General features: G+C 39.9%; 3 protein-coding genes across 3 annotated transcripts in view; 2 read left to right on the top strand and 1 right to left on the bottom strand.

Annotated features, from left to right (window-relative positions):
- The window catches only part of LOC140938359 (uncharacterized), a 29510-nt gene extending 17323 nt beyond the window's left edge, over window positions 1-12187 (top strand). Inside the window, exons 4-10 of the mRNA XM_073387845.1 lie at window positions 1195-1397; window positions 2457-2655; window positions 3759-3932; window positions 4415-4447; window positions 6337-6437; window positions 10938-11386; window positions 11511-12187. Of these exons, the coding sequence (XP_073243946.1) occupies window positions 1195-1397; window positions 2457-2655; window positions 3759-3932; window positions 4415-4447; window positions 6337-6437; window positions 10938-11386; window positions 11511-12187 (1836 nt within the window). The remainder of the gene's footprint in view (window positions 1-1194; window positions 1398-2456; window positions 2656-3758; window positions 3933-4414; window positions 4448-6336; window positions 6438-10937; window positions 11387-11510) is intronic.
- Window positions 12188-20790: 8603 nt separating this feature from the next.
- LOC140937664 (N-acetyllactosaminide beta-1,3-N-acetylglucosaminyltransferase 4-like) lies at window positions 20791-22127 on the bottom strand. Its single transcript, XM_073387223.1, has one exon. It carries the CDS (start codon window positions 22068-22070, stop codon window positions 21072-21074), a length of 999 nt encoding a protein of 332 aa, XP_073243324.1. The 5' UTR covers window positions 22071-22127; the 3' UTR covers window positions 20791-21071.
- Window positions 22128-31997: 9870 nt separating this feature from the next.
- LOC140937346 (short transient receptor potential channel 4-like) lies at window positions 31998-67051 on the top strand. The gene is made up of 8 exons (XM_073386901.1): window positions 31998-32247; window positions 34603-34945; window positions 36881-37149; window positions 45316-45518; window positions 46532-46730; window positions 61637-61813; window positions 63371-63403; window positions 65423-67051. Exons 1-8 carry the CDS (start codon window positions 32146-32148, stop codon window positions 65681-65683), a joined length of 1587 nt encoding a protein of 528 aa, XP_073243002.1. The 5' UTR covers window positions 31998-32145; the 3' UTR covers window positions 65684-67051.
- The last annotated feature ends 5038 nt before the right edge of the window (window positions 67052-72089 follow it).

Here is a 72089-nt window from a genome sequence, read left to right as displayed (position 1 = left end):
AAACACAGGAAAAAAGTTTTCTATTGCTTTTATAAAATAACTTTCCCGAGAAAAACGCAAAACTCTCTGTTATGGCCCTGATTAAAAGAGAAATTCTTACCAGTCACAAAATCTTGTACACGAAGTCTGCCTCGCATAATCAGTTCTTGTTTTACAAAAGGATGCTTTCCAAAATACGGATTTTTCTCACTTAAAATGTCAGCTTAAGCGAAAAAAAAATTGACACAGCTTGTTTGTAAAGATTTTCCAAGTTTCAGCCCACGAAGGAATGGGTAAATAAAGTAAACTTGTCGAGTTTTGAACTCAAAAACTTTTTCAAAGTTGTGCTTGCGTGATTAGCACACGACAAGCAAAACATCTTGACGTCACAACCATGTTCACATACTCTCATGCAAACACTCCTCTCGGCCAATCAGAGCGCGCGTACTATCTTGGTTATTTTATAAATAATTATATACATCATGAATAAGGTTATGTGATGAGAATTAAAAAGAATTCTGTCGAGCCGTTCTAGAGATACTCATAAAAGCGCTAAAAATCAAAATTTAGAGTAAAGTTGCTCCTAGACAGGTGGTGTGAAAACAGGTTAGTTTTCAGGATTGCAAGAAAAAAAAAATACACCAAACTTTCCTTGCATCGAAGTATGAGGTTAAGCTGCCTTTTGACGCTACTTAGGTAGGTTTAATGTGAGTTATTTAGAACCCTTTTATTAAACATTTTATCACGACTATTGAAAATATAAGGTTTGAAATACATTTACGTTTTGTTTGAATTCAAACATACAGAATTTTTTACTTCTTACGGAGTTTATTTGCTTAACACCACACTTTCGCGCAAAATTCGGATATAATTCGATTTCAAAGTTTTTTGTTTATTGTTGTCATAGTGATATCGATTTTACTAAAAACCGCATTTTAACAAACTTCTATTCAAAGTCAGTCACTGCTGAAGATTTTGTAGCGATCTGCCAAGGACAAAAATTACTTTTAAAACGATTGAAAAACATCAGTATGGTACCCGAAAATCTGTATCGAAACATCTTAATGAACGTTACCAAATTGTATAATTAATTATAAGCATAATTTTAAGGTTTAGTATGTCAAGTAACCTGTTAGTATTAACACTGGAGCGCTACTTTTAGCCTTGGCAAAATTTATATCTTATACTCATTGTGTCTGGTCCCAAATTTTCCAGATAGACTCTGTTTTGGGTCCTCTGCAGTTGTCCCTCTACAAGATGCTCAAAGATGTGGGTCGATTTCTGTTTATTTACCTCTTGCTTTATCTGTCGTTCGCGACCGGCGTTGTGAAGGTGTATTCCTTCTATGTCACCTCACAGATAGAATTACAGAAGCAGAACATGACAAGCGACCCACAGGACTCCCATCCATATGACAAGTATGTACACATTTAAACCTTGTGTATGTCGACCGCTTATTAAGCGAGCTTTTTAAAAGGCGTGAAGTTGTTGTTACAATTAAGTATAGGTATTTAAGGAAACCGGAGAGTCTCAAAGACAATTCATTAATACGTACACTGTTCTTTCTAAAATCATAAATGTGTCAGTTTTTCCAAAGGTATATTATAGACGTCAAGTGATAGCATGTCGTAATTCACAGTGCTACGGTAGACGCGACTTAATAAGCAACTTTTTGAGTGTTTTCACGGCCATATAGTCCACAGAATAACGGCTTTATGTAAGCTTAGAATGTCGGGATTGACGGTGCGATAATATCCACGGTGTTTCATTTCTTTATACAGTGAAACCTCTATTTAGCGGACGCCCAATTAAGCGGACACCCTCTATTAAGCGGACACTAAGCCGGGCCACGAAATTAACGTCTTATATTTCCCTTTATAAACGAACCCCTATTTAGTGGACACTTCTATTAAGCGGACGCGGACACTAAAACAGATTGTATTTGGCAAATTTCTATTGTTTAAAACCTCTATTAAGCGGACACCGGACTGAATTGACAATAGTAGTATTGGATTACGTCCTTGAAATACGTACTGTAGTCGATTAATAAAGATAAATCAATACATTTAGCTGTCAATAAACTGAGTAGACCGATATCCGACCGTATGATTGTCATCCGCGATCAAATTTCACTTAAAAGTCTTGCACAAAGTCCAGCGCCTCCTTAACAACATGGAACTTTATCACAGTACAAAGTAACCGTTATATGTTAATCGTTAACAAACATTGCGCAATTTTTGCAAACCTCTATTAAACGGACACCCACTATTAAGCGGACACTTGGGCAGGTCCCTTAGGGGTCCGCTTAATAGAGGTTTCACTGTATTCTGTTTCAACATACGTGTATGTTTAATTATGATAAATAACAGGCCAGGACCCGTTTGGTAAGGACACCTCTCATTAATACGGATACCCTCCCATTAGTGCATGCCCGTATCAACGGGATTTGACGTTTCCATTTTTCTTTTCATTCCTAGCCACCCCAATTCCCTATTGGCCATGTTTTGGTTGTTGCTGGGTCTTGTTGAAGAAGGTGATATCGCTGTCAAGGATCCCACCTTTCGTCTTACGTCTGCCTTTGGTCGTCTGTTTTTGATGGCGTATGTGATCTGTACTGTGATTGTAGCCTTGAACATGCTGATTGCCATGATGAACAACTCATTCGAGAAGATCATGGTGAGAGAGTAGTTGTTTTGTTCAACCCGAAACGCTAAAAGATAATTCTGTTTAGACATACCATAACCCTATACAGAAATAATGGGCCATTTGCACGATGACGTCTCTTTAGCTTGTATGCATGTTTTGTTTTCCCAATACAGGTCATTTGATAATACGCAAAAAAAATGTTTCTTTCAAATTTCCTCTTATTCATGTGTATGTGTGCGCATAATTTAGGAAGAGACAAAGTTCAGTCCCATTAAATAACAAATGCCTTAATTTGCACAAGAAAACAATACCCTGAAGGATTCTGATAGAGGTAGTAGAATGGCGCCATCGTGAAAATGGATTATTAAAGACACAGCAGAAACCTGCATATGATTTAATGGAAAGCTTCAATCCCACATACCTGGGAAACCCGGGGTACTCCTGGGAATTCTTGGTGGGGGTGTGCCGTCCAGTTCTCCCAATCCTGGCCCTATTTCAGGACAAAAAATGTCATTTTCACACCTGTTTTGAGACCTGGTGTCTAAGAAATTATGTCATCATTACTTAGATTAGAATGCCAAATAAAAAATTTCTTAAACCACTTACAATTCGTATATTACTTTTTCTTTCTTATGCACTTGTAATTGAAACGACAAATATGTCCATCCACTGCCGTAGTTCCCTCACTGAAAAGCTATACCCGATTCCAGACCAAAATGGGCAAAATGTATACCCCTTTTTAGACCGAAATGGTGCAATACCCATACTGTTTGGGGAGGCACATACTTATATGGCTTATATAAGAGAGGTCTTGCCACATATGGTAAAAACAAAAATGATTTCATAAACAAATGAAATGATTTCTCAGGGTCGTTCTTCATTTATTTGAAAATGTAGCTAATTATTTTAACTAACACACCAATGGAAATAGATAGATTTGTCATCGGAAAATAGTGTGTTTACGTGGAGTTCAGTGAATGTGTCTCAAAATCCAGACCCCAATTCTAGAAACTAGCTGACACTCAGTGCAGAAGCTCCTGTCATTAAAAGAATTACTGAAGCCTTATATATGGAGAGGGAAGGGGAGGTTGGAAAAAACACGATGCTTCACATATCATCATTTCCTTATGTAGGACAATGCAGATGTTGAATGGAAGTTTTCAAGAGCCCGGATGTGGCTGGAGTGGATTGACAAAGGAAGCACGATACCAGTGCCTTTAAACCTAATTTACTACACTCTTATTGGGCTGTTTAAGTTTTTTGGCTGGTGTTTGAGAATCGTTAAGAAATGCCCATGTTTTAACCAGGTTTGATTTTTTAATTCTATATTGATACCCTATATAAGCTGGACTACATAAATTAAATACTCTCGGTTATCGATGTCCACTAACTAGATTAATCCACTATTAAAATTATTGCGCAGGGGAATTACTCACCTGGTAAAGGTCAAAGGAAAATTTCGTTGACCCTACTTTACACTGATTTTTAACCTCAAAATGTAATCAAAACTTCCCGTTCCTATTCCTTGCTTTTGACAACTTCTGGCCATCCATCCAGCGTTTTGGGCCTGTCTGATGGACTGTCTTATAGCATCGGCTTTGACCCAAATTCCCTTCTATCTTGGCGTCTACGCTGATTTAGTCACGGTATCTGCCTTTGTACGTCTTAAGGCTAAAATCTAGCTTGAACGTTTCTTTTAGTCACTACCTGTTGTTACAACCTTTACTGGATAATGACTAGACTGCCAGTTACACTTTCATTACTTAATAATTTGTTTTGTCTTTTGTAGGAAGATGAGGAGGGAAATGGGCAGGGAGATCGAGTAAGTGCACCTATAGATTGCATTGTTGTGTTCAAAACATGATTTGCTCCAGTTTTCGTCTCGACTATGAAGCAGTTTATCTAGTGAAATATCTCGAGCATGTTAAGGCGTGGCTCTCTTTTTGTTATGGACCACACCCGTGAGGTTTAAACCGTTTTTCTCTAGAAACCATACTTTTTAATTATAAAATCGCTAAAATTTATTTGGGGAAACTTTATTTTGATGCGTTTACTTGACTAGGATTGAACTGATGATTTCACCTGGATCGTAGCGTTTTATAAATATTCAAAAAAAAATTGGATGTGCCGGAGGAATGTCAATTAAAACTAAAACCGAACCATGTGTAAATGTTTGATTTGGTTACCTTTTAAGTATTTCCGCGGCCGGAATGGAAAAAGAGTTATTTTAATTATTAAGAAAAAATGAAAAATAAAAAATGTCACGTGACCTGTTTTGCCTAATTATTAATGAAATGAAAAAAATAGTCAACCATTCCAGCTAGATTCATACGAGGAACAATAATACAACAACTGAACTTAGTATCTTCTGTCGGGCATCACGCCACCGCAAACTTCCCTTTCGTGAACGGTCGCTACCATGTTTAAGACACTTCAAAATTTTTGATCTGTTATCGAGAGTGGTCCTCTTAAAAAGAAATACGATCGCAACCCAGAGTCGAACCGGGACCTTTCGTATTCTAATCTTTCTCCCTTAAGTGAATAACAGGTGACAGGTGCGGATCCAGGATTTTTTTTAGGAGGGGGTGCACTCGTCTCTTGCTCTACTTCAAACGTCGCTCTTTCTAAGACTATTGAAAAACGGATCATTTGCCTTATTGTACAAGGACAGGTCAGGTGATCCAAACATCTGGTTTCTTACGTAACACGAGAATTAAGGCTACCGATTTTTCCAAGGTTAGCAAATTTTGGAAAGGTCTGGTAAATTTTCACAAAGTTATGGTCATTTCTTGGTTTTTATCTCTTTGTGCAATAATGCAGTATTCTGTGCTTGGTCTAGAGTAGAAATTTTAAGCGCTAACAAAGGAACGTTCCTGAGATAAATAAACTGCAAAAACACCTGTTTTACGTAGGTTACAGAAAGCATGGGCAGTCAAGCAGTAAACCCGAGCGAGGGCCTTACAGGCGACTGAGGCCGGCGCAATTTGCGCAAAAATCTCATCTCTGCGCTTAATTCGCGCCTTGAAAAAACTGACGTTGAGAAAACTGGACTGTTTTTCAGTCTGTGATTGAAAGCCCTTAACAAATCTCAGAATCGTCTATAGTACCAATTTATTATATGAAACTTGCTATTCGGATCCTGTGAATTTAACTGCTATGTTTTCATGATTGTTATGCTTACCACCGATTGTTAGCTTAATTGGTTGGATAAAAGACCTATGTGTGGAGGGCCCGGGGGCTTTATTCCCAACCGGATAAACACTCAGAGTCAAACTATCTGAGGAGCACGTGCAGCATACCCACTGTGCTCTGAAATGTACTAAAACAAGTCATTTTTGCTCTTATAATCGACTTAACTTTACGCAGAAAGATGAGACTGCAGGCAAGAGAGCAAGCAATGTTTGATGCATGCAGTTTTTCTCATCACAATTCCAATACGATTTCTATCATGTTTTCATTGGCAATTCAACCATACGATTATGTTCAGTAACTCCCCTCTTCCGACAAACCATATGTCATAGCAAGTTGAAAATCCCTAAGCTAAGCTAAGTGGTAGATATTCAATTATATTTAACAAAATACTCACAAATGGTGGTTATTAGATTTTATTACAGCTAATCGTTAGAAATTGGAAATAGCAGCTATATCATTGATTCAAACTAGGAGGAATTTATATCAGAGTGACCGACTGCTAATTCATATAATTTTTAGGCAGACCATATACAGAAACGAAATGAGACAATGAAGGATTTGATCGTGAAATACCTGAAAAAACACTATTTGGAAGACAACGAAGGAGAAAAAGCTGACAGGTACCATGATGCAGGGGCAGCCAACGACAATTTTCGGAAAATATCTGTTCGGAAGACGATTTGAGATCTAGAATTTTCGGAACATTGGTTGTAAAATTTCTTGCATGCCTGCCTCTCCTAGGATTTTCGAACATCTAAAAAATGGCATAATTGCCCATTTTTAACGGATTTTTACCCGTTAAAGGGTCACCTAGAATTTTCGGGAGCCTTTTTTCTGGCTGAAATTTTCGAAAAAGTAAGTTTTGATCCCTATAATTTTCGGATCACTAGACTTTCAGCTAGGAAATCCGAACAGATGAAAAATTTTCAGGGGATAAAAATATGCCTATATCTACCGTTTAAATACTAAAATACGTTTAACAATGCTTTGTTTAAGTGGTTTTGAACTATATTTTCGTTGGGTGCCCCTGATGATGAAACAAAGGATGTCACAGATGAAGCAGCCAGACTAGACAAATCACCAAAAAATATACAAGAAAACATCAGTCTATTGAGAGAACTGGTGGATCGCCACGCGAAAGAACTGACCAACCTAAATAAGAGGCTTGGCAGCTTGGCTACTTAAACTAGATTACAGCAGTGCTAATTCCATATATTACTATACTTAGTATTATCTATAATTAACTTTTACAATTTTTGTTTTTGTTTTGTTTTTGTTTTTGTTTTTGCTTTCTTTGTGGTGAAAGTATTCATGGTAGGTGCAAATATTACTAATTTATGTTTTTGGAGTTAGGAGACAAGACCCAGCGAGGAAAAGAAAGGTTTTCATTTTTTTTTATTGCTCGGTGTCTTATTTTCTAATTGGTATATATGTCTCAGATAAAACAAGAAATTGTTGTGAATTGGGAAACATTCTTTTGATTTGCATATCCAGATAAAGTTCTTAGCTATAAGACATCAGAAGTTTATATGGAGCTTAAAGGAAGTGCTGTCTGGCGTTAGGCCATTCTCGTCCCCAGAGCCATTCGGCTTAATTTGTATGTGTTAGGCCCAAAGCAGTAGTCATGTCTACGTAACTGCCTGATTGGAGGATCTGGCACGACTGAAGCCATATCGAGAAATTATCCCAAAAGTTTTTGGTTTTTTGGCATTTCCAAAATAGATGCGTCAAATCCTCTTTCTGGTCATGGCAAAAAGTGCATTTTCCATCCTCTTTTTAAAACTCCTGTTTTTTGCAGATAGCTGTTAGTTGGTAAACGTCTATGTAGAGGGGGGAGGTACAGGACGGTAAATCTCCCTCCTCCCTACTTTTTGGGCCAATTTCTCCCTCCTCCCTACTTTTTGGGGCAATTTCTCCCTCCTCCCTAAACTTCGTTTAAAAATTAGCGGCGGGCAACACATAACTCCTGCACTTAGTGGTAAAGGAAGTATAATGACCTTCAGAGCTTGTACCACACGAAGAAGGCCTAACCACCAATTTATGCATAGGAAGATTTTATGGAGGAAAAGCCCATACACCCACCGCCGCGGGAGTACTTCCTTATATAAGCCATATAGGTATGTGCCGCCTCAAAGGATAGGGTTTTCGCGCCTTTTCAGTCTTAAACGGGTATAGATCTTGCTCATTTTAGTTTGGAATCAGTGGCAGATCCAGTCCTTGAGATAAGGGGGAGCCCGGTCATCCAGACCCTTAGATAAGGGGAGGGGAGTCTGTCTCCAAAAAAAAATTTTTTGGCGTAAAAATCAGGAGGGGGGGGCCTCCCCTGTATCCTCCATTGGGAATTGGGTATAATTTTCGAGGAAACTACGGGAGTGTATGAACGTATGGACCATAAGGCTATTCTATTCTATTCTTCTACCCGTGGATTGATAGTTGAGTGAAACTCCTTGGCTGTCTTTAACTCAAATTACTCCCCTATCTAGCTACGAATTCAGTACCAGACGTTTTTTACTTTCATACTTTTTGCCCTATATTATGATTCACTTAATTTTGTATATTTATTATCAGCTTTTATTTGTTAATTTTTTATCCGAGCATTGTATATATTTTATGATCGTTTCTTTTAATAGTTGGTGTGATGTCTGTAACAGATTTTACCAACTTAATAAATGTGGATGTTGTCTCTGGCCTCTTTCAGTGTCTTGACAGCAGATGTCTCCAAATGGATCAGAAAGAGAGAGTAAAAAGCGAATTCGAAATGGATTTTAAGAAATCTCGTTTGAGCTCTAGTCTATATTCTACCTATACCAGGTCTTAAGAACCGGGCGGCTCACGCCCACCAAAAATTCCCGGGAATACCACCCACAACCCTCGGGGTACCTACCAGGTATCTAAGAGAAATACTTTATCTTATATAAGGAAAACTCATTCCAATTTTGCGGTGGCAACTACCTACAGACCCATGGAACAGCCATGGGAACAAAGATGACCGCGTTGCTTTTGCTAACATCTTAATGGCCAGAATAGAAGACCAGATGTTGAGACAGAGTTGTATTGAACTGCACCCTGGTCACCAGAGGATTTTTCTCGGGTGAGGCGGGATGCTTCGGTGTCGCTGCAGGCCAACAGATCTTTGGCCGAAGACAGAAGTCACTAGAGGGGAAGCCGCGAGAAAATAAGCTTTTCACGCGGGTCACTTTAAACCGCTTCACCAAACCGGAAAGCGCACATAAAAAGTCTCTGGGCACCCAGGCTAATTGAACCGCTGTTTTGGAAAAGATATATTGAAGATATGTTTTCCCTATGGAGCTTTCACAAAATAAAGAGCTAAAATTGTGGAAAAGGCAAATACAATCAAATTCACGGCTAAGATGTAAGAAACAGAGATCACTTTCTTGGACACAAAAGTGTACAAAGGGATTAGATTCAACGAGGAACCAATCCTAGACGTGCAAACACATAAACCAACCAGGGGCCCAAGAGCCAACGTAGAGAAGCCCTTCACGTACTCGTGGCAACCACCAGGCGTGAAGAAATGCTTCATTAAAAGAGAAGGTCTGTTCCTCTGATGCTCAAACCACTTTTGAGGAAACTATCAAAGATTTCTTAAATCGCCGGGTAAAAAGAGGCTACCCGGTCCCTATTGAGAGAAACTACCTCTCTGAGTTAAAATTCGCCGACAGGAAAACAGCCCTTCAACAGAGCAACAAATCTGCACGTAAAATACCACTACCATTTGTTACAAAATAGCGGCTTTACTTAGAATGAAGAAAATACAATGGAAATATCTAACTTATACAAAACCAACGACGGCTAAGAGAAATCTTTAAGGAATATCGCAAGGGAAAGTCGTTTAAGGACCAGCTATTAGTTAGAGCGAAGCTCTGAAGGACAGAGAACTTCCTTTACAACGAAGTGCAGGAGTTGTGTGTTACCTGAGATGCGTCAAAGTTTGATCCCATGCTTTCTTGGTTAAGTCCGACCAAGGGAGTCCCAGGAAACCTGAGGGGATTGTAGTGTACACCATTTTCTCTGTCCCCCCATCCGGCCTTGTCATGACGCAAGCATAGCATTGAAGCCTTTTCGTTAGGCAATGAGTTAGTGCATGTTCAGGCTGTTCCTGGTAGTTCCATTGACAGTCCAGTTGTGACTCCAAGGCATGACAATGTTAAGTAAGAAAAACCTCATCGAATCTTTAGTGGTCAAATACCCTTACCACAGAGGCTATTGGAAATTCCAGAAGGATGAAATTGGTCAATTACATAATTTTTTAGAGGTAAAAACCCTGTTTTCCTTAAAAATCACTCTTTTAAACTGTTGGAATTTGTATTCTTTGGCGTCTTCCCTTTATGGAGTAATTGTGAAATTACACTAAGAGTAGGATGAGATATTAACATTGGTATCCACTTGGCAGTGGCGAGATTGGGCGAGTTTGTGCGAGGTAATGCGAGTTTAGGCGAGTTAAGGCGAGATAAGGAAATTTGAACATAATCTCAATTGCGAGTTAGGGCGAGTTAAGGCGAGTTAAGGTCCCAGAGTAGGCCTCAAGGTCGCTTAGGCCGATGAACTGGCAGAGAAGGAATCTAAGTTACTTCAGGGCAACTCCGACACTTCCAGTGCTGGAATTCTGCCTGTAAATGCTGTTCACAAGAAATCTTTTCCTGCACAAGGAAGCCAAAGGCAAGCAGATCCTAAGTTAAAAGTGGGAGAAAAGTAGTGTTTACGGTGTGGCTCTCCACAACATTTGGCTGACAAGTGCAGTCATGACGAATCTACATGTAATTACTATGGGAAGCCTGGGCATTTGGCTAAGGCATGCTTCAAGAAAAAGAGAGAATTTGGTGGTAACAACACCACTCACCAAGTAATAGCTGCTCCCACATCAGGAACATGTACCAAGGAGGAGCACGAGAATTCAGTCCCTTCTTGTACAGTTTATATGAAAAGTGTGAAATCTTCTGAAAATTCGTCATTTACACCGCCCTTATACAAACTTACCGTTACCATTGAAGACCAGGAAGTCCCTATGGAAGTTGATACGGGCAGTTCTGTGACATTGTTGAGTTTTGCTGATTTTACCAAAACCGGAGGACAAGTAACTACACTCAAACCCCCTACAGTGCTTTGAAAAGCTATACTGGGGACAGTATCCAGTGTCTAGGTGAGAAGGAAATGGATGTCAAAGTTGGAGACCAGGTGGGTACCTTGTTAATTCGTGTAGTTCAGGGACCATCACTACTGGGGCGGGACATGATGTCCAAGTTTACATTACCTTGTCAGAACATTTTTAGTACGATTTCAACTGCAGCTGAGGGTATAGTTCAGCAGTACTCTGATTTGTTTGACACCAGTTCAGTGGGAAAACTTAAAAGAATCCAAGTGTCATTGCGAGCAAGTGATGAAAGCCCTGTGTTTACCAAAGCACGAGTAGTACCATTTGCAATTCGGTCCAAGTATGAAAAAGCCTTGGAGAAATTGGTGGCAGAGGATATCATTGAGAAAGTGGAGCATTCCGAGTGGGCATCACCTACAGTCCCCATTGTTAAAGCAAATGGGGACCTGAGAATTTGTGGGGACTACTCTGTCACCATCAACAAATTTTCAGTCCTAGAACAATACCCATACCAACTCTGGAGGAACTACTGAGTACATTATCTGGGGGAAAAAATTCACTAAGATTGACCTTTCTCAAGCATACCATCAACTAGAGCTTACGCCAGAAAGCAGAAAATACACCACAATTAACACTCATTTGGGCTTATGCCAATACAAGCGCCTGACTTTTGGAGTGAGTAGTGCTGTGTCAATCTTCCAACGCACTATAGAAAATTTCCTTAAGGACCTTCCAGGCTGCTGTGTCCGTATTGATGACATCCTTACTTCTGGAGAATCAGATGAAGTCCATCTGGAAAACCTTCATCGAGTACTAACACGATTACAGGACTGCGGTCTTAAGCTTCACCCTGATAAATTATTTTTCATGCTGGATAAAGTAGAGTATCTTGGTACTACCATTTCTGCTGCTGGGATTTCACCGACTGATGAGAAAGTGCAGGCAGTAAAGGATGCAGCACCTCCAGCAAATGTTTCTGAATTACAGTCATTCCTTGGATCAGCCAATTTTATAAGTAAATTTGTGCCAGATTTTGCAAAGTTGGCTTCACCTTTGTACGGATTACTTCGTAAGGAGGTACCATGGAGTTGGTCAAAACTGGAACGGGACGCTTTTGATAACTTCAAGGCTGCTCTGTGCTCTGATTCGGTTTTACGTCACTATGATCCTATGGCTGAATTAGTTCTACAGTGTGACGCTTCTTCAGTGGGTGTGGGAGCTGCATTACTGCAACCTGGACCTGATGGTGCATTATAGCGGAGCTTTTTAATAGTTATTTCGTGAACATCGCGGACGGCGTGCCAGAGATTACTGAACAGATTTATGGAAAAGGGTTTGATGCACATCCTAGCATTCAGGCGATTTTTAATAACAATGAGCAGATCGCTGCGAGAAATAATTTTGCTTTTCAATATACTAATAAAACCCAAGTGGAAGCTTTGTTACTCAAAACCAACTCCCGTAAATCCTGTGGTTATGACGGAATACCACCGCGACTGGTAAAAGAGTCTGCCAACGCAATTGCCGGTCCTATAGCTGCAATAATGAATCACTCGATTATGACAGGACAGTATCCGTCGCGCTTGAAATTAGGTCAAGTTACTCCTTTATTTAAAAAGGACGATGAACTAAACAAAAGCAATTATCGACCAGTGACCGTATTACCTGCGCTCAATAACGTTTTTGAGAGGCTACTTTCAGCTCAAATGGGCGACTTTTACCAGAACATATTGTCTGAATAAATATCTGCCTACAGGAGGCACCATAGCTGTGAGACAACTTTACTTAGGCTGACTGAGGACTGGAGGCGCAGTCTAGACTGAGAAAGAGATCGTGGCGGTTATATCAATGGATTTGTCAAAGGCTTTCGACACCATACCTCATGCTTTGCTATTAGCAAAACTGAAAGCGTATGGCTTACACGAATCCAGCTGCGCCCTTATCGGTGACTACTTGACGGATAGAAGGCAGCGAGTGAAAATTGGTGATACTTATTCGGATTGGATGAGTGTGAAGCGGGGCGTGCCTCAAGGCAGCGTCCTGGGGCCCATGTTTTTCAACATGTTCCTCAACGACCTCATCTTTCACATTAAGTTTGTAAAATTAAACACTTATGCCGATGACTGCTAACTGCACTCATCTGATGTAAACCAAGTGGCCTTGGAACGGCGGATCAATCATGATGTACAAATAGCAAATAAATGGTTCGAAGACAATGGGGTGAAAGCAAACCCTGCTAAACATCAAGGGATGGTTCTTGGCAAAACCGATTACCCTTTCTCCTTTTTAACCACAAGATGCCTGGATCTTTTTGGAATATCTCTAGACAATGAACTTAATTTCAAGGATCACATATCCTCTGTATGCAAAAAAATAAACAATCAGTTCAGTGTCTTCGAAAGATTTGGCAAACTTATCTCATCTGAAATTATGCTTCGCCTTTATAAAGCGTTTATCTTACCCCATTTTCACTACTGTTCAATGATATGGCACTTTTGTAATTCAGAAGATTCTGTCAAACTGGACACCTTAAATAGACGTATTTTAAGATTTGTTTTAAAGGACTGGGACTCGAACTATGATGCTCTTCTAGACAAGGCTGGTGTGTGTGGTTTAGCCAACAGGAGGATACAAAATATGATGATTTGTATATTCAAATGTCTCCATTTTGGTAAATATCCGTGCTATTTAAAACAACTGATCAAGTTAAGATCTACTGCTAACTCCCTACGGGGTACTAATATTTTATCACTTCCTAAGCCGTCTACAACCACATATGGTCTAAATTCCTTTAGCTATTCATCTGTTAAGTACTGGAATTCCCTACCTGACCACTTTAGAAAGACTGTACATTTTAGTGAATTTAAGCGCAAATTGTTAGTGCACGGTTTTAGTTAATAATACATTAATTAATATTATATTATATATGTTGTAACTTTTAAATTTAGTTAGGATCGGAGATACTAGCTATGTAAGCTACACTAAAATCCGAGGATAAATAAAGTTTATGTATGTATGTATGTATGTACAACCTGTTGCCTATGCATCGAGGATACTGAACAATGCAGAACAAAATTACTCCCAAATTGAACGTGAGTCATTAGCAATTGTTTTTGGCGTGACCAAATATCGCCAGTACCAGTTAGGTAGACACTTCAAACTTCTAACAGATCATAAACCTTTGATTACTTTACTTGGGGAACACAAGCCCGTACCCATGTTGGCAGCAGCAAGAATCAAAAGATGGGCACTACTTTTAGCTGCTTATGACTATACAATTGAATTCATAAGGGACAAAGACAATGTGTTTGCGGATTTTTTGTCTAGGAAACCTATTAAATACAAGCAGTCTGCTGCAGAACAGGTAACTCTAAACCTGATGTTTATCGAAGAAGATCAGTTTTTAAATGCGTCCGTAGTTGCTATGGGAACCATGAGAAACCCACTTCTTGGAAAGGTGTTACAGTTTACTCAGCAGGGTTGACCCAATAGTCTGGCACCAGTGTTTCAACCTTACTACATCAAAAGGCTTGAAATCTCTCATGAAGATGGTATCCTTCTGTGGAACTCGCAAGTTGTTGTACCAGAGTCATTACAGGCCCTTTTATTGGCCGATTTGCATGCAGAACACCTGGGTATGGTTAAAATGAAACAACTCTCGAAAGTGCTTTTGGTGGCCTGGACTTGATAAACAAATTGAGGAGACAGTTAAATTATGTCCTGCTTGTCAAGAATCTGCTAAATCGTCAGCATCCGCCCCAACTGCTTCATGGTCCTGGCCAGGCGGACCATGGAAACGATTACATGTAGATTTTGCTGGGCCTTATCTTGGAAAAAATGTTTTTGGTCTTGGTGGATGCTTATTCCAAATTTCTGGAGATAGTACCCATGACTCATGCCACCAGCACCAACACTATTACTGCTTTGAGACTCATTTTTAGTTACTTTGGTTTAGCTGAACATCTGGTGACAGATAATGGAACTCAGTTTACGAGTGATGAATTCCAGAAATTTCTAAGAGAGAACGACATCCTGCATACTCTCACTGCTCCAGGACATCCTGCTACAAATGGGTTAGGAGAACGCTATGTGGGTGAATTTAAGGATAAACTGGGCAAGATTGGAGATACAGGCGAGTCTGTGCAAACAAAATTAGACAGGTTTTTGTTGACCTACAGGGCTACACCCACCTTGTTAGGGAAATCACCCTCAGAATTACTTATGAACAGAAAGCCTAGAATTAGATTCAGTGCACTGAGAGCCAAAAGTTCAAAACAGGTTTTTCAAGACAACCTTGATACCAAACTCCAGTTTACACCAAACCAAGCAGTTTTTGTGCGTAATTTTGGCAAAGGAGCCAAATGGATTCCAGGAACCATTGTTGGAACAGTCAGTCCCCGGAATTTTGAGGTTCAGGTCGGAGACATTATCTCGAAGCGACATCAAGAACAATTACGTCCACGATTCATACCTTCCACACTAGTGTCAGAGTTAGTTCGTGCGCCCCAGCTACCTGAGCAAACTGAAGGGTTGACCCCAGTAATGGGGGAAAGGCCTGTTACATCACCAACCCTTTCACAGCCTAAAGAGGCTATGCCTGTACTGACACTCCAGCCTTGGAAAGCATGGCTGATGCTTTTTCTTCACCGCAGGACTAATCTGTGCGAGATTCAGAGCTTCAAGCATCAGCGCCTGAGCAACCAGAACGGAGATACCGTCTCAGAGAGCGTAAAACGCCTCAGAGCTTCTACTAGTCTTTAGTAAACTTTAGTGTTCGCGACTTTGGGACTTGTCCCTATCAGTACATTACCTTGTATTTTTATCAGGTTCAGTTTTTCTTTCCTTTGCTTCAAGAGGTGGCATTTGTCATATCCCATGAATCCTTATGCGCTTCGTACCTGCACAGTAGGTGCTTCTTGCCATGTGCTTACAGACTTGAAGTTAAATATTGTTGAGTTCTCTGTGTTTCGATATACAATTTCCTGGTACATTACAAACTACAAATTCCTGGTACATTACACGTTTTTACCTTCAAATATGGCAGGTTTCTTACTCCTTTGCACTCAATTGACAATGAAGTGTCCGCATTAAAAAGATTGGCTTTTCAAAGAGAAGCCAACTTGTTTACTGGGACAATGAACAAGTGTCTGTTGTCCGGTTTGACGGGTTAATTGAGAGAAAATGTAAGAGCTTTCGCCAAAGACAAATGAGGTGTCCGAAGTGAGCGGGTATCCGTAAAGTGAGATTTGACTATTTATCTCCCTACGTCAATAAGAAAACACAGCAGCCCAGTTTGCTGGAACCTTGGCGTTATTCCGACTGACAGCTTGGCATAGCAAGTCAGCCTACAGCAAACCGCGGGGACCGGTCAGCCCTGGCGGCGGGGCGGCGCATATACTAGAGAGCTTTAGCAACGACGACAACGACAGCAACGAGAACGTGCATCCGCCTCTTCCACAGGGCGCTTTTTCCACCTCCAAAGCCAGGGAAAAGCGCCCTGGGGACGAGGTTGCTCGTGCATCACGAATTTGTTTACACTTCTTTGCCATCAATGCACGACTATGACGTAAAAATGCTTAATTTCACGTAAACAAACGACGACGAATTTGTCTTTCTCTTTCTAAACTTGGGTGCGTTCTTCCAGATATCTTCCAGATATCAACTCCTGGGAAATTTGCCTACATTTTCAGCAAATTAGAATAAACGCGACAAAGTTGAAAAAACGCGAATCCATTTTAAAAGTGACGCTTTCTTTGCCGTCGCCGTCGTCACCTCTAAAGCTCTCTATTATCAGCACGGCCTACCTTAAGTAGTGACGATCAGCACTTCAAAGCAGTTGCTCCCCCATCTGCGTTACAATTGTTGGCTTCACACTAGAGCTTCAAATATGCTTTGTAAGTGTGCTTCGAACCTACTTTGAGTGTAAAGGGGTAAAAATTTACCTACTTCAACTTTACTTGGTGACCATGGAAACGTTCATGGTCTTCAAAGAAGCCGACGTTCACCCTAAAGTATGGTCTACACCACATTTGGGAACACCCTTAACCAATAATAAATGGAAGCCATGTGCACGATGTGCACGAGCAGCAGTTCCAAGATTCTAATGAACGGAGAGATTGACATCTTTTACTTCAACTAATATACTTTGTCAACGAGTGTGAAGCCATGTTTACTTTACAGGTGACTTGACAGGTGATGTCAACGGAGGCTAAGAGCTGGCTTAACTACTGGTGTTGGGTAAAGGGGCATCAGTGGGCTGGAAATTGTCATCTGGTACCTTACTGGCAACTGTATCTGCAGCCGCTTCACTTTCGCGTACTCGAACATGGTCTTGGTGTCGTGGGATGACTGAACCAATCGTCCAAATGGATTCGAGCGGACACTGAACCTGTCTTGACCACCACTTTGCCTGGCATCCATGTTTTCTTACGCCTGAAATCTTTCATGTGCACACGCACAAAACTAACTACATTATTACAGTATTGCACATATAAAATCGGAAACGGATACTTGGGCTAGAATTAGAAATCTGGCGACAAAAAGACAGTGTTAGAGAATTACGTTTGGCCAATAAATGTTCAAGAGAGCTAGTAAAAGTGAAGAGGTAAATTAAACGAACATTTTAATGTTCGTTTTAAAGAAACAGTATTAAAATACTGTTTCTTACCCTTTTACCTGGGGCAACTTATTACATTTAGCGTTAAAGTTTATTACATTCAGGGTAGGGCGATTTATTACATTTAGCTTTTAAGTTTATTGCATTTACAGTTTATATCAGTACATTTTGTAAGTGGAGAAAGAATAAATAAAACATTTATTTATGGCTCAGTCAAACAAAACACACCTAGCTTCATGTAATTGCCAACGAGCAGCCTCGCGAAGACGCGAAGCTGTAAAAGGCGCAGCATAATAAAGCCATACGAGAGTTCCAAGGAAGAGTGAATCTCGAAGCGATGTAAACTAAGGTAGTAAAGGTCTCTTTTAAAACGCATTGCTTTTAAGGGAACACGTGCGCGAAGGTTCCGAGCAGAACTCGAAGCGATGTTACTTAAGGTAGTGTAAGGTAACTTTTACGACGTAATGTAAAACAGAGACTATATGCTGTACACACTAAACAAGATGGATCAAAATTACATGATAACTGCAATTAAAATCTCTCTTCTTCCTTTGATGTTTTTCGTATTTTAGTCTAGCTACACCCACAAATATGGTCACAAAAATTCTATAACTATCAATACGGCACTATTAAGTAAAATCTTCTGTTAATGAATCAGTTAAAATCCATCAACATACTCAGATAGACAACTCACTTTGACTCTGAAGATGACGACCGCACATTTACAAGTTGTCGTCGAAACGTCATTCCTATTAAAACAACAAAACTAAAATACACTGACTACTTGATCTATCGCAAACCTTCACTTTTAGTGTTATGCCCAAACATCTTATGTTCAGAATTTACTAAGTAAACCACCGAAAAAGTGCAACTCCATTCTAGTAACTATACTGATATAGTTACTCCTGTCCTAGACACCTTTCCAGCGGTATGTACCCAGTTAAAAGGTACCTCTCCCTACCCCCACAGCTCAAATTATCTTACATCTGTACACGTTGCTCAACATTCTGAGTGTAGAATTGCGAGAAATAGCTTTAAGGGATCCTATAAGCAGACACGGACCAGAAGACTGATCGAGGCACGAAAGTCCATGACAGAAGCAAGCCACATAGAGCTCATAGACTTGAAGGCAAGTAGTGAATAGGATTCTGTGTACTTCAGCCTCTGGGGGGGTTCACACTGGAATTTTCAAGTGCACTGTGAGGTGCATTTGAAGTGCACTTGAGACTAGCTTGCGTGTACGGGTACTTTTTCACTTGACTGATCTTGACTAGTTGTACTTAGTTGTCACAGAAACTTCAAAACCTCAAGGTGCCGAAGTGCGCTGTCAAGTAAGGTCAAAACCTTCCTTGACACTGTACTTATCCATTCAAAGCGTTGGATGTTTATTATCTCGAGCCACAAATTCCACTTTCGCGAGCGACAAGCGAGAAACGATTTTGAATGAGGACTGCTGATCTGCACGAAATGTAGATGGGTTATTCTCAGTTCTGATTCATGAACTAGTTCAGAAATTTCCCAATTTCCTTTTTTTACTGTATTTTTTACTGTATTTCCTTCTAAATTCTTCTTTTACCGAGAACTGAACTTCAGTTTTTGGAAACGCGATTTGAGATCTAGAATTTTCGGAACATTTGTTGTAAAATTTCTTGCTTGCCTGCTTCTCCTAGGATTTTTGAACATCTAAAAAATGGTACAATTGCCCACTTTTAACGCATTTTTACCCTAAAACGGCGCTCGATCTCATTCTTCATGGTGGATTCGGATTCTTCATGTGAATGTGCCTCTGGCCTCTCAGAGCCTCTACCCTATTATAGGCTATTATGTGGCCAGATATAGACCCCATCTTGGAGTAACTGTCATGGGGGTCGTCTATTAGACAGGAGGCGTTTATTAGAAGGGGCGTCTAATAGCTGTAAACTGAGGTCTCAGAACCGAAGATAAAATCATTCAACTCTTGTAAGGTGTAAATCCCATAAGCATCAAAGGATTGTAAATTTAAATAAAGATCGTGTGAGTTTTGATTCATTTACATTTAAAAAACATTAATGAAAAGAAAGCAAAACACTATAAATTATGGCAAGACTTCTGCTTATGTTAAATGGTGCGCTTGTAATGAATATCATTAACTGTCCCGTGTTTACTTGGATGAGTTGGATTGGATTTCTTGTTGATTTAAACGGATGTTTTTCTTTCGTTAAACTTCCCGTTTAACCGTCAGACCCTAGAGACTGTGAACACTGTGAACTGGAATGTCCATGTGTCAGAACTAGTTAGAAAGGTCTCAACAAGATTATATAAGAGAGCTTAAGAAATCGCATGCTGCTACAAGAGAGCTTCTTCTATTTTACATCACATCCATTAGCTCTATTCTGAAGGACAGCTGCCCAGTTTTTCATCGCGCTTTACCAAGTTATCTAAGCGAAGACCTAGAAAGACTGCAAAAACGCGCTATGAAGATTATTTACCCTGAGCTATCATAATTATTATAAGGCTCTAGAGCTGTCCGGATTTTTGACTGTGTATGATAGAAGAGAAGTAATTGCGCAAAGTCGTTAATGCGATGAAATATGCGCTAATCAAATTCACAGTCTCATACAACAGTTTTAAATTTGAATTGTAAATAATGCCGGATCATCTTTCTTTTATTAGTCGTAAATTATTACAGTTGTAAATTATTGCATTTCTAAACCTTATCGCAATTTAGCTCTTTCGCTGCAAGTTTTTTAAGGTGAATAAACTATCTATCTAATCTAATCTATCATCTATCTTTCTCGTTCCTGACTAACAGCTTTGTAGAATATGAAGATTTACCGGGAAAAAATGGGCTAAGGGTATAAAGGACGGCCGGGGTAACGAACAAAGACAAATCCAGACAAGTTTGATTATCCTGAAGAGCAGCATCATGATGTTTACGTTAGCGCGACTGGAATATTTCTGTGTTTTTTTTGGACCCTCGGGCACTCACTATGTGTTTACGTGTTTACAACAATGGTTGAATTACAAGTGCATTTTAGCAGAACAAACTGGTTGTTACTGGATATTAACCCACTATGTTTCAAGGGAAACTAGGACGAATATTGTCGGCAGTTTGGGTTTTACGTTTAAATTTGTTCCTGTTGTCGCAAAAAGTTTTGCCTCTTTCTGTCCATCACGTTTATTTCCTTCTTTTTAAATGTTATCCTCTTCTTCGTGTTAATATCCTTTATTTGAATGAACGAATGAATGAATGCCTGCATTTCACAACGACCAACACGATAGGTTTGATAAGATACATGAAAACCGCATGGAAATAATTACAAGTTCAATTCATGTTCTCAATAAACGAGCAAAACTATTTTAAGAAATATCTACCCATTCAGGAGCCCATGACCATATTGAAAATTAGAAAGCAGCACATGCACATGTATTTTTTGTACTACTCTAAATCATGTTCTCATTTTTAACGGCGATCATTAACATGTTGCTATTGACACTTAAAGGTGTTACTGAATAAGGCAATCGTTGTCTTTTCGTCAGTTGTCTTTAGTTGGTGAATCTTGCATGAAGTTTGAACATTCGTTCAATGGACAACCTATGTCCCAATGCGAAGAAATCGTGAAGTTTTTTATCTTCCAAACCAATTCCCGCCCATGGCCCGGCAATGAGGACATGTTTTCCGTTAAGCTGTAAAGGCGCGATTCCAACTCTTTTTGCCAATATTCCTATATAGGCGTCTTCTAAAGGAAAAGGTGTCGGGCCTTCATTTGAGGACACCTTAAGTAATTCGAGAAGAGTGCTTTTAGATAAAATATAAAAGGGCCCGTTACAGTATGGAGGGAACAAAGTGTCGTTCAGAAATTTTTCACTAACGAACCATTTATGCTTTGGATTTCTAATAACTTTTCCCCCGTTTACCACAGCGCCAGAATATAGCTTCTCGGGTATAGAAGACGTTTTCAGCCACCAAATCATCTTGGGAACGTGCAAATATACGTCATCGTCCACTTTGACGATAAACTGAACGTCCATGACAGAAGCAAGCCACAAAGAGCTCATAGTCTTGAAGGCAAGTAGTGAATAGGATTCTGTGTAGTTCAGCCTTAAGATGTCGCCGTAAACGGCGCTTTCATTCCGCACGGCGGATTCAACGTCCACTTTTGTGTCATGTCCGCAAACAAACCAGTAGTGGATAACCAAGTTACTAGATGAATTTGAAGGGTTTTTCATCAGTGTTCGTATGTTAGATCGTCCTCGCGCAACAGAGTTGCTTACCAAGAGAGACAACCATGTTTGACGTATAGATAGTCTTCTACTTGTGTGAAACGGCGCGCTTGTAACGAAAATAATTAACTGCTCATTCGCTTGGATGAATTGGATTTGATTTCTTGTTGACAGATGGTTTTCTTTCGTTGAACGTTCCTGAAACAGCTTTGTAAAATATGAGGATGTGCCGGGAACGAATTCGCTAAACGTATAGAGGAAGACCGCGGTAACAAACAAAGAAAATATCCGAACAAGTTTGATTATCCTGAAGCGCATCATGATGTTTACGTTAGCTCGACTAGACAATGACGAGATGTTTCAGGGGCAATAAGTTCTTAAGGTTGAGCCGATAACGCCTCGTCGACTGACATTGACAAATGGTCATTAAATTAGATACGTTAACTTCGGATTTGTCACATTAACAATTATTCCACGAGTGCGCGTTGGATATGAGATGGTTAGGTAGCCATAGAGGCGCTTTGAGCGCCGAGTTGGCTATGATCATCTCATATCCAAAAAGCGCGAGTGGAATAATTGTTTTAATAAAAACGCACACAAAATATCGGTTGTTTTTCCACTTTACGATAACCTGAACGTCCATGACAGAAGCAAGCCACAAAGAGCTCATAGTCTTGAAGGCAAGTAGTGAAAGGGATTCTGTGTACTTTAACCTTTAGGTGGGTTCACGCTGGACTTTTTAAGTGCACTGTGAATGCGAAGTGCATTTGAAGTGCACTTGAGACTAGCTTGTGTGAACGGGTCCTTTTTCACTTGACTGATCTGGACTAGTTGTACTTAGTTGCCTCAGAAACTTCAAAACCTCAAGATGCCGAGGTGCAAGCTAAGGTCAAAACCTTCCTTGAGACTGTACTTATCCAGTCAAGGTGTTGGATGTTTATTATCAGTGTCAGTCATCTCGAGCCACAAATTCCACACTCGGGAGCGAGCAAGCGAGAATCGATTTTCAATGACGACTGCTGATCTCCACGAAATGTAGGTGGGTTTTTCTCAGTTCTGATTCATGAGCTAGTTCAGAAACTTCACGATTTCCTTTTTTTACTGTATTTCCTTCTAAATTCTTCGTTTGTCGAGAACTGAACAGGGGCACCCAAGTCAGTTTTTGGAAAATATCTGTTCGGAAGACGATTTGAGATCTAGAATTTTCGGAACATTTGTTGTAAAGTTCTTGCTTGCCTGCCTCTCCTGGGATTTTTGAACATCTAAAAAACGGATTTTTACCCTAAAAAGGTCACCTAGAACTTTTGGGAGCCTTTTTTCTGGCTGAAATTTTCGAAAAGGTAAGTATTGATCCCTATAATTTTCGGATCACTAGACTTTCAGCTAGGAAATCAACAGATGGAACATTTTTAGGGGATAAAAATATGCCTATATCTACCTTTTAAATACAAAAAAATACGTTCAACAATGCTATGTTTAAGTGGTTTCGATCTATATTCTCGTTGGGTGCCCTTGACTGAAAAAGGCACCTCAAAAATTGCTTTTTTTGTTTTAAGTGTCCGGATACTGGTACCGTCTGGATACTGTACCGGTCTTGTTTTTCTAATAAAGCTCTTACATTTTATCCAACTGAAATAAATCGACCTTTTTGGCGTCTGTCTAGAAAATCTTGCACTTTTTGCTATTTCTGGCTCTGAGGCTCCATTTATACCACTAGTGAGTAGGTGACACTGGGTAAAACTATGGTCTTAAAAAAATAATTCACATCAAACTGACTACGTCCCTCCTTTCGCAAAAATCTTATAATATTGGGGCATTTATCGGCCTCAGCCAGCTTGATCTTACCATGCTTATCATATCTACAGTCTTGCTGGAAATTGAGTCCAAGGACAGTGAGACCGGAGCATTGTGGTATGTTCGAATTTATATCATAAACATCTCAATGTCTCTTCTTCGAATTCCGGAAAACACGGTCCTTACACTCTCAGGGATTACATTTCATTAAATTGCTACTAGACCATTCTTAAAACTTATTAACAAGTTCAGCTGCTGGGTCATTGTTCTAATAGACACAGGAACAACGATTGTGCAATCTTGATCGTCATCATCAATATCATGCCTCATCGCGGCAGTAGGCGCAAAAGGCCTCCACGCCGTCTGACCAACACTTTCTGTCTTGTGCAACCCGCTTTGGCTACTTCCCAGCTCTTCCACCCCGCTTTGTTTCGCTCTTTCTCGGCAGTCATCAGCGTATTTAAAACAGACAGTTTCCCCACCTATAGTAATCTCTAGGTCATTCAGAAAAAAATGCTAAATGAATAACGTCCGCTTACGCTTCCTTTTGTAGTACCCTTATTTACATGCTTCCAATCACAGATAACTTTATTATATATATACCAGCCTTTGCATTCTGTCCTGTAAAAAATTCAACCACCAATTAACAAGACTGGTTTAGAGTGATGTCTTTAAGTTTGTTAGCAAAAAGTTGGTGGTTTACAGAGTCAAATGCCTTGTCAAAATCCATGGTGAACATTTTGACAGCCATGCAGTTGGGATCGTCAAGGAACTTGCACACTTCATGCTGAATCAAGATAAGGGCATTTGTACACGAACTGCCTTCCCTGTACACGAACTGCGAGTTGCTCGGATTGTCCTCTACATTCTCCTGAGCATGGAGCTTGTAGACAACTTTCTCAAAGGTACGAGCGATGACGGGTGTCACATTGATTTCCCCGTAGGTCCCTATTGCCCATCGGGATCTCCAGTTTGGGGAGAGGGTTGATGTTGGCCCTCTTCCATGATTTTAGCGTGAGTGGAGAGTGACATGTTCCACAGGCTGGTAAAAAATAGGTGTAAAGATCTCAGGCTGGTCTCTCCATACCCAATACGGGATCTGGTCCGGATCGGTGGCAGTTTTCTTCAACTTTTTTACCTGGGGGGGGGGGGGGGGGGGGGTAGTCAACAAATGTTTAAACACGCGCTACACTCAACAAATGTTTAAACGGGGAGGCTCTGCCTCGAGGTCCAACTCGTTACCCTTTATTATACCATTTTCATGAAAAAGGTACCCCTTTCGTATACCTTCTATTGACAAATGGTACCCCTTTTACATACCTTGTTTAGAACTTTCCATCCCTTTGAACTGCTTTATTAAATGCAGTGACTTATAAACAGGAAACAACCACAAAATAGAGCGTTATCTCGACTTTATAAAGCCATAAAATTCATCTGTTAGCCCTTTTGAGCCCTTTCACAGACCCAAATGACAAATTTCGCTGTTCTTTTGTATATTTCAACTAGTAAAATCCCTAGGGCTTTTGATTTGTTGAAAATTTGCTTCACCCTATCATACACCTCAAGCCTGAAAAAGGTACCCCTTTCGGGCGGAGTCTCCCCATACAGGCCTTCATAGGGAGTACCCACCCTCCTGGGTCTTTTTAATGCGTAGCAGACCTGTCGTTCACTTTTTGATGAGTTAGGCCTAAAACCAAGTGCTACTGACACTATTTCTTTCTCACTTGAATACGTGTAAACCTTCACTTATTACTTTGTACGTGATCATCCCATTTAGTCCATCAACTAGGGGGGTTGTATGGCTCACTTAAGGAGAACAAACAAAACTTGTATAATCTTAATCTTTGACTAAAAAGCATCTCAAAAATGCATGATAAGAAGGATAGAGTGGAAGCTTTCACTTTGTAAATAGAGTTTTTATTTCCACTCATACCCTTTGTTTAGTCGCCATCTTGGATTGATAAACAAACCTTTGATTCCTTTCGGGTTTAGAAAATATAACATAAAGATGTACTTCATTTGCATTTGCAAACATCACACGCTGAAAAAAAGGTTCCTACTTATGAGCTGCAGAAAGAGTTATACAACATGTTTTCCCCCCCGAGAGGGATCTAGATGCTTTAACGACCCTAAAGAAAAACACAACAAGACAGGTAAATAATATAAATGTCTACTGCTCTCCACAGTGGACATACGGCTTATCTGTATTAATCCTCTACATTCTTAGAGTCGCAGATTTATTATAGTCTATGCTTTCTTGCACATACCGGATATTAATTTCAGGACCTCTTCTGGAACCGGCCAAGGTACAAGCCACTCAAATGGCAAGACGTTAGGCCTACATACATTCTGTACTCAACGTGCCTACGAGGGGAGAAGAACAATGGCTTTTCTTAAGTTTGCGGCTTGATAATTGCTCTGGTCTAAACATGGCGCCAGACTCTCTAGCTTGACTTTCCCGCCTTGCAGTGGATCTCATAACGTAGCACATCCACAGTGAAAGGCTTCTTTCAGCATAGTTCACACGCGGGTACGTCCGAGCTATGGTGAGTATCGGGAAGCACCCTCCATTGAGTTGGAGAAGCTCGACTGCTTTCCACTTCCCTTTACCAAAGAAGTCAGAGATGTTATCAGAGCTAGTGATCGAGTTTACACCGATATTAAGGACTCTCATGAAGCAGTGGTTAACATTGCCTGGGTGGGGTTGCATAGAAAGATCTGTTATTCTGGTCATCGTGCCTCTTCCCTATTTCACACGGCACTTTTCAAAGTCAAGGTCATCACATCAGTTTCATCAGAGTGCATCATGCCAAGATTCCTGTGCGCATGCATTGCATAGAGAACCATACGCGTATCAGCCTCTTCGTGACTGAATCGTACCTTATGAACAGGTTCTCACTATGTAGCTGGAGACTGCTTCTAGTCGCTAGCACTTGTCTTCGGTTGTCACACCCACATCATCCGGTTGCCGAGTCTTCTTCTAAATGTTTGAGGGTTGTCCAATACACCCGCACCGTAACGGTCCGTATAAGCCATGTGTCGATCCGTACGGATCGAACGGATCGACAACAGGGGTATACGGTCTGTAAAGAGTGTTTTACGGTCCGTAAATCGCATCTCATTAGTGGGACTTAGGATATTTTCATGGCAAGAGTGGTTATATACGGTTTGTCGATCCGTACGGATCGAACGGATCGACAACAGGGGTATACGGTCTGTAAAGAGTGTTTTACGGTCCGTAAATCGCATCTCTTTAGTGGGACTTAGAATATTTTCATGGTTTATGGTTTATAGAACGAGGAATATTACACTTGGAGTGCGCCTTTCTTGGTTTTTGCGCTTGTGTTGGTTTATGGTTTATAGAACGAGGAATTAATATTACACTTAGAGTGCGCCTTTCTTTGTTTTTGCGCTTGTGTTGATTTATGGTTTATAGAACGAGGAATATTACAGTTGGAGTGGGCCTCTCTTGCCGTGCAGATCGTACGGATCGAACGAACCGTATCGCATTGTGCCCTGATGTAATAATGAGATGCACGCTTCGTATGTGCTCAGCATGCGGACCGTGAGTAATAGTGACAGTTTGTGCAGAACGTACGGTCCGTTAACTGCTCTTAACGGTCCGTAACAGTGCGGCAGTATTGGACATGACTGGAGGGAGGAGGGGGTGTTTCGGTTTTGCCCTGTGGCACGAGTAATATGACCATTTCAGCTTATGAGTTGTGCTATTACACTGAGCAGCTCGTTCCATGACTTCATTATATAGACAGGGAGAAAGTTCTTATATTGTACACTGCATGAGGTAGACATAATTTTCAGTCTTTTTGACTTTTTTGATCAACATCTCGCGCTACACATCATTTCCAAGCCTGCTGCCGGTGCTTGTTACCATTTCAAACTCTCTAAACGACTAAATGGAACATAGCTCCAGAAGAGATCTACAACTTCTGCAAGATTGTCATTTCATCGCAACTGTTAGTTACGTTCTCTGGGTATTTCATGGTGACTGTGGTGCGTCACTCTAGCTGCTTGGAGAGTCTGGATTTGCTTGTCTTTCGCGGGAGTCCTTTAGGATAGCTAACGGTCCAAGGAAGAGATGGAGGACTCTTAAAGTTGTTTTAAGTGTGAAAACAACTTTGTCATTACGATGAAACTGTCCGAGAAGTGCCATTCGCGCCAAAAATCGCGATTCTGTATGGACAAGCTTAGCGGGTTGCAAATTTCTCTTGTAGGTGAACTTAGACAGTTCAACCGTTGCAATGATATTTGATGAGATGTGCGGGGATTCACATTCAGCTCAACAGGGCTGATTCCGGAACATGAAAGCACAATATATGGTTGTCCAGCAAGAAACTGTTTTCGATGGGGACTCTATTCAGCACACTTGCAATGTACACATACGATTTATTTACTTACTATTTTCTGACGCAATTTAATGTAAGCCTCACAATTTTTCAATAGTCAAAGTGCAAACTGCCGGTCTTATTGCGTGACTAATAACAGGCGATGTTGATTCACATGGGGCATACGGCGGTTATAATTTAAGCACTAGAATAAACAGAGGTCATGATTTTAACTCCAATATGTTTAAATTTACGTTTCAAACACGATTTGTTGACGTTAAAAGAATATGAGCAACTTTTGTAGGCTTTCTCAAAATCCAGGATGACGGCCAAAAGGAGATTATGAGGGGCCAATTTATATTTCGATTTACCGTTTTATCCTTGCTACCATGCATGTTTGTGTTAAGCTTAAATTTTTCCGGTCTCAGCTGATGGACTAATTTCCTTATGTCATACCAAATCCCATTCCGGAAATACATTCCTCTTTTTACTCTCATTGAACTTCTCTTCATGCGGATTGCAGTTTCTCAGAAAATGATCAAGTGATAAAAAATACAACTATATACATCTTGACCAAGATTTTGCTGGTGATCATCCCCGATGGATCATTAACTTGCACATGAACTGTTAAGATATAGTACAAAGAAATTACAAACCAAGATTACCGCAAAAAATATATGTTTTCTTTTTTGAAAATCTTCATCTTGTTCCCTTTTTTGTTTTAATTTTTTTTTCGCCGAATTTACGGCAATTAATAATAAAAAAGTAAACACCCTTTTATCTCAGTTGCATTCGGCTTGCCAAGTTCTTTTTAATATGACCCTCAATAAATACCAGTATACTTTAAGGAATATATGAGAACTGCTCTTCGAAACCTACAAATACAAGTACAAATTAATGACATTATGAGAACGCATAAACAAATTTAACAAATGTTAGATGAAAGTTTCGCGAACTGAAAGGACCGATAAGTACCCGGTGGCGTATCTAATACAGCTGCGAAATGCTCCCTTTTGAAGCCTCTCTTGTAAATCAACCTTTCGGATCCTTATTTTCTCCGATCGAAAGCAAAACTTCACTTTTCGCGGCGAAAGGTACGATTCAGTCCTTTATTCAGTTATGAATGTTAAATAGGTAGTCTGGAGTAGTTCAATCGAGCACGTGCATATGGAGTGTGTGCGCGCGTACACGCGTGGGATTTCGCACGCACCAGCGAAACAGGAACATTATTCGCTTTAACTGTTTGTTTTGTGTGTGCTTTGGCATTTTAAAACTAGCCTACGAGAAGGCTCACATGTGCGATTTCAGGGAAAAATTTTGGCGACAATTTTTGCAAGGAAATAATTTCTCTGTCTGTTGTTTTGTTTTTGCCAGCCTGAGTAGGAGGAGGCGACTTAAGCTTTTTTCCCCGTACTCGCACGCATAAATGAGCCTGCTCACAGGCTATTTCAAGTCAATTTATATTTCACTCAGACAGAATATTAGTACTAATTGCTTTTCAACATGAAAAAAAAATATATATATATAAGAAAGGCAGGATATGAAATTATTTCAATTTTAGGCTGACAATTGTGCAGACTGAGTCAGTGGGACGCCTAAATAGTTCGTAGAACTAACCCAGTAGTACAAGATCTAGTACGAGCAGAAGGAATTTTAAAAATATAGCTGAGTGAAATAGTTGGTTTAGATAAAAAGCATTACTTCATTGATTAAATGGTTGTGGTTAAAGGTAATACAATCATAAAACGTCAGGAATTAATTGTAATTGATTTGAGATGTAAATAGCTGTCAGTGAAGTGTTTTTCTGGTGGTCAGATAACACGTCAATTCCTACTTCCTTTCCAAGAAAATCAGATTAACTAAGAACTGATTCCCAATCCTGATAAATAACTGAACTCCAACCCAAAATTGGGAAAACCGAGTTGTCTGTACTAACGAGGAATTAATATCACACTTGGAGTGCGCCTTTCTTGGTTTGCGCTTGTGTTGGTTTATGGTTTATAGAACGAGGAATTAATATTACATTTGGAGTGCGCCTTTCTTTGATTTTGCGCTTGTGTTGGTTTATGGTTTATAGAACAAGGAATATTACAGTTGGAGTGCGCCTCTCTTGCCGTGCGGATCGTACGGATCGAACGAGCCGTATCGCATTGTGCCCTGATGTAATAATGAGATGCACGCTCCGTATGTCTACGGACTGTACGGATCGAACGAACCGTAACGCATTGTGCCCTGATGTAATAATGAGATGCACGCTCCGTATGTCTACGGACTGTACGGATCGAACGAACCGTAACGCATTGTGCCCTGATGTAATAATGAGATGCACGCTCCGTATGTCTACGGACTGTACGGATCGAACGAGCCGTATCGCATTGTGCCCTGATGTAATAATGAGATGCACGCTCCGTATGTCTTCGGACCGTACGGATCGAACGAACCGTAACGCATTGTGCCCTCATGTAATAATGAGATGCCCGCTCCGTATGTGCTCAGCACGGGACGGTGACGGTTTGTGCAGAACTTACAGTCCGTTAACTGTTCTTAACGGTCCGTAACAGTGCGGCAGTATTGGACATGACTGGAATTTTTGCAAGGAAGTAATTTCTCTGTCTGTTGTTTTGTTTTTGCCAGCCTGAGTAGCAGGAGGCGACTTAAGCTCTTTTCGCCGTACTCGCACGCATAAGTGAGCCTGCTCACAGGCTATTTCAAGTCAATTTATATTTCACTCAGACAGAATATTAGTACTAATTGCTTTTCAACATGAAAAAATATATATATATAAGAAAGGCAGGATATGAAATTATTTCAATTTTAGGCTGACAATTGTGCAGACTGAGTCAGTGGGACGCCTAAATAGTTCGTAGAACTAACCCAGTAGTACAAGATCTAGAATACGAGCAGAAGGAATTTTAAAAATATAATGACGAAATAGTTGATTTAGATAAAAAGTATTACTTCATTAATTAAATGGTTGTGGTTAAAGGTAATACAATCATAAAACGTCAGGAATTAATAGCACTATTATTATCATCAATAATAGAATTCTTGACATTTTGACGAAATCTAAAAAATTAAAAAATCGTTACCAATCTCTTGTAAGCGTAGACGTTGGTGTACTTAGCTTCTAGCGGTAAGCATAGTTAACTGGCCGAAGAATGGCGGAGAACATTAAATAGTTCTAGCTGCACAAATTGAAAAGCTGCCATTCTCTCTCAAACCAAAGTCGACCGCATTTTTGCCCTTTTTCATGCATGACCTTTTTTCCATGAAAGGGTTTGCGAAGTGTTTCAGTTATTGTAATTGATTTGAGATGTAAATAGCTGTCAGTGAAGTGTTTTTCTGGTGGTCAGATAACACGTCAACTCCTACTTCCTTTCCAAGAAAAGTAGATTAACTAAGAATTGACTTCCAATCCTGATAAATAACTGAACTCCAACCCAAAACTGGGAAAACCGAGTTTTCTGTGCTAACAGTACGCTTCGTTAAAAAAAAAAAAACATGAGCAAGCTTCCACCATTGATGAAAACGAACAACAACATGAAGACGGCGACTCAAGGTATACCGACGTTTTTAACGCAGTAAGGAACGGGACTGAAGTGCAAGTGAGAAATTTTTGGTCACAGCTAAAAAGTACAAACACCACCGTTAAAGAAATAAAGGAAAATGGAGAGGAAGATGTAAGTGAGACACCATCTTACAGACAGAAGCTTCTTAAAGCTCTCGCAGAAAAAAACACTGACGAGGTATGGAGCCTTATTGCAGAAGGTAAAGAAGAAGAGATAAAGACTCTAGAAACGCTTAACAGTATCTGCAAAACTGTGGCGGAACACGAGCGTCTGAGGGAAACTGGTCTTTTCAGCTGCATGCTGGGCAAACCTCAGAGCCAAATAAGATGCAACGGTCCATGTGGATGTGGCCGGAGCGGACGTGAACGGGAAGGAGAAAATTACGAAACAAAACTGGAACGCGAAGAGGAACAACAGTGGATAAACATACTTTCCGATCCACTGTATATCTGCTTGAATTGGTTATGGAGGAACAACCCGAACGGTGGATCACCGACCTCTTCTAATCAACAAGGAACAAAGAGGGAAGACGTCATTGAAGGTGCACTGCACGATGCTAATCTCTTGGAGAAAATTGCTCTGTACGAGCATCATTACAGCCGAGACGAGTACACAAGGCGAGCAGAAGCATATGAAAAATTTGCCATTGACGTTGTTGAAGGAAGTACTTGGGACCAACTCCTTCAGATAATGGATGACAAGGGAACTGGATGTCTTTTAACGAACAAGCCAGGTGATTTTAACCAGAGTCTGAGTCTACTCAAGACTGCTGCTGATAAAGAAAGAAAGCTGGTATGTATTTATTACTTATTTGCCCTTCCAAAATTCAATGTTCGTTTGCGTTTCATAGTTTTCATTTGACTTTTGTTGTCGCAGATTCCTAGGACAGTTTCACTAGACAACTTTGGAGTTTAGAAATGTAATTTCTGGTTTTCAGATGACGACGTCATCAAAATTCATAACTAAAGAATTATAGGTTTTCTTTCATGAAGCAAGTAGAGCAGTTGAAAACTAATATTTATACAAATTTGCGCTTTGAAAGGACTCTTTGTTTTGTTATAGAGTGCGTTTGCATAATTCCTAAGCATGACGCGGGGTGTATGTAATCTACTTTACAGACATGAAACAAACAAAAAAAAAATATCAATAAAGTCAATTTGCATACATGACAAAAACGGCTAACTTTTTTGTTATGTCTATAGGCTGAGATTATTGCATATTTAGCCCTGTCTAAACACCGCAAACCTCTTTTAGCTTTAAAGGTGGTCTAGTCTGAAAAAGCTGCATTGACCAGAAGTTACTCCGATCCAATTAAACTCAATGTTGTACCCAATTCAAATCTCTCGTGATCAAAGTTCGTTGTGTCTTGTATTTGGATTATAATGTGGCATTCTCATTTAAATGATATGAAAATTCCTGAAACAAAACGTTTTATTCCCAAAGGGTTTGAATTGGGTACAACACTGAGTTAGCCGAATAGGTCTATTCACGCTTTCGTAACAAATCTCAGTAACAGATGTTTCTGTTGGTTTCCCGCTTCTGCATCGGTGCCCATGCGGTTGGTCACACGGCGTCTCCATACAAATCTCCATAAATTTGGGTAAGACATTTCGCAGGATATCTCGCATATGAAAAACTGCTCTGACCTTAATGTTTGCGAGGGTCTTTGCATGCATATTTACCTTGTTTCATTTCTCACATTCTGGACTTAATCTCAATTGAACGATTTTTATTTTGATCTTGCCTAGTCCCTGGATCGCGTTTTCCCAGGCCTTCTCGGTCAATCTTCTTCGCTCGGACCACGTGACCCGAAAGAGACTAAGGCAAATTTTAATCTATTTTGAATGGCGCGTCACTGAAAACCAGCAGTACCCACCAAAATTCGACGCTCGTTTGCGCTTCTTAGTTTCATGTTTATTGTCGCAGATTCCTCGGACCGTTTAACAAGAAAGACAAGTTTGGCGTTTAAAAATGCAATAGCCTGCGTATAGCTTTTTTTTTTTTGGTGTGATTTTCGTTTAAGGTTCGCATTTATACGGCCGCGTGCGAGGTCCGAGATAAAGCGACGGGGGAGGATGGCGAGGGAGCTGAGGGAGAGGGAGAGAAGGTTTGGCTTACCCGTAATAATTTACTTGTGGTCCTAAGTTCTTATAAGTAGTTTTGGAAGGGATTTCAATCAGATCAATGACAGACAAGTATTATGACTTACCAGGGTGATTAAAATAATTAAGCAAAACCTCGCCGAATTCCACTGTTTGAAAAGCATGCCTTCGTCCTGAATATTCGCCTAGATTAGAGCGGGGTGTCCGGCCAATTAAACGATGAACTAGCGTTGAATAGATAGCGGACGTCGCGTTGTAAAAAGAGCCTACAATTGCAAGAGAACTTTCCCCGCTATTACAAGAGCGTCAGCTACAGGATGTATATCAGTGAACTAGGAGACCTAGGCGATAAAAAGATCAAGCCCTCACACTATTATTGCTAACTCTCTCATAGTAATCGTCTGATTGAGTTTGCAAACATCGAGAAGACTACACTTGAGTGATCGACTGCACTGAGTAAAACAAGTATATTGACCTCATTACGCTGCCATGACAACTCGATTTCAACAAATTCTTTGTCAAATTTTTATTTCTTTCATTGTGCCACTTTGGAAGCCTTTCTTAATGATGAATTTAAGGAATAATGAGGCAACAGCAACAACTAGACAAAACAGTTTCAGGGAATTAAGATAAACAGTTCTAGCAATTATGAAACAAACAGTGTTAATTAAATCGTTGAACATTATTTAAATAGCCCTTTTCACCTTTCTATATTTTGTTTTCTTTATTCAGACCACGTGATTTTCTCCAGGAAATTTGCCTTTTGTCTTCTTCTTTTGTCATGAAATATGCATAAATATGCGCGTGGATGCACGTCCCTAGGACGACATTTGAAAAAAACAGTTCCTTGGGTAGTCTGAAATGTCATACGTCTCTCCCCATCCCCCCCCTAACCCATGGACGGATCTTTTTTCCCCGCATCCCCCACGGGTTAGGGGTTGGAGACGTATGACATTTCAGATTATTCTCTGGGGTACCATTACGTGCTCTGAATTGAGAAACAAAACTTTCAAGCTAAATATGTCTATTGCCTTTCTATTCTCAGTTTGTGGCGAGTCCCAAATGTCAGCGAATCTTTGATGAGATCATTTACTATCAATGGCCACATTGGCAGGATGTGGGGAGAGTAATCAAATTTTTATGGTCCATTGTTCAATTCCTTGTGGTTGCTGTCACATGTTTTGTTTACATTCCACTTCGACTTCTGCGAAAGTCTCCTTGTTTTGACGAAGATGACGAGTGCTGGTGGAAATTCAGGAAGTTCTACGAGCATCCCTTCTCCAAGTTTATCAACCACAGTACTTGGTACATGGTTTTCCTGGTTTTTGTAATTCTGAACTCGATGCAACAATCCTTTGCGACAAGGTTGATGGGTCTTGGGTGGATCGGTATGTCACTTTATTTTTATTTTTTGATAGGTGATGCTTAAGGTGTAAGGAATATTTATTTTTTTTTATTTCGTTATGCCACGAAGGCTACCTATCTTAATCTCCATATCGGTAAACCATTAATTGCCTGGTTTTCAATGTCACGCTTTAGTCCTCCTACTAGTCCGTGTTCAGTTCACCCCTGTCTTATATGCAAATCAAGTCCCGCTTTGCCTCCAGTGTTAACCTCAATTGGCATCTAATTATCCTACATTAGGGCCGTTTATACGAGAGAAAATAAGCCGCGGCTTACATAAAATGCGAAAGGAACCATTTATACGAGTACGGCTTATATTAGATGCGAACTGCTCGTAAAAATGGTTCACGGCTTAGTTCGCGGCCAGGTTGTACTTTTAATAACCGTAGATTTAAAATCAAAATCGGAGAACTTGCGCTTGCCGAGGTAACGTAGACATCGAGCTGCCCCGCAATCTCAAGCTCGTTGCATATTAGCAGGATTTGTTTTTCTTCTGGGGCACTCCACACATTTCTTTTTTTACATGAATCTCTGTCCGCCATTTTCCACTTTTATTTGTAAATGTAAACAAGACTCATTTTCCCGCCACTGCAACGCGCGTCTCTCGGCCGTGAAGGTCTGGGATGTAATTGAAAACAGAGCATGCGCAGCAGTCATTCAAGGCTTCAGCAAGCCGCGGACAACGTTTGAGTGCATTTATACGAACACTTTCGCGTCCAAGGTAAGCCGCGGCTTGGATAAGCCCATACCAAAACCCTCGGCCAGGATAAGCCGCGGCTTGAGCTGGCCTTGGGTTGAATATGCCGTGAACATAGATTTAGTACAACGAAATATTCATCGCAAGTATTAGACGTTAAGAAGAGGTAATTGAGTTTGAAACTCTCAAGAAAAAAAAAAGCAAATGCGCTGTTTCCGAACGAGAAATATTCCTGGTAAAAGAAAAAAAAACCTTGCACATTTGTATAAACAATTGAAGCCAGCCGCTTATTTAAGGTTTCGTATTTCGCGCGTGATAACTTTTGCCTTTGGCTTTCACGGTGTGTCAGTATTAAATATCCGTTACTTTAAATGAGGCTATCAGCCGTAAGAAAATCTCGATCTTTAATCTAAAAGTGAAATTTTTGACTCCAATGCTGTAATCCGTTTTAAAGGAAATTTATTCCTCAATTATGAGGCGAACAAGTTGATCAAAAAACATGTCAACAACTTAAACCTTTAGCGTGCTAATTACTATAACGGCAGTTAAACTTCAAATGTTTGGAGGCGAAACATGTCACGTTCACGTCAGAAAGTAGACCACGCGGGTTACGGAAACAGCAAACAAAAATAACCTTGACATCACAAGCGCGCACTTCAAACAGATGTCAAATAATTATCATGGGGCACTGGAACTCGCTCTCTTAGCTCATTCTCTCTTGAGGTTGTATAAAAGGCTTGGGAGACGCATTTACGTACATTTGTTTCTACGAAGCTGTGTTTTTCATATTTAGGAGCAGTTTCTACACTAACGCTGAGTTCCATAGAAACTAAGGACGCCTAACTGGCAATACTGAAAAAAAAAAAAAAAATGAACATGACGGCCGTGGCACAGCCTCTTTAAAGATATCATCTTCTTTGAACAGTTAAGCTTAATGTAGGATTTGTAAATATTTAGGTCTACCGTCCCCACCCCCCATGTTTGTATAATCAAGCATGCGCTGTGAGTGTTATGATGATTAGAATACACATGTGTGCACGAGTTAGCAATGGTGTGTGTTAGTGGTTAAATCTGAATCAATTATTGGTTAAATCCGTAAAGACACTACACTTTGTCCACTGTATGCTCCATACCAAACCTGCCTATTCAGCGGGAAAAGCTTAGAATTTACAGACTCAAACCAATCCTGATCAGTCATTATGAATTTCTCGTTTCTTTTCAGATTACGTGATATTTTTCAATGTCTTGGGTTTTCTGATGCAGGAATTCTTAGAGGCAAAAAGACAGGGATCCTATGTTTATATGTCAAAATGGTGGAATATTGTGGACATGATTATCATCTTTACCTTTTTTGTGAGTTATGTAATGTGGTTGATCTCTTGGGGGCGTTTTGGAAAATGGGATCCACGGAAAGAAGTTTTTGTAATAGCCGATGTGTTGTATGCAAGTGCCACGGTGGTGGCCTTCTTTCACTTAACGCACATTTTCCAGGTAAGTTAACAAATTGAAAGAGGCTAATTGTTACGAACATTTTGCTGTTTTGGGTCAAGTTCTGTGCTGAAGTCATTACTTAGCGCTTTACCCTCATAGAAAATGCTCCCGTAGAGCTATGTAGAAGATTTCAAACAAATGTCATCAAGGAGCACTAACCATAATATTTTTTGGTGATTCTGCAGATATAGCATTAAACCTTGAAAAAAATGGCCCAACTTTTTCAAGTTTCAATTCATGTCCATCCTTGCCATCAGTTGACACCAACGACATGAAATAGTTTCAGTGCCTAAATATAGTCTTGAATGACAATCCTGGACCATTACTTTTGGAATACAATTGGCTTTTTAAGAAGATAGCAAGTAGCATGACATAGCCCTTTAAATCCAAAAAAAGACCATAAAAAGCGATGTTATCTGCTGACGAATCCTGGCATGTAGCATGTTAAGTTGATAGTCAATGTTTTAAGCGGTAATGGTCTAATTATGTAATTACTACAACAAAGTTTACTCGTACTGAAGCTTTTCTCTGCCTGATCTGTATCACTCCTTGTGTAAAAAAGTTAACCCGTCAAAGCTCCAAGCCCGTTGATTGCTTGTTTTCGCGCGATGATTTTGATGTTCTGTTATTCACACATGGTGCACCGATAAAAGCAAAACTGTGATTGGAGAAGTCACCATACCGCAAACGTGGCGCGAACACCTTCCAGAAAATGGGAGCTGAATTCTAATGGGCTAATCGCGAGAAAGGAATGTGGTTCAATTTTCAGCAGCCGCTAGTGTGGAGGAGCGTTGCGTGACGACACACTAAAAACGGCTGTGTAGCAGACTAATAATCTCCGTGAGAAGTAAAAAATTCTGTATGTTTGAAATCGACTAAAACGAAAATATATTTCAAACCTTAAATTTTCAATAACCTTGATAGATTATTTAATAAAAACGTTATAAATGACTCAAATTATTCTTAAGTTGCGTCAGAATGTTGCCTAATATCATATTTTGATGCATTTTCGTTCTTGCTATCTTGAAAACTAACTCGTTTTCTCACCACCTGTCTAAGTGCAACTTCATTCCAAATTTGGACTTTTAGCACTTTTTTGTACATCTCTGAAACGACTCGAGCCAATTTTTTTAAAATCTCTTCACATAATCTTCATAATGTAGATAATAAGGTCTGAAACTTTCATTAAGATTGATTCACTGCAACACCTTGAAATTTCAAGACAAACCTATTCTACTTCCCGGTCAAAATTCTGCGTTACAACATTCACTGTTTTGACGTTATGCTAATTTTCCCAAAATAATGCGCACTATACATCCCTCCATGACTAGTACATTTTAGTTTGAATTTATCGTATCTTTTGAATGTAAAACATTGACAATACTCACACTGAAGTGTCTAGATCTGGTCTAAATCGCGCAAAACTAGGCGTTTATCAGTTTCATAGTTTTTTGTTTATTGTTGTCATAGTAATATCGATCTTACTAAAGCCCACATTTTGACAGATTTCAATCTATAGTCAATCATTGGTGAAAATTTTATAGCGATCAGACAAGGATAAAATCAATTTTAAATCGATTGAAAAGTATCGGTATGGCCTCTGAAAAACTGTATCGAAATACCCTAAGTCATTTAATTTTAACGATTTCACGAACTGAGATTTTGGCGAATTAAGGTATTCAAAACTTTTACGACGACAATAGAACATTTATGTGATAAAACTGGAGCCGCCCATGGTCAAAATAATAAACGTCATTAGCTTCATTAAATCAAAATAATACAACGTTCTGAATCTTAATTTTGGACGAAACAAACGAAACTCAATGCTGTCCACACGTCATAGTCAACCGTCAAACAGCATATTGTGTGTGAAACTGACTGTCGTATAGACTGACCTTGAATTTTGAACAGCATTATTGTTGTAACTTTAAGTTTACCGTGCGGTCATGTCGTAAATGTATGCGCGCGCAAGTCACATGGTAGAGACTGTATCTGAACATTCTCGTCCCCAGAGCCCGTCGTTTCTTGGTCATGTGGTCGGGAAACGAGGGGCTCTGAAAGCAGCCGTTACCGGATGTCAGAAAATTTCTGACATCCGGTCGCGCATGTGCAGAAGTTGCAAATATCACTGCTCATGCTCATAACGGATTTTTGTCCCTCACCGCTCCACTGGGGGAAAAAGTTTACTTCCTGAGCTCTCTCCACATAGCGGCTTCTTTGGGATGTTTTGAAAATGCACCACTTCACTCAACTTGGATTCACTGATAATTTGGAGTTAAAAGAAGAAGACAGTAACAGAAACCGGCTGAACACACTGTTGGTTTGCAGAACTGAGACAATTAACCGGCAAACTATCGTCTGAGTTATATGAGTTTTTTTTGTAATACGTTTGGCGAACAAACACTGCGAAAGTAATATCGCGAAGATCGATATAATGCGGGAAAAAGTCAGTCTAAAAAGGTATCTTGTTCCATGTCCTGCAACTGCTACCTTACTTATGAACACTTTTTGAAACGAAAACATTCATGTGTTGTGTTAGGAGAGTAAGATATATATTTCATTTCACTCGATCGAGCTGGTTGTGTTTTTTCCTCTGTTTATTTCCTTTTGTGGTGTCGCATGTCGTGGTTTTAATTTTGCCCCTGAGCTTTTGTGTACAACACGTGTTAGACAACCGAAAGATTTACGTCGAAACAAATCAATATTAATCATTTTACCGACCCAGGGTAAAAAACATATATTACAAGGTTTGTCCAGGAGAAGTGAGAGTCTAATACACCTCCATGGGCTTCCACGCATGGCAACTTTATACAGTACTGAGTGAATCAAATTCCAGTTCAGTTTTCTCTGTATATCAACCCTAACTGAAACTTGAACCCCAGTTTCCTAACCCTAATCATAAAACTTCTGGGTCATTTGGTGTTTCTGGGGGCCCCAGGGTATTCTGCTAAAAGGGTTTATCCTCCTAAAGATTTCAGGTATCATCTCCTAACTAAAAATCATCATCAGTAACTCAAAGAGAGAGTTTTCAATAATTTTGCTGTCAGACTCAGAAAATCATTAATACCTGAAAAATGTTGATTGTGTAGTGACCATCACCATAATGTTCAGTACACATGCATGACCAAACCTCAAAACCACAAAGTAATTACCACTGCTGTTTGAGGTTTTGTTTTCTCACCCAATATTAGCTTTTTCTTTGCAACGCCATAGCATCCTTAATATTTATGGTATTCATGGTTTTGTAACTTTCACACTATAGGTGAGCTCTTGTCACCTCTTTTGTAGGGGTATAGACAGTTATATGCACTTTTGATTACCGGTTACTAATAAAAAGTGTTGCCAGGACACTAGTTTAGTAGGAAGAGATGGTAATTATGCAAATGCATCCAGAGAGAAACCTGTTTAAGTACCACTTATGAGCTCATTGGTTACACATCTTTGGAAGGGGTTTTAAGGGTATTTGTTTTCTTAGGGGAGGGCTTATAACCAGGGGGGCATTTTTTATTGCTTACTGGTAAATGGGCCTATAACTGGGGGATTTGTATGTGGGGGTAGGAGGCTTAGAGAAGTAGTTATGGTAACCTGTTCCAGACATTTAGGGTGATTGGGGAATGCACAAAGAGAAAAAAACAAGAAAAAACCCTGCATTTTTTATTGCTCTACTTTTTACCATCTGAATGCCTACAACAGTTTATCATAAGCTCTATAGCTCGTCCTTTCTTATCTGGAACAGTGAAATGTAGACTGATATACACACTGTATATAGACTCTATGGTTTAAGAGATCCCCCCCTCCCCTAAGAAGTACACTTTGAGTAACACACAACCCGAAAGCATTTTCTTAGGTAGCTTCTCTCATCATGTTTTGAGAGTCGAGTGCAAGACCTGGTTTGAAATTGGGGATAGAATTTTGGATCAGGCCCGAAATAGGATAGTGAAAATCACATAGGGTAGTCAAAATTTGGCAAGGCAAGAACCATACTGCAGGGCCAACCTGAACTGCTTTTTGGGGGGGTAGTGCCCCACCCCTAATCTGTACCCTCTGCAGTTGTATTGAAACTGAATGTGGTGCTTTATAGGGTTAAAATACAATATCTCCTCACAGCTTTTGCTAATGTATAATTGTTTAGTTCCCATAAAATTCATTATTTTGTGTTATAACATGAGGGTTTCCAACTAAGAAAAATTTTTACCAGGAATGAATCAATGACGAGTGGAAGCAAGTTTTAATTTGGCCCATCATTATTTGTCAATAACCAAGTAAACTAAGATGCCCTGTGCCTCAGTAAGCCAATGCTGTGTGCAAAGCTCAAGGACGGGTGGAGAGCAGGTGTGGTTAGGATTAGCGAGTAAACTATTGATATTACTATTGCTCAAGCTATTATCTTACCCACCCTATTAAAGGTGACATACTGCAAAAACCACATGTTATCATCAACAACCACTTGCCCCAGTATGGCGCAAAGTAGACTCCCTTAGGATGTTCTTCATTTATTATTTTATTTATCAGCACCTCAGTTGTCCATAACATTGTCAATAAATCTAGACCGGTTTTGTTTTTCAAACAGTTAAGTTTTATCTTAAACCAAAATGTTGAGAGCCTTGTGCTACCTTATGTAGTGATCAGATATATAACATAATTATTTATCAAAAAAAAATTGCGCAAATCATAGCTCCTTCTTTGCTGTTCACCAGAAATAATCAATCCCAGAGCCCCTTGTTCATCTCTCCCTGAATGCTACGTGACTGGAAGCCAAGCAAGGACAGTTAGGATGAGAATATTTTCTTGCAAAACATTTGTAACAGGTCGGCCACAGAGCCTTTTAGAGCCGAATTATCTAAACATGATTTAAGCATTAATTAAGTCAAAGAAAACGTAAATTGGAAAGAGTACTTGCTCGATCATCTTTACACAATTAAAAAATTGCCTTTTCCACGCAGCCCAAAATGATTCATAAGCAATTCAGTTCTGGCTTTGTGCACTGCCATCAGTGGTCTAATGAAATAAAGGCATATAACAAAATATTAATATCTTGACTTTAGTATAGCAAAGGAGATGTTCTTTCAGCAGAAAATACAATAAATCAAAAGCACACTGCGATAAACTTAACGTACATATCATTTCTGTAATGTAGTCGGAGCTTGATTTCCTTTCCCACTGTAGCACCGAAGAATATCCAGAGGAATTAGAAAAACTGATTAGGCTAATTAATAACGCCATACAAGTACAGTATCAATCGCTTCATTTTTACCGAGCAAGGAGCAACAGGAAGAGCTAACTAACCATTACTCCTCCTTTCAGTTTCCCAGGAGATATCGATGTGACGGTCGAGACAGGGGCAAAGTTTAGCGCACAACGAAGGCAATAATTTCTTTGTCAAGGCTCGTTATAATTATCTTCGTAGAAACTTCTCAAACTTTACCTGCAATTCTCTTCTTCACTGCTACTGCATGTAAACAAAACAGGATTGTCGCAATCAACGAAACTCAGACACGGATCTTATGTTTGTAGGTCGAGAGGGCACGAGTAAAATGTTATGCGCAGTAGATTATATTTTTAATTTTATTTGCGCATTCAATTGACTTCAGCCAATGAAAAAAAATCGTATTTTCCATTGCGTCCAGAGCCACTGGTCGGTTACAAATAAAGCCGAATGTCTCTGGGGACGAGAATGATATCTGAACGCCATCTTGAATTATACGTTTTTTTATCATTGAAGTTCTGTTTCTTGTTTGTTCGCTTGCCTTAGTTTCTTTTCTCAACTGACACTAGCAGACTGTGTCAAGGCCCGCACGACAGCACTAACCAAATTGGCAGAATTTCATATTGTACCCACTTTTATACCACTACATGGGAAATTTCTGCAATCTGATTGGCTTAGAGCAGCAGTATTTCAGTTTAATTTGAAATACCTACATGTAAAAATTAGAACCCTTTTGCGGGTAGTAGTATAAACAGTATAGTATGATTTGTGCGTGATATTTGGCATAAATACCACTCGTGATATTTCAAAATTGTTCCAAATTTAATAACAATTTAAATAACAATTTCGAAATATCACGAGTGGTATTTATGCCAAATAGCACTACAAATCAAGCTATTACCTATACTAATTTAGCGACGATTTAACTTTAGTGACACTTAATTTTGGTGTCGCCAAAATTACATGTAATAAGGTCGGTTGCTGTGAAAACAAATTATTTAAAATTTAGATTGTGTGCCTTTTCAAGCGCTAGTTGTTCTACGCAATTTTATGTAAATAACAAAAAGAGCTTCGTAATTATTGGAGGATGTATATTTCATGATGCAAATGCTTTGAGTGCACGAAATAAAGATCTCTATTGAACTGAAAATCTTTAGAAATGTAAGTTTTCAAAAGTATAATTACCAAGTAAAAATAAAATCTCGGAAGGATTGAGAATGTTGATGACAAAGCACGTACTTAGCTATAATTGTTGGCTTTCATATAACGTCACCAAAATTTAAACTAAGGAATTCTCAAATCTTCCTGAGTTCATACTTTATATTTAAGAACAGCTCAAAGCCAATCTTTATACAAATTTTCACGAGAAAGAGGCTCTTCGTTCTGTGATTGAGTACGCATGAATTTCCAAGCTTTCACGTGACGAGGCATTTACAAAGCGGACGAGAGAGCCGTCAGAACAGTTTCTTGTACAAGAAAAAGAATTACTTTCATATCTATGGGCATCAATTTGGAAACATTAGCATAACGTAAAAACAGTAACGCGGATTTTATTGGCCGATTCGTAGGCAAGGTTCGTCTTGAAATTTCAAGGTGTTACAGTAAATCAATCTTAATGAAAGTGTCAGGCTTAAGCAATAGAAAACGTTTTCAGTGTTTGCATAGCCTGATATAAACGCGAGAGGGGTTGGGAGAATTCGAGACAGTGTTATGCAAACCAAACTGTCGAGAATTCTCTTAACCGCTCGAGTGTTCAGGCTGTGCAAACACAGGAAAAAAGTTTTCTATTGCTTTTATAAAATAACTTTCCCGAGAAAAACGCAAAACTCTCTGTTATGGCCCTGATTAAAAGAGAAATTCTTACCAGTCACAAAATCTTGTACACGAAGTCTGCCTCGCATAATCAGTTCTTGTTTTACAAAAGGATGCTTTCCAAAATACGGATTTTTCTCACTTAAAATGTCAGCTTAAGCGAAAAAAAATTGACACAGCTTGTTTGTAAAGATTTTCCAAGTTTCAGCCCACGAAGGAATGGGTAAATAAGGTAAACTTGTCGAGTTTTGAACTCAAAAACTTTTTCAAAGTTGTGCTTGCATTGCGTGATTAGCACACGACAAGCAAAACATCTTGACGTCACAACCATGTTCACATACTCTCATGCAAACACTCCTCTCGGTCAATCAGAGCGCGCGTACTATCTTAGTTATTTTATAAATAATTATATACATCATGAATAAGGTTATGTGATGAGAATTAAAAAGAATTCTGTCGAGCCGTTCTAGAGATACTCATAAAAGCGCTAAAAATCAAAATTTAGAGTAAAGTTGCTCCTAGACAGGTGGTGTGAAAACAGGTTAGTTTTCGGGATTGCAAGAAAAAAAATACACCAAACTTTCCTTGCATCGAAGTATGAGGTTAAGCTGCCTTTTGACGTTACTTAGGTAGGTTTAATGTGAGTTATTTAGAACCCTTTTATTAAACATTTTATCACGACTATTGAAAATATAAGGTTTGAAATACATTTACGTTTTGTTTGAATTCAAACATACAGAATTTTTTACTTCTTACGGAGTTTATTTGCTTAACACCACACTTTCGCGCAAAATTCGGATATAATTCGATTTCAAAGTTTTTTGTTTATTGTTGTCATAGTGATATCGATTTTACTAAAAACCGCATTTTAACAAACTTCTATTCAAAGTCAGTCACTGCTGAAGATTTTGTAGCGATCTGCCAAGGACAAAAATTACTTTTAAAACGATTGAAAAACATCAGTATGGTCCCCGAAAATCTGTATCGAAACATCTTAATGAACGTTACCAAATTGTATAATTAATTATAAGCATAATTTTAAGGTTTAGTATGTCAAGTAACCTGTTAGTATTAACACTGGAGCGCTACTTTTAGCCTTGGCAAAATTTATATCTTATACTCATTGTGTCTGGTCCCAAATTTTCCAGATAGACTCTGTTTTGGGTCCTCTGCAGTTGTCCCTCTACAAGATGCTCAAAGATGTGGGTCGATTTCTGTTTATTTACCTCTTGCTTTATCTGTCGTTCGCGACCGGCGTTGTGAAGGTGTATTCCTTCTATGTCACCTCACAGATAGAATTACAGAAGCAGAACATGACAAGCGACCCACAGGACTCCCATCCATATGACAAGTATGTACACATTTAAACCTTGTGTATGTCGACCGCTTATTAAGAGAGCTTTTTAAAAGGCGTGAAGTTGTTGTTACAATTAAGTATAGGTATTTAAGGAAACCGGAGAGTCTCACGTACGTACACTGTTCTTTCTCAAATCATAAATGTGTCAGTTTTTCCAAAGGTATATTATAGCCGTCAGGTGATAGCATGTCGTAATTCACAGTGCTACGGTAGACGCGACTTAATAAGCAACTTTTTGAGTGTTTTCACTGCCATATAGTCCACAGAATAACGGCTTTATGTAAGCTTAGAATGTCGGCATTTACGGTGCGATAAACCTCTATTTAGCGGACCCCCAATTAAGCGGACACCCTCTATTAAGCGGACACTAAGCCGGGTCACGAAATTAACGTCTTATATTTCCCTTTATAAACGAACCCCTATTTAGTGGACACTCCTATTAAGCGGACGCGGACACTAAAACAGATTGTATTTGGCAAATTTCTATCGTTTAAAACCTCTATTAAGCGGACACCGGACTGAATTGACAATAGTAGTATTGGATTACGTCCTTGAAATACGTACTGTAGTCGATTAATAAAGATAAATCAATACATTTAGCTGTCAATAAACTGAGTAGACCGATATCCGACCGTATGATTGTCATCCGCGATCAAATTTCACTTAAAAGTCTTGCACAAAGTCCAGCGCCTCCTTAACAACATGGAACTTTATCACAGTACAAAGTAACCGTTGTATGTTAATCGTTAACAAACATTGCGCAATTTTTGCAAACCTCTATTAAACGGACACCCACTATTAAGCGGACACTTGGGCAGGTCCCGTAGGGGTCCGCTTAATAGAGGTTTCACTGTATTCTGTTTCAACATACGTGTATGTTTAATTATGATAAATAACAGGCCAGGACCCGTTTGGTAAGGACACCTCTCATTAATACGGATACCCTCCCATTAGTGCATGCCCGTATCAACGGGATTTGACGTTTCCATTTTTCTTTTCATTCCTAGCCACCCCAATTCCCTATTGGCCATGTTTTGGTTGTTGCTGGGTCTTGTTGAAGAAGGTGATATCGCTGTCAAGGATCCCAGCTTTCGTCTTACGTCTGCCTTTGGTCGTCTGTTTTTGATGGCGTATGTGATCTGTACTGTGATTGTAGCCTTGAACATGCTGATTGCCATGATGAACAACTCATTCGAGAAGATCATGGTGAGAGAGTAGTTGTTTTGTTCAACCCAAACGCTAAAAGATAATTCTATTTAGACATGTCATAACCCTATGCAAAAATAATGGGCCATTTGCACGATGACGTCTCTTTAGCTTGTATGCGTGTTTTGTTTTCCCAATACAGGTCATTTGATAATACGCAAAAGAAGCTGCTTCTTTCAAATTTCCTCTTCTTATGTGTATGTGTGCGCATAATTTAGGAAGAGACAAAGTTCAGTCCCATTGAGGTTTAAATAACAAAAGCCTTAATTTGCACAAGAAAGCAATACCCTGAAGGATTCTGGTAGAGGTAGTAGAATGGCGCCATCGCGAAAATGGATTATTAAAGAGCACAGCAGAAACCCGCATATGATTTAATGGAAAGCTTCAATCCCACATACCTAAGAAACCCGGGGTACTCCTGGGAATTCTTGGTGGGGGTGTGCCGCCCAGTTCTCCCAATCCTGGCCCTATTTCAGATCAAAAAATGTCATTTTCACACCCGTTTTGAGACCTGGTGTGTAAGAATTTATGTCATCACTACTTAGATTAGAATGCCAAATAAAAAATTTCTTAAACCACTTACAATTCGTATATTACTTTTTCTTTCTTATGCACTTGTATTTGAAACGACAAATATGTTCATACACTGCCGTAGTTCCCTCACTGAAAAGCTATACCCAATTCCAGACAAAAATGGGCAAAATGTATACCCCTTTTTCGACCGAAATGGCGCAATACCCATACTGTTTGGGGAGGCACATACTTATATGAGTAGTATAGGAGGGATGAAATTATCCCCTTTTTTGGGGAGGATTCTCATTAAGGTGGGGAGGAATACATTAATGCCGATGACGTCATAGGCTATTGTCCTCATCTCATGAATAAAATGTGGTGGATTTAATTAAGTATACTGGTTTGACCGGTTTGTCAGGTTCTATTTTTAGCCTGGTTGATATAACTGGTTTATTTTTGTTTTATGACATAACCTATTGTCTTGAACTCATGAATAAAATGCGGTGGAATAAATTAGCGTCGATGACGCAAGAGTCTTTTGTCTTTATTCATAGTGCGGTGGGTTTAATTAACGTGTTCTATATTTAGAATGCTGGTAAAACCCGTTTGACAGGTTTATTTTAGATCGATGATGTCATAGTTTATTGTTCTTGAGCTTATAAAAGCTCGCTTTCTTCCAAGCACATCATTCGCAAGTTGTGAGTTTGAGTAGTTATCATGGATTTTGATACCACTTTGAATGAGTTTGAAAATTGCATCTGGCGCGATGAGACTCCAAGCGATCAGATGTTGGATCGAATGATGGCTTTATGCTTTCCAGAAGGGGTAAGTTGAATTTTTTACTTATTAACGCACTTATTAAAGTTAATCTTTCCCTAACAAACTATGTATTTCTTGTAGACTCAAGAGTCATCGTTTATTGCAGAAATGATGGAGCCATCTTTAAACCAAATACAAAGTGGATCAGGCAGGAAACGAGCAGCACAGGTAAGTGTTTTAGTAAGTACTTTATTTCTCTAGCTTGTCGAGGTAGTTAATATACGATTCATTTGATGTTTTAGGATGATGTAGACATACCTCCTGCCAAAAGTGCTCGCTTTGCATGTGAGACGTGTGGTAAAGTGTTTACTCGTGTGGACAACCTGAGACGCCATGAACAGACACATACCAACGAAAAACAACATCAGTGTGATAAGTGCGACAAGAGCTTTCATCGAATGTCACACTTGCAGCGCCACGTGAAACAAGTTCATGGACGCCGAGCGGCTCAGCGGGAGTATAAGTGTAGTACCTGTGGAGAGACATTTTACAATCTGGCTCCATTTAGAGCGCACCAGCAAACAGCTCACACAAAACCCTCTTTAAGTAAGAAGCGTCCAAGGGACGAGGAAACAGGTAGGAAGCAGTGAACTTTTCTGTTGTATTTCAGTAAGATAAAGTTATATTTTGTGTGAAGGATTAGTCGTAGGTAACTTTTTACTTGCTTCTTGCAACACAATAGAGGCTATGGCATGTTTGAACGTGTCTTTTGTTTGAAAGCTGCACCGTATGCAAATTTGAGGTGAGGGCAGTGGAGTGGAACAATTGGATTAGTCGTATGCAAATTTTAGCCGTGGGATGTTAAAACAATAGAGGCTAGAGTATGTTCGAACAAGTCTTTGGTTTGCCTTTGTATAGAGGCTTGGCACAACATATTTTAGACATGATGGAAAAAAAATCTTTTGTCCAGAGAGTTAATCCTACACAAATGTTAGGTAAAAGCGATGAAGTGGAAAAAATTGGATTAGTCGTATGCTAATTTGAGTATGTTAAACAGTACATTGTATAAACAACTCTTTTGTGTTTCTGGATACCTCGTTTGGATTTGGGAATAGACATTGGAATTTTTATTTCCCATTTAGAGTCAAAACCCAAGAAAATGAAGCCCAATCCTATCGAGAAAAAAGCAACTTCAAGTTCCAGCTGGCAGGAAGATCCAAGAACCTTGACTGACTTACCTGAAGTCCAACAAAGTTCTGTTCTCGAGTACTGTCGACACTGGCAGCAAATCCGCACTCGATTCAACCGCCAAAACCGGATCCTGGACTGGTACAACTATCGTCTGTCTTCCCCGCAATCTCAAGAGGTTATACAGCACCTTGACGAGATCTTTACCGACCAGTCCACCGTGTTTAAACTTAATGTCTCCTTTGGTTTCATTCTGAGAAATAACGAGACCGGTGCACTACAATATTGCTATGCCTCCAGAAATAACGAGCAAGTCTTTGAAGCGCCCTTTCAAATCACAACCGCAGCCGATCTACCACATGTCCGTGAAGCATTGCAGAATCTCGATGTCCTAGAATGGGTACGCCAACGTCGCCCCAACTCCAAATGGGTCGTAGAACAGGTGACCAATATCACTTTCTTCGTCACCAAGCTACGAGGCCATCCGATAGGGAGAGGTCAAAGTCTGCCTCACTACATCGTGGAAAATCGCGGTATTGATGCCTTGGATCGCAACTACCGGACCGGTAAAATCTACAGCGACAATTTGTGCTTCTTTCGCGCTTTGGCACTCCACAACGGTTGTCACCCAAAGAATCTGGAGCGGGATACCAAGCATTACTATGAGCGATATAGAGAATTTTTCCCTGAGAAAAAGAAGTTTTTTGGTGTGAAGCTGAAAGAACTTCCTGATCTAGAACACCTCTACGAAGTGAACATTTCCGTCTATTCCCTTGAACCCACCAAGTCCGATGGAGAGGAGGGAGATGAAGACAATACCGAAGAAGAAAATACAGTTCCAGACATTGCTGCACAATTGGTTCACCGCTCCCTTTGCCACTACCCAAGTACTCTTTACCTCAACCTGTACCAGAATCACTTTTCTTATATCAAAGATTTAAAGAAGTATGCCAAGTCCTACAGCTGCTCTCGATGTGGAAAATATTGGAAAGATGGATTCAAGTTAAATCGTCATGAGCGAACCTGCGAGGCCAAAGTCCATTACATGTTTCCTGGCGGTGCATACAAGACGCCACCCACCATCTTTCAGCTGCTCGAAGATGAAGGCTTGTCCATTCCACAACATTTAAAGTACTTTCCATACAGAGCCACCTTTGACTTCGAATGCATGTTCAGCTCGCACACCAGTCTCAGTGATACAGAAAAACTCACCTGGAGCGCCAAGCATATCCCTCTAAGTGTCAGTGTCTGTTCCAACGTTCCAGACTACGACCAACCCAAGTGTTTTGTGTCAACTGGGGACTCCAAACACCTCGTCAAAGAGATGATAGACTACCTAGTGGAAATCAGTCAAAAGAGCTCCGACCTGATGAAGCAAGAGTTTTCATTCCTATTTGAAGCGATAGACCAAAAGCTAGAAGAAATAAAACAAAAGTCAGAACAACAGACCGGAGAGAGTGGTACAGACGTTAGCGTCCAAGAAGATAGCGATGATGAAGGAGAAGATCTTATGGAGACCGATGATGAAGAAGAAGACATAGAATCTGAGACAGAAGAGGATCGTGCCTTTATTGACGATGACGTAGAAGAACAAGGTGCCTCGTTTTACAGGGCCTTAGATCGCGAACACGAGGATCAGAGTGGAAATGATCACGAGTGTGAATATCACAGACCAGAGGACAACAGCCCAGAACCTAAGGAGAAAAAAGTACACCCTTTAAAGAAACTGAGAGATCGTTTCCAAGAATATCTGCAAGAACTTCCTGTCCTGGGCTTCAATTCTGGTAAATATGACTTGAATGCCGTCAAAGAATTTCTCTTCCCTGTCCTGGTCCAGAATGAGGAAGTACAGTTCACCATAAAACGTAACAACAATTTCATGTGCTTGAAGACCAACCACCTTCGCTTTCTCGATGTCACCAACTTTCTTGCTTCTGGGTTCAGCTATGCCAAATTCCTGAAAGCGTACGAATGTCCGCAAACCAAAGGTTTCTTCCCATACGAATGGATGGATTCGCTTGACAAGTTAGACCACCCTTCTCTTCCTCCTCACGACGCCTTCTTCTCTACACTGAAAAACGAAAACAACACAGAGCAAGAGTACCAGTACTGCCAACAAGTGTGGTCTGACAACAACATGCAGACATTTAAAGATTTTCTGATCTGGTATAACAACCTTGATGTCCAACCCTTCTGCGATGCCCTTGAAAAGATGTGCGCCTTTTGGAAAGACAAGAACATTGACATGCTGCGACAAGGTATTTCCATCCCCGGTGTCACCTTGACTTATCTGTTTACAACCCTGGAACCTGGCATTTTCTTTTCTCTCTTTGACGAGAAAAATAAAGATTTATACACCTTGTTCAAGAAAAATATGGTAGGAGGCCCCAGCATCATCTTCCACCGATATCATGAAAAAGGCAAGACCAAGATCAGAGAGAGAGAGATAACAGATCAAGGCAAAGAACCAAAAATGTGCCAGAAAATAGTAGGATATGACGCCAACGCGCTCTATCTCTGGGCCATCATGCAAAACATGCTCACAGGATCTTTTACGAGACGACGCGAAGAAACCAACTTCAAAAAAGAAAGCTCCACCAAGATGGCCACCGAGTGGTTGGAATGGAAAGCTGAGGAAATGGGAGTTCGCATACGTCACCAGATGAACGACACGGAAAAACGCACAGGTGAAAGAAGGCTCCCAGTGGATGGTTTTCATGGTCCTTCACAAACAGTTTTCCAGTTCCACGGCTGTTGGTGGCATGGTCATAACTGCTACCTAACTAAAGGAAAGGAAATGAATGAAAAAAGAAAGAAACCAATGGCTGAGCTCAGGGAAGAAACTACAGCAAATTCAAAGTATATCAGAGATCAAGGCTACAATCTCGTGGAGATGTGGGAGTGCCAGTGGCGCCGAATGAAAAAAACTAACTCTGCGGTACAATATTTCATGAACAGAAAGTTTCACCGACCCCTTGACCACCACCAGACCCTGGATCAAAATCAGATCATAAAAGCTATCAGAGACGAGTCTCTCTTTGGTGTTGTCGAGTGTGACATCACAGTACCTGACCATCTGAAACCCAAGTTCTCCGAAATGTGTCCAATCTTCAAAAACACGCAGATTTCTAAAGACGATATTGGTGAATACATGCAAACCTTTGCCGAGGAGCAACATGTCATGCCTCAACCTCGTAGAAGTCTAATAGGTAGCTATTTTGGAGAAAAGATCTTGTTGGCCACACCGCTCATTAAATGGTACTTGGAGCACGGGTTAGAAGTCACCAGGATTTACCAAGTGGTCGAGTACACACCCGTTCCTTGTTTCCAGCCCTTTGGAGAAGCTGTCTCCGATGCCAGGCGTGCTGGGGATGTGGACCCGAACAAAGCCATCATCGCAGATACAATGAAATTAGTAAGTATGATTTCATTTGTACAAGCATTTTGCCACTTTTTTCCTTATGCAAACCTTATTAATGTTCTGATACATTATTTATTAGGTCGGGAATTCCAGTTACGGGAAGACGATCACGGACCAAGAACGTCACAGAGAGGTTAAGTTCTGCGAAGAAACAAAGGCCTCACGGCTTATCAACACACCCTTCTTCAGACAGATTGACCGGATCGAAGAGAACACTTATGAAGTCCAGTCTTGCAAGAAAACGGTCAAGTTGAATCTACCCATGCAAATCGGATTTTTTGTTTATCAGTATGCTAAACTCAGAATGCTTCAGTTCTATTTTGATTTTCTTGACAAGTATTTAGATCGTAGTGATTTTCAGTATTGTGAAATGGATACAGACTCTGCCTATATCGCGATCGCGGGTCAATCAGTTGATAGTTTAGTCAAACCTGAGTTAAGGGCAGAATTTCAAAAGGATAAGTTTAACTGGTTCCCCAGAACCGATACACCAGAGAACAAAGCATATGATAAGCGAACACCCGGTCTTTTCAAAGAAGAATAGTCAGGGGAAGGAATAATCGGTCTCAGTAGTAAAACCTATTATTGCTTTGGTTCCTACGATAAGTTTAGTTGCAAAGGAGTAAACAAAACATGTAATGATATCAATAAAGAAAAATATCTTAATGTTCTACTGACCAAACAAAGCAGTTCAGGACTAAATAAAGGTTTCCGTGTAGTTAATAACAGTTTGTATACATACGAACAAGTTCGTGATGGTTTTTCGTACTTTTACCCCAAAAGAAAAGTATTGGACGATGGGGTAACCACCATTCCATTAGACATTTAACGCTGCTTTGTAAATAATTTCTTGTACATAGATTAGTTTTGTTCTTGGAACTGAAAATTTGTATAGAATTTCATTACTGACAAAGAGTTTTCAAACATTGTGGTGTGTGACTTGTAAATAAAACTAAGTTGGCTGAAAAAAAATGACTTGTTTCCTGACTCAACGCGCACGACTTACACGCGAGATCTCCACGCGCGCCCAGGGGAAAAAACACAGGGCTAAAAAGGTGCCCTTTCTGCCCTTTCTGCCCGATCTGCCCGATAAATTGTATGTTTCAAACAGTTTAGTTCAGTTTTAACCAACCTTTCAGAGGGGAAACATGAAGAGACTAAGATGTAAACATTGTCCGACTCCAGGTTGCGGGTCTAAATTTTTAGTTCGATTAGCAAATCATTTAACTCAAGTCCACGAGTTATCGGAGATAGAACGAAAATACTGGCTTCAATTTGCAAAATTACAAAATACCGATGCGATTCGCGTGTATGACAAAGAGGCTGAACCCAAAACAATTTTTCTATAAACAAGAGTGCATGCAGTTAAGTTAATCAGTTGGTATCATGGACCCGAGATGGAAACATCCCTTCCACGCGCTTGTGGCCGGCCCAACATGTTGTGGGAAAAGTCAGTTTGTAAAACGTTTACTAGAAGCAGGAGAAGACATGATTGATGGTGCCCCGGAAAAAATCATCTGGTGTTATGGCATGTATCAACCGGCTTACGATGAGATGCTAAGGACTATTCCCAACATCACGTTCGTCGAAGGAGTTCCTGGTGATTTAGAATCCATGATAAACCCAATCATTCGGAATTTAGTGGTCATTGACGATTTAATGCAGGAGTTTAGCAATGATCAGCGAATGACTAATTTGTTTACTAAAGGCTGTCATCACCGAAATTTAAGCGTTATTTTCATTCTTCAAAATATTTTTCACCGGGCAAAAGAACTGAGAGACATGAGTTTGAATTCGCATTACCTAGTGGTGTTCAAAAGCCCGCGTGATAGTAGTCAAGTCAATCATTTAGCAAGACAAATGTTTCCCGGTCATGTCAAATACATGCAAGAAGCGTTTGAGGATACAACGAAAAGACCCTATGGTTATTTATTTTGCGATCTTAAACCGGAAACACCCACGGACTTCCGGCTGCGTACCAATATTTTCCCCGGGGAGACTCAGTACGCTTACGTCAGAAAAGTATAAAAAGCGTGAACCACATCACATTTCTTCAGTTGAGGATGGCACAGCGACTGCGAAAGAACCACGATTTTCTGAAGCTGCTTGTCAAGTGTACCCCAGCTCAGCGTAAAGCCATTTTGAAGGTGGCAGACGACGCTTTAGTAAGAACCATTTGTGAGTGTGTTTTAAACGTGCTTAAAGGAACAGTACAAGTCAGTAAGCCAGCCAAGAAAAAGCTTTTGCCTCACAAGAAATCTTTGATCGCTTTAGCCGAAAAAAGTACACCACTCGATAAGAAAAAGAAATTGTTGGTACAACACGGAGGAAATTTTTTAAGTGTTTTGCTACCTCTCGTTCTCCGTGTGTTAAGTTCGATTCTTACCTAAAATGAATCACACAAAGCGTATGGTTCTCGTGCCCGAGAACACCTTGGAAAGATTACAACAATGCCAGCAGATACTAACCCCACCCGTCACACAAACTCTGAGAAACTTGGATAGTGAAATGACCGATATTTTATCCAGTAAAGAACTTGATGATGAACAAAAAGTCAGGCTTTACAATCAAGTGTTGCAGCGGTACTTGACTTATTACGATCAGCGAAAAGGTCAACCTCTTCATGTGAAAATATCAACCCCCAAAGCAGTAGAAACACCTAAACCAGAAGAAAATGAACAACCTTCGGAAGAACCTGTCCCGGAAAAATTCACTTCATCAGCCGTAGAGGCAGAGGTCATGAAAAGTGTACCCAAAATTTACAAAGCCGGGGCTAGACAATTGTTGGATAAAATTAAAGAGCATCAAGATGTCTTGCATTGGAATGATAAAGGAGAGCTTTTGTATGAAACCAAACCCATTCCAGGTTCTCATCTGGTGGACCTAGTCAACGACACATTGCGCCACCGCAAAGGATTTGAACCAGTGGGTTGGTCGGTGTTTGCGAGGGGTCTGGCCCGAATGAATGTCCCGGAAAATCTAGTGCGTAATCCACAGAGGCAAAGTGCTGTTCGAGAATTTAAAGCAAGGGTGAGAGACGAAACCCCTAACAGTCCTTCCCATTGGCTGCCTAGCCCACCTGTGACGGTATCCCCCGTGAAAAAACAGCGGCGAAGAAATGCGAGTCCGCGCCCTGAGGCTGTGCGCTGGTTACGGTTATAAAATCACCACAAGAGACATTATTATTATTATTTTTATTGTAAATCATCTCTTTATTTTGTTCACTCAATAAAAGATGTTACAATTACAATTACAAGGTGTTTATTTATTGAACTTTGTGCTGGGCTTGTGCTCTTTGCTTGTTTACATCAGTGCGATATTTCGGAAGACTTATAGGGAAATGTTTTTCAATAAATCGCTTGACAAGACTATCATTTTTACGTGTGTTATTAGAAAAACGATGCACAATTGTACTCATACTTATTTGCCGACTACGATATAAAACAAAATACAAACAGTAATGTCCGCAGACTTTTGAATAGATGCTTTGTAATGTCACAGTATTAAGAGTCCACTGGTTAGAATTGTTGTTTAAAAAGGTAGTAAATGTTCATGAGTATTTGCTGGGTGGTGATCCGTAAGAATCGAAAAATTCTCCCTCTTGCTCCTTGGTGAAATAAAACGCCACCCAATGCGAACCTGGCTTGTCACTCGTGTCCACATTGGCGATAAACAGGGCTGGGTAATGTGAAACACTTGCAGGAAGCAGGTCTGAGGGATACACGCCTTGAAACACACCTCGTGTAAATTTATCCTTTCTCAAAATAAGGGTCAGTTGAGTAGTGTCCATTTTTAGTTTGTGTAGTCGAACAACACGTTGCGGTTTCCGTCAATTTCAATCACGTTTTGGAATTCAGCGTACACGATAAGGTTAACCGTATTGGCCAGTGGTTCATTGAAATGAAGCTCAGCGCGCAGGTTACCTTGCTTTATTAGCTCAAAATGGTCACCTGAGCAGTGGTCTGGGGACAAGTCAAAGCAAAATGCTGTGTAACCAGAGCCATAATCCTTCCTACTGATCTGATTACCCGCATCTTGGGATAGCTTCCCAGTACCTGAGAACAGACTTAGATAGCCCGCTATTACATTTTGACCTCCAGCTTCGTCAAAATTCAAGAACAGGGGTTTCCGAGGAATTTGCTCTCCGTCCACATAGACACCCACGTGAGTTAGATTGTGGTGTTTGAAGTTGAACGGGTTGGTACTGTAAGTTCCATTATATGCCTGAGTATCCACTAAGACCAGCACGATTCGTTTGGGGATGTGACCCAAAAAGATGTTGTCGGGGTTAAAACTGCTAAATCCTCTTGGAATAGACAGCACTTTACAATCTATTCGGCGAACCGGGTACTTGGCGCTGGAGTGTTTTAGTGCAGCAGCATGGCCAAGTATAATAGAAGAGGCCAATTTCACCTTGCGAACGAACAAGATGGCTTCTGTGATTACCACCTTGAAAGTTGGAGCGGCTGCTGATGACATCAGACAAAACGAGTTCTTGGCTCGGTTCAGTTTGATTCTTAAATTCACTCCATTTACCATCAACCGGTCTTGAAAGAAAATGTCGCTATGAATGGGCCCCATCATATCCACAATATGACTTTCTTTAGTGAAATCATAGCGAACCTTTAACCCCTTGTTTGCGGCATCGTCTGCAGCCACAGGGTTGGCAACATCCGTTTTTCCAGGGGTGTCTTTGTAAAACATGGCCATAGAAAGTTGACTTGTTTTTGCTTCTTCTCCGTAGTTTAGCAAGGTTTCGATCATGGCGCGATAAGGGTAGGTATTGGTGGATGGAGAGATCAATCGCTCGTTCAAGGAAACGTCCACTTGCGAAAAAAGGGTATGTAAAAACAGGTTCACGGGACCTACTTGTGTATCGGCATCTATGGCGGTTCCATTTGCTTTTGTGATCTTGGCTTTCACAAATAACTGAGTAAGTGCCAAGTCCAAATACTCATCTCCGGTTCCCGAAACATAAAATTCGATCGGACTACTGTCCGTGATGTTACTGATGGGGTGGTACTCGATCCATTGCCCTTTGGTGATAGAGGTTTGTGTTGCAGGAATCGTAAAGAGATCCAACTCTGATTTCGTACATTCCTGAGACTCGTGATGCACAAAGGCCATAGTTACTTCCAGAAAGAAAATTCCTCTTCGGGCTTCTTTTGCTGCGGAGATGTTTTTGCCTTCTTGGCTGGAGGCGAAGTGATCTTCGTTCCTTTCGCTTTTCTTTTTATAGATTTTTTGCCAGCTCCTGATTGTCCCTGCAATGAATTCTGGGAAGGTAAACCGAAGGCTTGTTTCGTGCGCTTGTGGACTGCTGTTTTAATGTTATCTCCGTCAAGAACATCTTGGACAACATTGACTCCTGTTTGTAAAGCCTTTTTTCCAATCACCTTAGCACCCTGTTGAAGGTGAGGCATCGCCCAGCGAAACAGGCCTCTGAATATGGACCCTAGTCCATAACCCCGCTGAAATCGAGCACCGTGAAACGCTGGTAAACTCCCACCTTTTTGTTTGGCTTGATTAACATAGTACTGTTCGTACAACTTGTGATTTGGAGTGTGGAGTTTTTTCATCTTTAAAAGTACTGAGGTGCACTTTGACGAAAATGAAGTGTTAACAACACCCTCCCAAACTCAAATGATACAGACTCCCCTGTGTCTGTCTTTATATTGACTTCGACAGTTTCAAATTGCTTTCTGCTGACAGGTAAATATTGGGGGCGCAAAAATGATTTACTGACTCGCTCCCCAACCTTTCCTTCTACAGGAAGAATTCGAAGCAAAGGTACCAATGCATCTCCAACATATTGTGACTGAATAAGATCACAGTAAATGAAAAGGTCGTGAAAGCCGTATTCCAAATCCATTTGTCTTTCAGCGGTAGAGGTATTAGAAATAATTTCTTCTGGTGAAAATCCCAGCAGGTATCCAATGTTACCAAAGAAAAGTTCTACGTTATTTTGTAGGTGAACAGTCACCTTTCTAGTGAACGCATCGTAGGAAAATGTCACGTCGTCATTGAAACGCTTTACATTCTCGATCAGCTCTTTCATCTTTGATAAGATATCTCCAATGGAAGAATAATGACCTGGTGGTACAATTAGGGCTTCCCATACTCCGGACAATTCTTGGTTCCGAAGGTAGAATCGATTACCAAAATTTTCTTGGACATTATTCCAGCTGTGGGGATAGTGAATTTCCGTTAATGCTACTTCCCAGTCCCCCGTCAAGCTAACGGTCTGAGGTAAACCAACTTGGTACTCAGTTAATGTGTTGCTGGGAAACTTATCGAGGCTGCTATTGCTGGGAAGATGCAGATAAAACTGTTTTACCTCCATCGTACCCTGTGTTGAAATGAACATTTATTCCTGGCGTTCTTAATTTATAACCATACACAACAACAATTGTTTTCAGTTAAAATAACCCTTTTATTACCTTCACACAAAATGTTACAACTTTGAGATATTACTTTCTGCTATCCAGCTATTAAACTTGTCTGGGTACCCTTTCCATTTTACAAAGTATTCAACTATTCCTTTACGCTTTCTCTTCCGCAAAATCTTCTCGACGCGGTACACATCATCGTTCTTAATTATTTTCTGTAATTCGGGTTCATAAAATGTTCCATCTAAGATTTCACATGCATCATCTTTTAGTTTATAAACGGGTACTTGGCGCGCCATTCGTTTGTAAACAGTAAACATTTCTTCCGTGAAATTAGGCAGGTACGATTTTTCAAACATTCGCTTCACTTTGCTGATCCTGACGCGATCTCCCACTTGAAATTTAAAACGCACGCGCTTTTCAACGTCATTGCCATACAAAGTATCCCACACTTTAGCTTCATTCGCTTTAGTCACCTGATTCGGTTTCATTTTAATACTTCGGTGGTAAGTGTTATTGTAAGAAGACACTAACTGGGATAATACATTGATATAGGTGAGAGTGTTTTTGGCCGTGAAATATTTGTACATCTTATTCTTAAATGTTCGGTTAAAACGCTCCACCACTGAGGCTTTGAGCCCAGAGTTTACAGTAAAAAAGTCAATCTTGTTGTCACGTAAAAATTTCTGGAACACGCGATTTAGAAACTCTGTGCCTTGATCCGTTTGAAGCTGGTTTGGTTTACGACCAGAAGATAGAATCATCTGAAAAGCTTTGACTAGTTCTTGGCCTTGTTTTGTCTTTAAAGGCACCACCCAAGCGTACTTGCTAAAGATGTCTATACACGTCAGTAGGTATTTATATCCCTTGTTGTATCGGCTGAGATTTTGAACGTCGACCAGATCTGCTTGAAATTGTGCATCAATACCAGGAACGATGACTCGACTTCTTTTGTAATGTCTACGCGCGGGCTTGTGAAGAGTATAAACATCTTGCTGACTCAACCAATCTTGAACTTGTTTACGTGATATCTTGTTCTTTCCTTTCTCTTTGACTGCTCTGTAAACAGCATCTAAACCACCGAAACTTGCGGGTTGACTTGGGTCGAGGTAGATGCTGGCTAGTTTTTTCTCCATCACAAAATTCCGAGTTTTGTACAACCACTTTACCACCGCAGCAAGCTAATACACAACGTATGCGATTGAAAATGTGTTCAAAACCAAAAGTGGATGATGGCGGACAGCAACCCATCACTAGTGTTTACCTGAACGGTAAAAGATGTAATGACTTCTCTCTCCCTGGTGCTCCTTTATATAGCTACCGTCGAATCTGGGTGAGAGTGGAAAGAAGAAGATGAAATAGTAGTTCCCATTCCTCCTCGGTTAATTCTAGCTGATCCGCGAAGTTCAAAAATACCACCAATCGTCCCCAGTTTACTTTTGAAAAGACCTCAGAGTGGAGTTTTTTCAACTTTTCTAGACTTGAACCCGGCAGATCTTTAAATTTTTGTTGAAGCATTTCCATTTCACTTGAAGACACTTTCAATGTTTTGGCTTGTGCGCGATACAGAGAAAAGTCGATCCGAAGCAAAGACAGAGAAAGCCCCATCTTAACTAAGATAAAGACAAACGCACACTGACTCACAATTTAGTCGTAAACAAATTTTATTACTCTTACAAACAAAGCTTGTTTTGAATGTCATTAATTACAGAGTCATAAAAATACGACAACCAACCAGAATGCTTCGTCAAACGAGACAGCCAATGAGCGTCTTTCTAATTCCGGTCAACCAATCAAAACAACTATGACATCATAGTACCCCGGAATACATATGACATCATCTTCCGAAAATAACTAAAACCTGTCAAACCGGTTATACCAACCATGACCGCCACAAGATAAAAATAGAACATGACATCATCGATCTAAAATAAACCTGTCAAACGGGTTTTACCAGCATTCTAAATATAGAACACGTCAATTAAATCCACTGCACTATGAATAAAGACAAAAGACTCTTGCGTCATCGACGCTAATTTATTCCACCGCGTTTTATTCATGAGTTCAAGACAATAGGTTATGTCATAAAACAAAAATAAACCAGTTATATCAACCAGGCTAAAAATAGAACCTGACAAACCGGTCAAACCAGTATACTTAATTAAATCCACCACATTTTATTCATGAGATGAGGACAATAGCCTATGACGTCATCGGCATTAATGTATTCCTCCCCACCTTAATGAGAATCCTCCCCAAAAAAGGGGATAATTTCATCCCTCCTATACTACTTATATGGCTTATGTAAGAGAGGTTTTGCCACATATGGTAAAAACAAAAATGATTTCATAAACAAATGAAATGATTTCTCACGATCGTTCTTCATTTATTTGAAAATCTAGCTAATTATTTTAACTAACACCAATGGAAATAGATAGATTTGTCATCGGAAAATAGTGTGTTTACGTGGAGTTTAGTGAATGTGTCTCAAAATCCAGACCCCAATTCTAGAAACTAGCTGATACTCAGTGCAGAAGCTTCTGTCATTAAAAGAATTACTGAAGCCTTATATATGGAGAGGGAAGGGGAGGTTGGAAAAAACACGATGCTTCACATATCATCATTTCCTTATGTAGGACAATGCAGATGTTGAATGGAAGTTTTCAAGAGCACGGATGTGGCTGGAGTGGATTGACAAAGGAAGCACGATACCAGTGCCTTTAAACCTAATCTACTACACTCTTTTTGGGCTGTTGAAGTTTTTTGGCCGGTGTTTGAGAATCTCTGTTAAGAAATGCCCATGTTTTAACCAGGTTTGATTTTTTAATTCTATATTGATACCCTATATAAGCTGGACTACATAAATTAAATACTCTCGGTTATCGATGTCCACTAACTAGATTAAGGTGTTTCGATACAGTTTTTCAAAGGCCATACCGATATTTTTCAATCGCCTTAAAAGTAGTTTTTTCCTTGTCCGATCGCTGTAAAATTTTCACCAGTAATTGGCTATGGATTGAAATTTGTGAAAATGTAGTTTTAAGTAAAATCGATATTACTATGACAACAATAAACAAAAAAACTTTGAAATTGATAAAAGCCGAATTTTGTGTGATCTAGACCTGCTACTGAAAATCCAACACTAGGAACTTAAAGTTTGGTGTTTAGCAAACAATCTCCGTAAGAAGTAAAAAATTCTGTATGTTTGAATTCGAATAAAACGAAAATATATGACCTAATATATGTCATGGAGGTATGTATAGTGCGCATTATTCTGGAAAAATTAGCATAACGTCAAAACAGTGAATGTTGTAACGCAGATTTTTGACCGGTTGGTAGGACAGGTTTGTCTTGAAATTTCAAGGTGTTGCAGTGAATCAATCTTAATGAGACTTTCGGACATCTTTATATACATTATGAAGATTATGTGAATAGATTTGAAAAAAATTCGTTCGAGTCGTTTCGGAGATATACAGGAAAGCGCTAAAAGTCCAAATTCTGAATGAAGTTGCACTTATACAGATGGTTAGAAAATAGGTTAGTTTTCAAGATCGCATGAACGAAAGTACACCAAAATTTCCTAGTATCAAAACATGATATTAAGCATCATTCGTACGCTACGTAAGAATAATTTGAGTCATTTATAACGTTTTTATTACATAACCTATCACGGCTATTGAAAACTTAAGGTTTGAAATATATTTTCGTTTTATTCGAATTCAAACATACAGAATTTTTTACTTCTTACGGAGAGGTCTAGGTCTAGATCACACAAAATTCGGCTTTTATCAATTTCAAAGTTTTTTGTTTACTGTTGTCATAGTAATATCGATTTTACTTAAAACTACATTTTCACAAATTTCAATCCATAGCCAATTACTGGTGAAAATTTTATAGCGATCGGACAAGGTAAAAACTACTTTTAAGGCGATTGAAAAATATCGGTATGGCCTCTGAGAAACTGTATCGAAACACCTTAATCCACTATTAAAATTATTGCGCAGGGGAATTACTCACCTGGTAAAGGTCAAAGGAAAATTTCGTTGACCCTACTTTACACTGATTTTTAACCTCAAAATGTAATCAAAACTTCCCGTTCCTATTCCTTGCTTTTGACAACTTCTGGCCATCCATCCAGCGTTTTAGGCCTGTCTGATGGACTGTCTTATAGCATCGGCTTTGACCCAAATTCCCTTCTATCTTGGCGTCTACCCTGATTTAGTCACGCTATCTGCCTTTGTACGTCTTAAGGCTAAAATCTAGCTTGAACGTTTCTTTTAGTCACTACCTGTTGTTACAACCTTTACTGGATAATGACTAGACTGCCAGTTACACTTTCATTACTTAATAATTTGTTTTGTCTTTTGTAGGAAGATGAGGAGGGAAATGGGCAGGGAGATCGAGTAAGTGCACCTATAGATTGCATTGTTGTGTTCAAAACATGATTTGCTCCAGTTTTCGTCTCGACTATGAAGCAGTTTATCTAGTGAAATATCTCGAGCATGTTAAGGCGTGGCTCACTTTGTTATGGACCACACCTGTGAGGTTTAAACTGTTTTTCTCTAGAAACCATACTTTTTAATTATAAAATCGCTAAAATTTATTTGGGGAAACTTTATTTTGATGCGTTTACTTGACTAGGATTGAACTGATGATTTCACCTGAATCGTAGCGTTTTATAAATATTAAAAAAAAAATTGGATGTGCCGGAGGAATGTCAATCAAAACTAAAACCGAACCATGTGTAAATGTTTGATTTGGTTACCTTTTAAGTATTTCCGCGGCCGGAATGGAAAAAAAGTTATTTTAATTATTAAGAAAAAATGAAAAATAAAAAATGTTACGTGACCTGTTTTGCTTAATTATTAATGAAATGAAAAAATAGTCAACCATTCCAGCTAGATTCATACGAGGAACAATAATACAACAACTGAACTTAGTATCTTCTGTCGGGCATCACGCCACCGCAAACTTCCCTTTCGTGAACGGTCGCTACCATGTTTAAGACACTTTAAAATTTTTTATCTGTTATCGAGAGTGGTCCTCTTAAAAAGAAATACGATCGCAAATCAGAGTCGAACCGGAACCTTTCGTATTCTAATCTTTCTACCTTAAGTGAATAACAGGTGACAGAGGCGGATCCAGGATTTTTTTTAGGAGGGGGTGCACTCGTCTCTTGCTCTACTTCAACACCAATAAACCACCTAGTTTTTTTTGGGGGGGGGGTGCGCACCCCCTGCACCCTCCCCCTAGATCCGCCCCTGGGCGAGGTGACCCTAGCCATTTCCATAGCTTTTGACGTAAATTTAACTTGGGCTTCAACGTCGCTCTTTCTAAGACTATTGAAAAACGGATCATTTGCCTTATTATACAAGGACAGGTCAGGTGACCCAAACATCTGGTTTCTTACGTAACACGAGATTTAAGGCTACCGATTTTTCCAAGGTTAGCAAATTTTGGAAAGGTCTGGTAAATTTTCACAAAGTTATGGTCATTTCTTGGTTTTTATCTCTTTGAGCAATAATGCATTATTCTGTGCTTGGTCTAGAGTAGAAATTTTAAGCGCTAACAAAGGAACGTTCCTGAGATAAATAAACTGCAAAAGCACCTGTTTTACGTTGGTCACAGAAAGCATGGGCGGTCAAGCAGTAAACCCGAGCGAGGGCCTTACGGGCGACTGAGGCCGGCGCAATTCGGGCAAAAATTTCATCTCTGCGCTTCATTAGCGCCTTGAAAAAACTGACGTTGAGAAAACTGGACTGTTTTTCAGTCTGTGATTGAAAGCTCTTCACAAATCTCAGAATCGTCTATAGTACCAATTAATAGGTTGCAACTTGCTATTCGGATCCTTTGAATTTTACTGCTGTGTCTTCATGATTGTTATGCTTACCACCGATTATTAGCTTAATTGGTTGGATAAAAGACCTAGGTGTGGAGGGCCCGGGGGCTTTATTCCCAACCGGACAAACACTCAGAGTCAAACTGTCTGAGGAGCACGTGCAGCATACTCACTGTGCTCTGAAATGTACTAAAACAAGTCATTTTTGCTCTTATATTCGACTTAACTTTACGCAGAAAGATGAGACTGCAGGCAAGAGAGCAAGAAATGTTTGATGCATGCAGTTTTTCTCATCACGATTCCAATACGATTTCTATCATGTTTTCATCGGCAATTCAACCATACGATTATGTTCAGTAACTCCCTTCTTCCGACAAACCATATGTAGCAAGTTGAAAATCGCCCTTCCACTGGCCTAAGCTAAGTGGTAGATATTCAATTATATTTAACAAAATACTCACAAATGGTGGTTATTAGATTTTATTACAGCTAATCGTTAGAAATTGGAAATAGCAGCTATATAATTGATTTAAACTATGAGGAATTAACAGGGTGACCGACTGCTAATTCATATAATTTTTAGGCACGCCATATACAGAAACGAAAGGAGACAATGAAAGATTTGATCGTGAAATACCTGAAAAAACACTATTTGGAAGACAACGAAGAAGAAAGAGCTGACAGGTACCATGATGAAACAAAGGACGTCACAGATGAAGCAGCCAGACTAGACAAATCTCCAAAAAATATACAAGAAAACATCAGTCTATTGAGAGAACTGGTGGATCGCCAGGCGAAAGAACTAACTAAGCTAAATGAGAGGCTTGGCAGCTTGGCTAAGTAATTCAGATATATTGACAACAACTGTAACAACCTTCAAAAGTAGGTTGAGTTTGATCGTCCGGGTGAGCGTAGTCCTGAATAGGACTGTTGTTGTTGACAGTGACTGACGTATCGACAAACTGTGCGGTAGTCATCTTCAGAGTCAAAGTGAGTTGTATCACGTCAGTTGATGGTATTATACTCCGGTTAATTGTTGATCTGATTGGTCAATTACGTCGCGATGTTATTGGTCGTCTGTCAGTTAAGCCGTGATGTTATTGGCTATGAAGACTCGTAATCAGTAACTGGTGCGTTTCGATCCGTCTATTGTCACAGTTAAACAGTCGTCTATTGTTAGTCAAATTGTCAGCTCTCCAGTCGTTCTTTCGTAGTTAGTTTTGCGTGATCTCGTCAATAAGTCGTTTGTACGGCGCTGGTAACTGTTGGCTACGATTCAGTGGCGTTTGTTCTAAGTTAGTAAACCAGCTTTCTAAAGTAAGACGTTGATAGTAGTTTGTAGAATACGTTATACACGTCGCAGAGTCCCAGTCAATTTGATGTTTCGTCTGTAAATGGTGCTCAGCAATGTGCTTGTTGACGTCACCACTCCTCGTTGCTCGTTTGTGTTCGGTCAGTCGCGTACTAAGGTTTCTGCGGTTTTACCAATGTAAGAAGCCTGGCAGTCGTAGCATTTGATCTTGTATACTATCAACGTCTTACTTGGATCAATATTGTTGGAAAATAATACAGCTTGTTCCGATTTTTTCAAGTCTTTGAATTTGGAGTACTTGGCGTCTACGTCTTGAAAAAAGTGTTGTCTTAAATTTTTATATAAATTGCATCCGAATAGAAAATGAATTTCATTCTCTACTTTATTCGACGAGCAAAGCCGACATATACTAATATTCTAAGGAATTTTAGGAAAATGGTATCTATCAGTTGTGATTACTTGATCCTAATTTTGCTACTGCCTGACGATGTTTTTCGTTTTCAATAAGGTCTAAATATTCTGTTCTACTGACATTAGCCTTAAAAGTGGAATAGAAATTCAATTTTTTGCAAGATTGTAACATGTCCATTTGATCCTTTTTGAAGTAATCTATGATAGCTTGTTTTATTTTCGGCAGCTTCGAGTTAACCAATTTTGGCTCTACCAGAATACTAGTGCCGTAGCTTCATGATTTCGTGAAAAGTTGATTTGAAAGTAAAAGGCATTGCTTTGCAATACTAGAATCAGGTAGAAAAACAAGATGTAACCAAAATTTTATAACGGTTATATTAATGTGAGATTTAAGTGATAGTCTTCCTGCTTCAGTACAGATATAATATTTGTTGCTCTATTATTTAGGCCAATAAAATGTTTTTAAATGTTTTTTTTTTCATTGCAAGTAAAACACACACACACAAAAAAGGAAAAAAATTACACAGAATAACTAAAGTAATAAGAAGAAAAAAAAACAAAATAAACAAACAAACAAATAGCGACCGAATTTACACACTTGCATGGCAATACTTAGAAATATTAAACTAGATTACAGCAGTGGTAATTCCATATATTACTATACTTAGTATTATCTATAATTAACTTTTGCAATTTTTGTTTTTGTTTTTGTTTTTTTTTTGCTTTCTTTGTGGTGAAAGTATTCATGGTAGGTGCAAATATTACTAATTTATGTTTTTGGAGTTAGGAGACAAGACCCAGCGAGGAAAAGAAAGGTTTCCATTTAATTTTATTGCTCGGTGTCTTATTTTCTAATTGGTATATATGTCTCAGATAAAACAAGAAATTGTTGTGAATTGGGAAGCATTCTTTTGATTTGCATATCCAGATAAAGTTCTTAGCTATAAGACATCAGAAGTTTATATGGAGCTTAAAGGAAGTGCTGTCTGGCGTTAGGCCATTCTCGTCCCCAGAGCCATTCGCCTTAATTTGTATGTGTTAGGCCCAAAGCAGTAGTCATGTCTAAGTAACTGCCTGATTGGAGGATCTGGCACGACTGAAGCCATATCGAGAAATTATTCCAAAAGTTTTTGGTTTTTTGGCATTTCCAAAATAGATGCGTCAAATCCTCTTTCTCGTCATGGCAAAAAGTGCATTTGCCATCCTCTTTTTAAAACTCCTGTTTTTTTACAGATAGCTGTTAGTTGGTAAACGTCTATGTAGAGGTGGGAGGTACAGGACGGTAAATCTCCCTCCTCCCTACTTTTTCAGCCAATTTCTCCCTCCTCCCTACTTTTTGGGGCAATTTCTCCCTCCTCCCTAAACTTCGTTTAAAAATTAACGGCGGGCAACACATAACTCCTGCACTTATTGGTAAAGGAAGTATAATGACCTTCAGAGCTTGTACCACACGAAGAAGGCCTAACCACCAAATGTATGCATAGGAAGATTTTATGGAGGAAAAGCCCATACACCCACCGCCGGGGGAGTACTTCCTTATATAAGCCTTATAGGTATGTGCCGCCTCAAAGTGTAGGGTTTTGCGCCGTTTCAGTCTTAAACGGGTATAGATTTTGCCCATTTTGGCCTAGAATCAGTGGCAGATCCAGTCCTTGAGATAAGGGGCAGCCCGGTCATCCAGACCCTTAGATAAGGGGAGGGGAGTCTGTCTCCAAAACAAAAAGTTTTTGCCGTAAAAATCAGGAGGGGGGGGGGGGGGGGAGCGGGCCCCTCCCCTGGATCCTCCACTGGGAATTGAGTATGGTTTTCGAGGAAACTACGAGAGTGTATGAACGTATGGACCATAAAGCTATTCTAAAGCTACCCGTGGATTGATAGTTGAGTGAAACTCCTTGGCTGTCTTTAACTCAAATTACTCCCCTATCTAGCTACGAATTACCAGACGTTTTTTACTTTCATACTTTTTGCCCTATATTATGATTCACTTAGTTTTGTATATGTATTATCAGATTTTATTTGTTAATTTTTTATCCGAGCATTGTTTATATTTTATGATCGTTTCTTTTAATAGTTGGTGTGATGTCTGTAACAGATTTTACCAACTTAATAAATGTTGATGTAGATGTCTCCAAATGGATCAGAAAGAAAGAGTAATAAGCGAATTCGAAATGGATTTTAAGAAATCTCGTTTGAGTTCTAGTCTAAATTCTACCTATACCAGGTCTGAAAACGGGCATGGATTTAAGAGACGGGTCTGAAACGGGAGTGAGAAATAACATTTTTTTAGTGTGAAATAGGGTCAGGATTTTAAGAACCGAGCGGCTCACGCCCACCAAAAATTCAGGGGAATACCACCGCCAACCCTCGGGGTACCTACCAGGTATCTAAGAGAAATACTTTATCTTATATAAGGAAAACTCATTCCAATTTTGCGGTGGCAACTACCTACAGACCCATGGAACAGGCAAGGGAACAAAGATGGCCGCGTTGCTTTTGCTAACATCTTAATGGCCAGAACAGAAGACTAGATGTTGAGACAGAGTTGTATTGAACCGCACCCCTCTGGTCACCAGAGGATTTTTCTCGGGTGAGGCGGGATGCTTCAGTGTCGCTGCAGGCCAACAGATCTTTGGCCGAAGGCAGAAGTAACTAGAGGGGAAGCCGCGAGAAAAAAAGCTTTTCACGCGGGTCACTTTAAACCGCTTTACCAAACCGGAAACCGCACATAAAAAGTCTCTGGGCACCCAGGCTAATTGAACCGCTGTTTTGGAAAAGATATATTGAAGATGTGTTTTCCCTATGGAACCTAGACAAAATAAAGAGCTAAAATTGTGGAAAGGGCAAATACTATCAAATTCACGGCTAAGATGTAAGAAACAGAGATCACTTTCTTGGACACAAAAGTGTACAAAGGGATTAGATTCAACGAGGAACCAATCCTAGACGTGCAAACACATAAACCAACCAGGGTCCCAAGAGCCAACGTAGAGAGGCCCTTCACGTACTCGTGGCAACCACCAGGCGTGAAGAAATGCTTCATTAAAAGAGAAGGTCTGTTCCTCTGATGCTCAAACCACTTTTGAGGAAACTATCAAAGATTTCTTAAATCGCCGGGTAAAAAGAGGCTACCCGGTCCCTATTGCGAGAAACTACCTCTCTGAGTTAAAATTCGCCGACAGGAAAACAGCCCTTCAACAGAGCAACAAATCTGCACGTAAAATACCACTACCATTTGTTACAAAATAGCGGCTTTACTTAGAATGAAGAAAATACAATGGGAATATCTAACTTATACAAAACCAACGACGGCTAAGAGAAATCTTTAAGGAATATCATATCGCAAGGGAAAGTCGTTTAAGGACCAGCTATTAGTTAGAGCGAATCTCTGAAGGACAGAGAAATTCCTTTACAACTAAGTGCAGGAGTTGCGTGTTACCTGAGATGCGTCAAAGTTTGATCCCACGCTTTCTTGGTTAAGTCCGACCAAGGGAGTCCCAGGAGACCTGAGGGGATTGTAGTGTACACCATTTTCTCTGTCCCCCCATCCGGCCTTGTCATGACGCAAGCATAGCATTGAAGCCTTTTCGTTAGGCAATGAGTTAGTGCATGTTCAGGCTGTTCCTGGTAGTTCCATTGACAGTCCAGTTGTGACTCCAAGGCATGACAATGTTAAGTAAGAAAAACCTCATCGGATCTTTAGTGGTGAAATACCCTTACCAAAGAGGCTATTGGAAATTCCAGAAGGATGAAATTGGTCAATTACATAATTTTTTAAAGGTAAAAACCCTGTTTTCCTTAAAAATCACTCTTTTAAACTGTTGGAATTTGTATTCTTTGGCGTCTTCCCTTTATGGAGTAATTGTGAAATTACACTGAGAGTAGGATGAGATATTAACATTGGTATCCACTTGGCAGTGGCGAGATTGGGCGAGTTTGTGCGAGGTAATGCGAGTTTAGGCGAGTTAAGGCGAGATAAGGAAATTTGAACATAATCTCAATTGCGAGTTAGGGCGAGTTAAGGCGAGTTAAGGTCCCAGAGTAGGCCTCAAGTTCGCTTAGGCCGATGAACTGGCTGGGAAGGAATCTAAGTTACTTCAGGGCAACTCCGACACTTCCAGTGCTGGAATTCTGCCTGTAAATGCTTTTCACAAGAAATCCTTTCCTGCACAAGGAAGCCAAAGGCAAGCAGATCCTAAGTTAAAAGTGGGAGGAAAGCAGTGTTTACGGTGTGGCTCTCCACAACATTTGGCTGACAAGTGCAGTCATGACGAATCTACATGTAATTACTATGGGAAGCCTGGTCATTTGGCTAAGGCATGCTTCAAGAAAAAGAAAGAATTTGGTGGTAACAACACCACTCACCAAGTAATAGCTGCTCCAACATCAGGAACATGTACCAAGGAGGAGCACGAGAATTCAGTCCCTTCTTGTACAGTTTATATGAAAAGTGTGAAATCTTCTGAAAATTAGTCATTTACACCGCCCTTATACAAACTTACCGTTACCATTGAAGACCAGGAAGTCCCTATGGAAGTTGATACGGGCAGTTCTGTGACATTGTTGAGTTTTGCTGATTTTACCAAAACCGGAGGACAAGTAACTACACTCAAACTCCCTACAGTGCTTTTGAAAAGCTATACTGGGGACAGTATCCAGTGTCTAGGTGAGAAGGAAATGGATGTCAAAGTTGGAGACCAGGTGGGTACCTTGTTAATTCGTGTAGTTCAGGGACCATCACTACTGGGGCGGGACATGATGTCCAAGTTTACATTACCTTGTCAGAACATTTTTAGTACGATTTCAACTGCAGCTGAGGGTATAGTTCAGCAGTACTCTGATTTGTTTGACACCAGTTCAGTGGGAAAACTTAACAGAATCCAAGTGTCATTGCGAGCAAGTGATGAAAGCCCTGTGTTTACCAAAGCACGAGTAGTACCATTTGCAATTCGGTCCAAGTATGAAAAAGCCTTGGAGGAATTGGTGGCAGAGGATATCATTGAGAAAGTGGAGCATTCCGAGTGGGCATCACCTACAGTCCCCATTGTTAAAGCAAATGGGGACCTGAGAATTTGTGGGGACTACTCTGTCACCATCAACAAATTTTCAGTCCTAGAACAATACCCATACCAACTCTGGAGGAACTACTGAGTACATTATCTGGGGGAAAAAATTCACTAAGATTGACCTTTCTCAAGCATACCATCAACTAGAGCTTACGCCAGAAAGCAGAAAATACACCACAATTAACACTAATTTGGGCTTATGCCAATACAAGCGCCTGACTTTTGGAGTGAGTAGTGCTGTGTCAATCTTCCAACGCACTATAGAAAATGTCCTTAAGGACCTTCCAGGCTGCTGTGTCCGTATTGATGACATCCTAACTTCTGGAGAATCAGATGAAGTCCATCTGGAAAACCTTCATCGAGTACTAACACGATTACAGGACTGCGGTCTTAAGCTTCACCCTGATAAATTATTTTTCATGCTCGATAAAGTAGAGTATCTTGGTACTAACATTTCTGCTGCT

Source organism: Porites lutea, chromosome 5 (assembly GCF_958299795.1).
Source record: "Porites lutea chromosome 5, jaPorLute2.1, whole genome shotgun sequence".
NCBI classification, from domain to species: domain Eukaryota; kingdom Metazoa; phylum Cnidaria; class Anthozoa; order Scleractinia; family Poritidae; genus Porites; species Porites lutea.
The sequence above is the reverse complement of the archived record's forward strand: the minus strand, read 5'-3'. Positions and strand labels throughout refer to the sequence as shown.

Excerpts from the sequence above, each read along its gene's own strand:
- LOC140937664 (XM_073387223.1), bottom strand. The coding sequence starts at position 22,070 with ATGATGCGCTTCAGGATAATCAAACTTGTTCGGATATTTTCTTTGTTT.
- LOC140937346 (XM_073386901.1), top strand. The coding sequence starts at position 32,146 with ATGGATGACAAGGGAACTGGATGTCTTTTAACGAACAAGCCAGGTGAT. Across the intron at positions 32,248-34,602 it reads CTGATAAAGAAAGAAAGCTG|TTTGTGGCGAGTCCCAAATG; the intron begins GTATGTATTTAT and ends TTCTATTCTCAG. Across the intron at positions 34,946-36,880 it reads GATGGGTCTTGGGTGGATCG|ATTACGTGATATTTTTCAAT; the intron begins GTATGTCACTTT and ends GTTTCTTTTCAG.